The 72,089-nt window shown below is 45.7% G+C and overlaps 6 non-coding genes across 6 annotated transcripts; all 6 read left to right on the top strand.

Annotated features, from left to right (window-relative positions):
• Nucleotides 1–34,705: 34,705 nt before the first annotated feature.
• Trnak-cuu (transfer RNA lysine (anticodon CUU)) lies at nt 34,706–34,778 on the top strand. The gene has a single exon. It is a non-coding gene; the product is annotated as a tRNA-Lys (tRNA).
• A 6,664-nt stretch (nt 34,779–41,442) lies between these two features.
• On the top strand, nt 41,443–41,515 carry Trnak-cuu (transfer RNA lysine (anticodon CUU)). The gene has a single exon. It is a non-coding gene; the product is annotated as a tRNA-Lys (tRNA).
• Nucleotides 41,516–56,737: 15,222 nt separating this feature from the next.
• Trnam-cau (transfer RNA methionine (anticodon CAU)) lies at nt 56,738–56,810 on the top strand. Its single transcript has one exon. It is a non-coding gene; the product is annotated as a tRNA-Met (tRNA).
• Nucleotides 56,811–59,743: 2,933 nt separating this feature from the next.
• On the top strand, nt 59,744–59,816 carry Trnak-cuu (transfer RNA lysine (anticodon CUU)). Its single transcript has one exon. It is a non-coding gene; the product is annotated as a tRNA-Lys (tRNA).
• A 1,690-nt stretch (nt 59,817–61,506) lies between these two features.
• Nucleotides 61,507–61,579, top strand: Trnak-cuu (transfer RNA lysine (anticodon CUU)). The gene has a single exon. It is a non-coding gene; the product is annotated as a tRNA-Lys (tRNA).
• Nucleotides 61,580–63,007: 1,428 nt separating this feature from the next.
• Nucleotides 63,008–63,080, top strand: Trnak-cuu (transfer RNA lysine (anticodon CUU)). The gene has a single exon. It is a non-coding gene; the product is annotated as a tRNA-Lys (tRNA).
• The last annotated feature ends 9,009 nt before the right edge of the window (nt 63,081–72,089 follow it).

Below are 72,089 nucleotides of genomic sequence, written 5' to 3'. Positions count from 1 at the left end.
ATTGAATACAACAGTCACCATGCGCACTTTCCTCCATGGGAGTAATGTCTCGAAGAGTCTACGCATTGATCGTTCCCTGGAAGACCTGTAGTAGTTTCCGATGCACATCTGGAGGCATTCTGTAATCTGTGGACTATCAGAGTGTTGATGAAACACAGAAATAGCATCGGGATTGAATACAACAGTCACCATGAGCCCTTTAATCCATGGGAGTAATGTCTCAAACCGTCTACGCTTCGATCGTTTCCTCGAAGAACAGTAGTAGTTTCCGATGCACATCTGGAGGCATTGTGTAATTTGTGGAGTATCAGAGTGTTGATGAAAGACAGAAATTGCATTGGGATTGAATACAACAGTCACCATGCGCACATTCCTCCATGGGAGTAATGTCTCAAACAGTCTAATCTTTGATCGTTCTCTGGAAGACAAGTAGTAGATTCCGATGCACGTCTGGTGGCATACTGTAATCTGTGGACTATCAGAATGTTGATGAAACACAGAAATTGCATCGGGATTGAATACAACAGTCAAAATGCGCACTTTCCTCCATGGGAGTAATGTCTCAAATAGTTTACGATTTGATCATTCCTTGGAATACCAGCAGTAGTTTCCGATGAACATCAGGAGGCATTCTGTAATCTGTGGACTATCAAAGTGTTGATGAAACACAGAAATTGCATTGGGATTGAATACAACAGTCACCATGCGCACATTCCTCCATAAAAGTAATGTCTAAACAGTCTACGCTTTGATCGTTCCCTGGAAGACCAGTAGTAGTTTCCGAAGCACATCTGGAGGCATTCTGTAATCTGTGGACTATCAGAGTTTTGGTGAAACACAGAAATTGCATCGGGATTGAATACAACAGTCACCATGCGCACTTTCCTCCATGGGAGTAATATCCCAAAAAGTGTACGCTTTGATCGTTCCCTGGATGACCAGTAGTAGTTTCCGATGCACATCTGGTGTCATTCTGTAATCTGTGGACTATCAGAGTGTTGATAGTGTTGATGAAACACAGAATTTGCATCGGGATTGAATACAACAGTCACCATGCGCACTTTCCTCCATGGGAGTAATGCTCAAACAGTCTACGCTTTGATCGTTCCCTGGAAGACAAGTAGTAGTTTCCGATTAACATCTGGAGGCATTCTGTAATCTGTGGACTATCAGAGTGTTGATGAAACACAGAAATTGCATCGGGATTGAATACAACAGTCACCATGCGCACTTTCCTCCGTGGGAGTAATGTCTCAAAGGGTTTACGCTTTGATCGTTCCCTGGAAGACCAGTGGTAGTTTCCGATTAACATCTGGAGGCATTCTGTAATCTGTGGACTATCAGAGAGTTGATAGTGTTGATGAAACACAGAATTTGCATCGAGATTGAATACAACAGTCACCATGCCCACATTCTTCCATAAAAGTAATGTCTCAAACAGTCTACGCTTTGATCGTTCCCTGGAAGACCAGTAGTAGTTTCCGACGCACATCTGGAGGCATACTGTAATCTATGGAGTATCAGAGTGTTGATGAAACACAGAAATTGCATCGGGATTGAATACAACAGTCACCATGCGCACTTTCCTCCATTGTAGTAATGTCTCAAACAGTCTACGCTTTGATCGTTCCCTGGAAGACCTGTAGTAGTTTCCGATGCACATCTGGTGGCATTCTGTAATCTGTAGACTATCAGAGTGTTGACGAAACACAGAAGTTGCATCGGGTTTGAATACAAGAGTTACCATGCCACTTTCCTCCATGGGAGTAATGTCTCTAACAGTCTACGCTTTGATCGTTCCAAGGAAGACAATAGTAGTTTCCGATGCACATCTGGAGGCATTCTGTAATCTGTTGAATATCAGAGTGTTGATGAAACACAGAAATTACTTGGGGGTTGAATACAACAGTCACCATGCGCACATTCCTCTATAAAAGTAATGTCTCAAACAGTCTACGCTTTGATCGTTCCCTGGAAGACTAGTAAGAGTTTCCGATGCACATCTGGAGGCATTCTGGAATCTGTGGACAATCAGAGTGTTGATGAAACACAGAAATTGCATCGGGATTGAATGCAACAGTCACCATGCGCACATTTCTCCATAAAAGTAATGTCTCAAAGAGTCTACGCTTTGATCGTTCCCTGGAAGACCAGTAGTAGTTTCCGATGAACATTTGGATGCATTCTGTAATCTGTGGACTATCAGAGTGTTGATGAAACACAGATATTGCGTCGCGATTGAATACAACAGTCACCATGAGCACTTTCCTCCATGGGAGTAATGTCTCAAACAGCCTACGCTTTGATCGTTCCCTGGAAGACCAGTAGTAGTTTGCGAAGCACATCTGGAGGCATTCTTTAATCTGTGGACTATCAGAGTGTTGATGAAACACAGAAATTGCATCGCGATGAACACAACAGTCACCATGAGCACTTTCCTAAATGGGAGTAATGTCTAAAACAGTCTACGCTTTGATCGTTCTCTGGAAGACCAGTAGTAGTTTCCGATTAACATCTCTAGGCATTCTGTAATCTGTGGACTATCAGAGTGTTGATGAAACACAGAAATTGCATCGGGATTGAATACAACAGTCACCATGCACGCTTTCCTCCATGGGAGTAATGTCTCAAACAGTCTACGCTTTTCGATCGTTCCCTGCAATACCAGTAGTTGTTTCCGATGCACATCTGGAGGCATTCTGTAATCTGTGGACCTTCAAAGTGTTGATGAAACACAGAAATTGCATCGGGATTCAATACAACAGTCACCATGCGCACTTTCCTCCATGCGAGTAATGTCTCTAACAGTCTACGATTGGATCTTTCCCTGGAAGACCATTAGTAGTTTCCGATGAACATCTGGAGCCATACTGTAATCTGTGGACCTTCAAAGTGTTGATGGAACACAGAAATTGCCTCGGGATTGAATACAACATTCATCATGCGCACTTTCCTCAATGGGAGTAATGTCTCAAACAGTTTACGCTTTTATCGTTCCCTGGAAGACCAGTGTATTTTCCGATGCACATCTGGGGACATTCTGTAATCTGTGGACTATCAGAGTGTTGATGAAGCACAGAAATTGCATTGGGATTGAAATCAACAGTAACCATGCGCACTTTCCTCCATGGGAGTAATGTCCCAAAGAGTCTACGCTTTGATCGTTCCCTGGAAGACCAGTAGTAGTTTCCGATGCACATCTGGTGTCATTCTGTAATCTGTGGACTATCAGAGTGTTGATGACACACAGAAATTGCATTAGGTTTGAATACAACAGTCACCATGTACACTTTCCTCCTTGGGAGTAATGTCTCAAACAGTTTACGCTTTGATCGTTCCCTGGAAGACCAGTAGTTGTTTCCCCATGAACATCTTGGAGCATTCTGTAATGTGTGGTCTAGCGGAGTGTTGATGAAACACAGATATAGCATCGGGATTGAATGCAACAGTCACCATGCGCACTTTCCTCCATGGGAGTAATGTCTCAAACAGTTTACGCTTTGATCGTTCCCAGGAAGACCAGTAGTACTTTCCGATGCACATCTGGTGTCATTCTATAATCTGTGGACTATCAGAGTGTTGATGAAACACAGAAATTGCATCGGGATTGAATACAACAGTCACCATGCGCACTTTCCTCCATGCGAGTAATGTCTCTAACAGTCTACCCTTGGATCGTTCCTGGAAGACCATTAGTAGTTTCCGATGCACATCTGGAGCCATTCTGTAATCTGTGGACCTTCAAAGTGTTGATGAAACGCAGAAATTGCCTCGGGATTGAATACAACATTCATCATGCGCATTTTCCTCCATGGGAGTAATGTCCCATTCAGTTTACGCTTTTATCGTTCCCTGGAAGACCAGTGTATTTTCCGATGCACATCTGGGGACATTCTGCAATCTGTGGACTATCGGAGTGTTGATGAATCACAGAAATTGCATTGGGATTGAAATCAACAGTCACCATGCGCACTTGCCTCCATGGGAGTAATGTCTCTAAGAGTCTACGCTTTGATCGTTCCCTGGAAGACCAGTAGTAGTTTCCGATGCACATCTGGTGTCATTCTGTAATCTGTGGACTTTCAAAGTGTTGATGAAACACGGAAATTGCATCGTGATTGAATACAACAGTCACCAAGTGCACTTTCCTCCATAAGAGTAATGTCTTAAACAGTTTACGCTTTGATCGTTCCCTGGAAGACCAGTAGATGTTTCCGATGAACATCTGGGGGCATTCAGTAATCTGTGGACTATCAGAGTGTTGATGAAACACAGAAATTGCATCGGGATTGAATACAACAGTCACCATGTGCACTTTCCTCCATGGGAGCAATGCCTCAAACAGTTTACGTTTTGATCGTTCCCTTGAAGACCAGTAGTAGTTTCCGATGCACATGTGGAGGCATTCTGTAATATGTGGAGTATCTGAGTGTTGATGAAACACAGAAATTGCATCGGGATTGAATACAACAGTCACCATGCGCACTTTCCTCCACGGGAGTAATGTCTCAAACAGTCTACGCTTTGATCGTTCCCTGGAAGAGCAGTAGTAGTTTCCGATGCACATGTGGAGGCATTCTGTAATCTGTGGACTATCAGAGTGTTGATGAAACACAGAAATTGCATCGGGATTGAATACAACAGTCACCATGCGCACTTTCCTCCATGGGAGTAATTCTCAAACAGTCTACGTTTGGTCGTTCCCTGGAAGACCAGTAGTAGCTTCCGATGCACATGTGGTGGTATTCTGTAGTCTGTGGACTATCAGAGTGTTGATGAAACACAGAAATTGCATCCTGATTGAAAACAACAGTCACCATGCGCACTTTCTTAAACGGGAGTATGTCTCAAACAGTCTACGCTTTGATCGTCCCCTGGAAGACCACTAGTAGTTTCCGATGGACATCTGGTGGCATTCTGTAATCTGTGGACTATCAGAGTGTTGACGAAACACAGAAATTGCATCGGGATTGAATACAACAGTCACCATGCGCACTTTCCTCCATGGGAGTAATGTCTCAAACAGTCTACGCTTTGATCGTTCCCTGGAAGACCAGTAGTAGTTTCCGATTAACATCTGGAGGCATTCTGTAATCTGTGGACTATCAGAGTGTTGATGAAACACAGAAATTGCATCGGGATTGAATACAAGAGTCACCATGCGCATTTTCCTCCATGGGAGTAATGTCCCAAACAGTCTACGCTTTGATCGTTGCCTGGAAGGCCAGTAGTAGTTTCCGATCAACATCTGGAGGCTTTCTGTAATCTGTGGACAATGAGAATGTTGATGAAACACAGAAATTGCATCGGGATTGAATACAACAGTCACATTGCGCACTTTCCTCCATGGGAGTAATGTCTCAAAGGGTTTACGCTTTGATCGTTCCCTGGAAGACCGGTGGTAGTTTCCGATGAACATCTGGAGGCATTTTGTAATCTGTGGACTATCAGAGAGTTGATTGTGCTGATGAAACACAGAATTTGCATCGAGATTGAATACAACAGTGACCATGCCCACATTCCTCCATAAAAGTAATGTCTCAAACAGTCTACGCTTTGATCGATCCCTGGAAGACCAGTAGTAGTTTCCGACGCACATCTGGAGGCATACTGTAATCTGTGGAGTATCAGAGTGTTGATGAAACACAGAAATTGCATCGGGATTGAATACAACAGTCACCATGCGCACTTTCCTCCATGGGAGTAATGTCTCAAACAGTCTACGCTTTGATCGTTCCCTGGAAGACCAGTAGTAGTTTCCGATGCACATCTGGTGGCATTCTGTAATCAGTAGAATATCAGAGTGTTGATGAAACACAGAAATTGCATCGGGATTGAATACAAGAGTTACCATGCCACTTTCCTCCATGGGAGTAATGTCTCTAACAGTCTACGCTTTGATCGTTCCCTGGAAGACAATAGTAGTTTCCGATGCACATCTGGAGGCATTCTGTAATCTGTGGAATATCAGAGTGTTGATGAAACACAGAAATTGCATCGGGATTGAATACAACAGTCACCATACGCACATTCCTCTATAAAAGTAATGTCTCGAACTGTCTACGCTTTGATCGTTCCCTGGAAGACTAGTAAGAGTTTCCGATGCACATCTGGAGGCATTCTGTAATCTGTGGACTATCAGAGTGTTGATGAAACACAGAAATTGCATCGGGATTGAATGCAACAGTCACCATGCGCACATTCCTCCATAAAAGTAACGTCTCAAAGAGGCTACGCTTTGATCGTTCACTGGAAGAACTGTAGTAGTTTCCGATGAACATCTGGAGGCATTCTGTAATCTGTGGACTATCAGAGTGTTGATAAAACACAGATATTGCGTCGCGATTGAATACAACAGTCACCATGAGCACTTTCCTCCATGGGAGTAATGTCTCAAACAGTCCACGCTTCGATCGTTCCCTGGAAGACCAGTAGTAGTTTCCGAAGCACATCTGGAGGCATTCTTTAATCTGTGGACTATCAGAGTGTTGATGAAACATAGAAATTGCATCGCGATGAACACAACAGTCACCATGAGCACTTTCCTAAATGGGAGTAATGTCTCAAACAGTCTACGCTTTGATCGTTCTCTGGAAGACCAGTAGTAGTTTCCGATTAACATCTGGAGGCATTCTGTAATCTGTGGACTATCAGAGTGTTGACGAAACACAGAAATTGCATCGGGATTGAATACAACAGTCACCATGCGCACTTTCCTCCATGGGAGTAATGTCTCAAACAGTCTACGCTTTGATCGTTCCCTGGAAGACCAGTAGTAGTTTCCGATTAACATCTGGAGGCATTCTGTAATCTGTGGACTATCAGAGTGTTGATGAAACACAGAAATTGCATCGGGATTCAATACAACAGTCACCATGCGCACTTTCCTCCATGGGAGTAATTCTCAAACAGTCTACGTTTGGTCGTTCCCTGGAAGACCAGTAGTAGCTTCCGATGCACATGTGGTGGTATTCTGTAGTCTGTGGACTATCAGAGTGTTGATGAAACACAGAAATTGCATCCTGATTGAATACAACAGTCACCATGCGCACTTTCTTAAACGGGAGTATGTCTCAAACAGTCTACGCTTTGATCGTCCCCTGGAAGACCACTAGTAGTTTCCGATGGACATCTGGTGGCATTCTGTAATCTGTGGACTACCAGAGTGTTGACGAAACACAGAAATTGCATCGGGATTGAATACAACAGTCACCATGCGCACTTTCCTCCATGGGAGTAATGTCTCAAACAGTCTACGCTTTGATCGTTCCCTGGAAGACCAGTAGTAGTTTCCGATTAACATCTGGAGGCATTCTGTAATCTGTGGACTATCAGAGTGTTGATGAAACACAGAAATTGCATCGGGATTGAATACAAGAGTCACCATGCGCATTTTCCTCCATGGGAGTAATGTCCCAAACAGTCTACGCTTTGATCGTTGCCTGGAAGGCCAGTAGTAGTTTCCGATCAACATCTGGAGGCTTTCTGTAATCTGTGGACAATGAGAATGTTGATGAAACACAGAAATTGCATCGGGATTGAATACAACAGTCACATTGCGCACTTTCCTCCATGGGAGTAATGTCTCAAAGGGTTTACGCTTTGATCGTTCCCTGGAAGACCGGTGGTAGTTTCCGATGAACATCTGGAGGCATTTTGTAATCTGTGGACTATCAGAGAGTTGATTGTGCTGATGAAACACAGAATTTGCATCGAGATTGAATACAACAGTGACCATGCCCACATTCCTCCATAAAAGTAATGTCTCAAACAGTCTACGCTTTGATCGATCCCTGGAAGACCAGTAGTAGTTTCCGACGCACATCTGGAGGCATACTGTAATCTGTGGAGTATCAGAGTGTTGATGAAACACAGAAATTGCATCGGGATTGAATACAACAGTCACCATGCGCACTTTCCTCCATGGGAGTAATGTCTCAAACAGTCTACGCTTTGATCGTTCCCTGGAAGACCAGTAGTAGTTTCCGATGCACATCTGGTGGCATTCTGTAATCAGTAGAATATCAGAGTGTTGATGAAACACAGAAATTGCATCGGGATTGAATACAAGAGTTACCATGCCACTTTCCTCCATGGGAGTAATGTCTCTAACAGTCTACGCTTTGATCGTTCCCTGGAAGACAATAGTAGTTTCCGATGCACATCTGGAGGCATTCTGTAATCTGTGGAATATCAGAGTGTTGATGAAACACAGAAATTGCATCGGGATTGAATACAACAGTCACCATACGCACATTCCTCTATAAAAGTAATGTCTCGAACTGTCTACGCTTTGATCGTTCCCTGGAAGACTAGTAAGAGTTTCCGATGCACATCTGGAGGCATTCTGTAATCTGTGGACTATCAGAGTGTTGATGAAACACAGAAATTGCATCGGGATTGAATGCAACAGTCACCATGCGCACATTCCTCCATAAAAGTAACGTCTCAAAGAGGCTACGCTTTGATCGTTCACTGGAAGAACTGTAGTAGTTTCCGATGAACATCTGGAGGCATTCTGTAATCTGTGGACTATCAGAGTGTTGATAAAACACAGATATTGCGTCGCGATTGAATACAACAGTCACCATGAGCACTTTCCTCCATGGGAGTAATGTCTCAAACAGTCTACGCTTCGATCGTTCCCTGGAAGACCAGTAGTAGTTTCCGAAGCACATCTGGAGGCATTCTTTAATCTGTGGACTATCAGAGTGTTGATGAAACATAGAAATTGCATCGCGATGAACACAACAGTCACCATGAGCACTTTCCTAAATGGGAGTAATGTCTCAAACAGTCTACGCTTTGATCGTTCTCTGGAAGACCAGTAGTAGTTTCCGATTAACATCTGGAGGCATTCTGTAATCTGTGGACTATCAGAGTGTTGATGAAACACAGAAATTGCATCGGGATTGAATACAACAGTCACCATGCACGCTTTCCTCCATGGGAGTCATGTCTCAAACAGTCTACGCTTTTTGATCGTTCCCTGCAATACCAGTAGTAGTTTCCGATGCACATCTGGAGGCATTCTGTAATCTGTAAACCTTCAAAGTGTTGATGAAACACAGAAATTGCATCGGGATTCAATACAACAGTCACCATGCGCACTTTCCTCCATGCGAGTAATGTCTCTAACAGTCTACCCTTGGATCGTTCCCTGGAAGACCATTAGTAGTTTCCGATGCACATCTGGAGCCATTCCGTAATCTGTGGACCTTCAAAGTGTTGATGAAACACAGAAATTGCCTCGGGATTGAATACAACATTCATCATGCGCATTTTCCTCCATGGGAGTAATGTCCCAAACAGTTTACGCTTTTATCGTTCCCTGAATGACCAGTATAGTTTCCGTTGCACATCTGGGGGTATTCTGTAATCTGTGGACTATCAGAGTGTTGATGAAACACAGAAATTGCATCAGGATTGAATACAACAGTCACCATGCGCACTTTCCTCCTTGGGAGCAATGTCTGAAACAGTCTACGCTTAAATCGTTCCCTGCAAGACCAGTAGTAGATTCCGATGCACATCTGGTGGCATTCTGTAATCTGTGGACCTTTAAAGTGTTGATGAAACACAGAAATTGCCTCGGGATTGAATATAAAAGTCACCATGCGCACTTTCCTCCATGGGAGTAATGTCTCAAACAGTCTACGCTTTGATCGTTTCCTGGAAGACCAGTAGTAGTTTCTGATGCACATCTGGGGACATTCTGTAATCTGTGGAATATCAGAGTGTTGATGAAACACAGAAATTGCATTGGGATTGAAATCAACAGTAACCATGCGCACTTTCCTCCATGGGAGTAATGTCCCAAAGAGTCTACGCTTTGATCGTTCCCTGGAAGACCAGTAGTAGTTTCCGATGCACATCTGGTGTCATTCTGTAATCTGTGGACTATCAGAGTGTTGATGAAACACAGAAATTGCATCGTGATTGAATACAACAGTCACCAAGTGCACTTTCCTCCATAAGAGTAATGTCTTAAACAGTTTACGCTTTGATCGATCCCTGGAAGACCAGTAGATGTTTCCGATGAACATCTGGGGGCATTCAGTAATCTGTGGACTATCAGAGTGTCGATGAAACACAGAAATTGCATCGGGATTGAATACAACAGTCACCATGTGCACTTTCCTCCATGGGAGCAATGCCTCAAACAGTTTACGTTTTGATCGTTCCCTGGAAGACCAGTAGTAGTTTCCGATGCACATCTGGAGGCATTCTGTAATATGAGGAGTATCTGAGTGTTGATGAAACACAGAAATTGCATCGGGATTGAATACAACAGTCACCATGCGCACTTTCCTCCACGGGAGTAATGTCTCAAACAGTCTACGCTTTGATCGTTCCCTGGAAGAGCAGTAGTAGTTTCCGATGCTTATGTGGAGGCATTCTGTAATCTGTGGACTATCAGAGTGTTGATGAAACACAGAAATTGCATCGGGATTGAATACAACAGTCACCATGCGCACTTTCCTCCATGGGAGTAATTCTCAAACAGTCTACGTTTGGTCGTTCCCTGGAAGACCAGTAGTAGCTTCCGATGCACATGTGGTGGTATTCTGTAGTCTGTGGACTATCAGAGTGTTGATGAAACACAGAAATTGCATCCTGATTGAATACAACAGTCACCATGCGCACTTTCTTAAACGGGAGTATGTCTCAAACAGTCTACGCTTTGATCGTCCCCTGGAAGACCACTAGTAGTTTCCGATGGACATCTGGTGGCATTCTGTAATCTGTGGACTATCAGAGTGTTGACGAAACACAGAAATTGCATCGGGATTGAATACAACAGTCACCATGCGCACATTCCTCCATGGGAGTAATGTCTCAAACAGTCTACGCTTTGATCGTTCCCTGGAAGACCAGTAGTAGTTTCCGATTAACATCTGGAGGCATTCTGTAATCTGTGGACTATCAGAGTGTTGATGAAACACAGAAATTGCATCGGGATTGAATACAAGAGTCACCATGCGCATTTTCCTCCATGGGAGTAATGTCCCAAACAGTCTACGCTTTGATCGTTCCCTGGAAGGCCAGTAGTAGTTTCCGATCAACATCTGGAGGCTTTCTGTAATCTGTGGACAATGAGAATGTTGATGAAACACAGAAATTGCATCGGGATTGAATACAACAGTCACATTGCGCACTTTCCTCCATGGGAATAATGTCTCAAAGGGTTTACGCTTTGATCGTTCCCTGGAAGACCAGTGGTAGTTTCCGATGAACATCTGGAGGCATTCTGTAATCTGTGGACTATCAGAGAGTTGATTGTGCTGATGAAACACAGAATTTGCATCGAGATTGAATACAACAGTGACCATGCCCACATTCCTCCATAAAAGTAATGTCTCAAACAGTCTACGCTTTGATCGTTCCCTGGAAGACCAGTAGTAGTTTCCCACGCACATCTGGAGGCATACTGTAATCTGTGGAGTATCAGAGTGTTGATGAAACACAGAAATTGCATCGGGATTGAATACAAGAGTTACCATGCCACTTTCCTCCATGGGAGTAATGTCTCTAACAGTCTACGCTTTGATCGTTCCCTGGAAGACAATAGTAGTTTCCGATGCACATCTGGAGGCATTCTGTAATCTGTGGAATATCAGAGTGTTGATGAAACACAGAAATTGCATCGGGATTGAATACAACAGTCACCATGCGCACATTCCTCTATAAAAGTAATGTCTCGAGCAGTCTACGCTTTGATCGTTCCCTGGAAGACTAGTAAGAGTTTCCGATGCACATCTGGAGGCATTCTGTAATCTGTGGACTATCAGAGTGTTGATGAAACACAGAAATTGCATCGGGATTGAATGCAACAGTCACCATGCGCACATTCCTCCATAAAAGTAACGTCTCAAAGAGGCTACGCTTTGATCGTTCACTGGAAGAACTGTAGTAGTTTCCGATGAACATCTGGAGGCATTCTGTAATCTGTGGACTATCAGAGTGTTGATAAAACACAGATATTGCGTCGCGATTGAATACAACAGTCACCATGAGCACTTTCCTCCATGGGAGTAATGTCTCAAACAGTCTACGCTTCGATCGTTCCCTGGAAGACCAGTAGTAGTTTCCGAAGCACATCTGGAGGCATTCTTTAATCTGTGGACTATCAGAGTGTTGATGAAACACAGAAATTGCATCGCGATGAACACAACAGTCACCATGAGCACTTTCCTAAATGGGAGTAATGTCTCAAACAGTCTACGCTTTGATCGTTCTCTGGAAGACCAGTAGTAGTTTCCGATTAACATCTGGAGGCATTCTGTAATCTGTGGACTATCAGAGTGTTGATGAAACACAGAAATTGCATCGGGATTGAATACAACAGTCACCATGCACGCTTTCCTCCATGGGAGTAATGTCTCAAACAGTCTACGCTTTTTGATCGTTCCCTGCAATACCAGTAGTAGTTTCCGATGCACATCTGGAGGCATTCTGTAATCTGTAGACCTTCAAAGTGTTGATGAAACACAGAAATTGCATCGGGATTCAATACAACAGTCACCATGCGCACTTTCCTCCATGCGAGTAATGTCTCTAACAGTCTACGCTTGGATCGTTCCCTGGAAGACCATTAGTAGTTTCCGATGCACATCTGGAGCCATTCTGTAATCTGTGGACCTTCAAAGTGTTGATGAAACACAGAAATTGCCTCGGGATTGAATACAACATTCATCATGCGCATTTTCCTCCATGGGAGTAATGTCCCAAACAGTTTACGCTTTTATCGTTCCCTGAATGACCAGTATAGTTTCCGTTGCACATCTGGGGGTATTCTGTAATCTGTGGACTATCAGAGTGTTGATGAAACACAGAAATTGCATCAGGATTGAATACAACAGTCACCATGCGCACTTTCCTCCTTGGGAGCAATGTCTGAAACAGTCTACGCTTAAATCGTTCCCTGCAAGACCAGTAGTAGATTCCGATGCACATCTGGTGGCATTCTGTAATCTGTGGACCTTTAAAGTGTTGATGAAACACAGAAATTGCCTCGGGATTGAATATAAAAGTCACCATGCGCACTTTCCTCCATGGGAGTAATGTCTCAAACAGTCTACGTTTTGATCGTTTCCTGGAAGACCAGTAGTAGTTTCTGATGCACATCTGGAGGCATTCTGTAATCTGTGGACCTTCAAAGTGTTGATGAAACACGGAAATTGCATCGGGAGTGAATACAACAGTCACCATGCGCACTTTCCTCAATGGGAGTAATGTCTCAAACAGTTTACGCTTTTATCGTTCCCTGGAAGACCAGTGTATTTTCCGATGCACATCTGGGGACATTCTGTAATCTGTGGACTATCAGAGTGTTGATGAAACACAGAAATTGCATTGGGATTGAAATCAACAGTAACCATGCGCACTTTCCTCCATGGGAGTAATGTCCCAAAGAGTCTACGCTTTGATCGTTCCCTGGAAGACCAGTAGATGTTTCCGATGAACATCTGGGGGCATTCAGTAATCTGTGGACTATCAGAGTGTTGATGAAACACAGAAATTGCATCGGGATTGAATACAACAGTCACCATGTGCACTTTCCTCCATGGGCGTAATGCCTCAAACAGTTTACGCTTAGATCAATCCCTGGAAGACCAGTAGTAGTTTCCGATGCACATCTGGAGGCATTCTGTAATATGTGGAGTATCAGAGTGTTGATGAAACACAGAAATTGCATCGGGATTGAATACAACGGTCACCACGCGCACTTTCCTCCATGGGAGTAATGTCCCAAACAGTCTACGCTTTGATCGTTCCCTGGAAGACCAGTAGTAGTTTCCGATGCACATCTGGAGGCATTCTATAATCTGTGGACTATGAGAGTGTTGATGAAACACAGAAATTGCATCGGGATTGAATACAACATTCACCATGCGCACTTTCCTCCATGGGAGTAATTCTCAAACAGTCTACGCTTTGATCGTTCCCTGGAAGACCAGTAGTTGTTTCCGATGCACATGTGGTGGCATACTGTAGTCTGAGGCCTATCAGAGTGTTGATGAAACACAGAAAATGCATCGGGATTGAATACAACAGGCACCATGCGCACTTTCTTAAACGGGAGTATGTCTCAAACAGTCTACGCTTTGTTTGTTCCTTGGAAGACCACTAGTAGTTTCCGATGCACATCTGGTGGCATTCTGTAATCTGTGGACTATTAGAGTGTTGATGAAACACAGAAATTGCATGGGGATTGTATACAATTCACCATGCGCACTTTCCTCCATGGGAGTAATGTCTCAAAGAGTCTACGCTTTGATCGTTACCTGGAAGACCTGTAGTAGTTTCCGATGCACATCTGGAGGCATTCTGTAATCTGTGGAGTATCAGAGTGTTAATGAAACACAGAAATTGCATCGGGATTGAATACAACAGTCACAATGCGCACTTTTCTCCATGGGAGTAATGTCTCAAAGAGTGTACGCATTGATCGTTCCCTGGAAGACCTGTAGTAGTTTCCGATGCACATCTGGAGGCATTCTGTAATATGTGGACTATCGGAGTGTTGATGAAACACAGAAATAGCATCGGGATTGAATACAACAGTCACCATGAGCCCTTTCCTCCATGGGAGTAATGTCTCAAACAGTCTACGCTTTGATCGTTTCCTGGAAGAACAGTAGTAGTTTCCGATGCACATCTGGAGGCATTGTGTAATCTGTGGAGTATCTGAGTGTTGATGAAAGACAGAAATTGCATCGGGATTGAATACAACAGTCACCATGCGCACTTTCCTCCATGGGAGTAATGTCTCAAACAGTCTAATCTTTGATCGTTCCCTGGAAGACCTGTAGTAGTTTCCGATGCACATCTGGTGGCATTCTGTAATCTGTAGACTATCAGAGTGTTGATGAAACACAGAAATTGCATCGGGATTGAATACAAGAGTTACCATGCCACTTTCCTCCATGGGAGTAATGTCTCTAACAGTCGACGCTTTGATCGTTCCCTGGAAGACAATAGTAGTTTCCGATGCACATCTGGAGGCATTCTGTAATCTGTGGAATATCAGAGTGTTGATGAAACACACAAATTGCATCGGGATTGAATACAACAGTCACCATGCGCACATTCCTCTATAAAAGTAATGTCTCAAACAGTCTACGCTTTGATCGTTCCCTGGAAGACTAGTAAGAGTTTCCGATGCACATCTGGAGGCATTCTGTAATCTGTGGACTATCAGAGTGTTGATGAAACACAGAAATTGCATCGGGATTGAATGCAACAATCACCATGCGCACATTCCTCCATAAAAGTAATGTCTCAAAGAGTCTACGCTTTGATCGTTCCCTGGAAGACCAGTAGTAGTTTCCGATGAACATCTGGAGGCATCCTGTAATCTGTGGACTATCAGAGTGTTGATGAAACACAGATATTGCGTCGCGATTGAATACAACAGTCACCATGAGCACTTTCCTCCATGGGAGTAATGTCTCAAACAGTCTACGCTTTGATCGTTCCCAGGAAGACCAGTAGTAGTTTCCGATGCACATCTGGAGGCATTCTTTAATCTGTGGACTATCAGAGTGTTGATGAAACACAGAAATTGCATCGCGATGAACACAACAGTCACCATGAGCACTTTCCTAAATGGGAGTAATGTCTCAAACAGTCTACGCTTTGATCGTTCTCTGGAAGACCAGTAGTAGTTTCCGATTAACATCTGGAGGCATTGTGTAATCTGTGGAGTATCTGAGTGTTGATGAAAGACAGAAATTGCATCGGGATTGAATACAACAGTCACCATGCGCACTTTCCTCTATGGGAGTAATGTCTCAAACAGTCTAATCTTTGATCGTTCCCTGGAAGACAAGTAGTATATTCCGATGCACGTCTGGTGGCATACTGTAATCTGTGGACTATCAGAGTGTTGATGAAACACAGAAATTGCATCGGGATTGAATACAGCAGTCACGATGCGCACTTTCCTCCGTGGGAATAATATCTCAAACAGTCTACCCTTTGATCGTTCCCAGGAAGACCAGTAGTAGTTTCCGATTAACATCTGGAGGCATTCTGTAATCTGTGGACTATCAGAGTGTTGATAAAACACAGAAATTGCATCAGGATTGAATACAACAGTCACCATGCGCACTTTCCTCCATGGGAGTAATGTCTCAAACAGTCTAATCTTTGAACGTTCCCTGGGAGACCAGTAGTAGTTCCCGATTCACGTCTATTGGCATTCTGTAATCTGTGGACTATCAGAATGTTGATGAAACACAGAATTTGCATCGAGATTGAATACAACAGTGACCATGCCCACATTCCTCCATAAAAGTAATGTCTCAAACAGTCTACGCTTTGATCGTTCCCTGGAAGACCAGTAGTAGTTTCCGACGCACATCTGGAGGCATACTGTTATCTGTGGAGTATCAGAGTGTTGATGAAACACAGAAATTGCATCGGGATTGAATACAACAGTCACCATGCGCACTTTCCTCCATTGGAGTAATGTCTCTAACAGTCTACGCTTTGATCGTTCCCTGGAAGACAATAGTAGTTTCCGATGCACATCTGGAGGCATTCTGTAATCTGTGGAATATCAGAGTGTTGATGAAACACAGAAATTGCATCGGGATTGAATACAACAGTCACCATGCGCACATTCCTCTATAAAAGTAATGTCTCAAACAGTCTACGCTTTGATCGTTCCCTGGAAGACCAGTAGTAGTTTCCGAAGCACATCTGGAGGCATTCTTTAATCTGTGGATTATCAGAGTGTTGATGAAACACAGAAATTGCATCGCGATGAACACAACAGTCACCATGAGCACTTTCCTAAATGGGAGTAATGTCTCAAACAGTCTACGCTTTGATCGTTCTCTGGAAGACCAGTAGTAGTTTCCGATTAACATCTGGATGCATTCTGTAATCTGTGGACTATCAGAGTGTTGATGAAACTCAGAAAATGCATCGGGATTGAATACAACAGTCACCATGCACGCTTTCCTCCATGGGAGCAATGTCTCAAACAGTCTACGCTTTTTGATCGTTCCCTGCAATACCAGTATTAGTTTCCGATGCACATCTGGAGGCATTCTGTAATCTGTGGACCTTCAAAGTGTTGATGAAACACAGAAATTGCCTCGGGATTGAATGCAACATTCATCATGCGCATTTTCCTCCATGGGAGTAATGTCCCAAACAGATTACGCTTTTATCGTTCCCTGAATGACCAGTATAGTTTCCGTTGCACATCTGGGGGTATTCTGTAATCTGTGGACTATCAGAGTGTTGATGAAACACAGAAATTGCATCAGGATTGAATACAACAGTCACCATGCGCACTTTCCTTCTTTGTTAGCAATGTCGGAAACAGTCTACGCTTAAATCGTTCCCTGCAAGACCAGTAGTAGATTCCGATGCACATCAGGTGGCATTCTGTAATCTGTGGACACTTAAAGTGTTGATGAAACACAGAAATTGCCTCGGGATTGAATATAAAAGTCACCATGCGCACATTCCTCAATGGGAGTAATGTCTCAAACAGTTTACGCTTTTATCGTTCCCTGGAAGAAAACTGTATTTTCCGATGCACATCTGGGGACATTCTGTAATCTGTGGACTATCAGAGTGTTGCTGAAACACAGAAATTGCATTGGGATTGAAATCAACAGTCACCATGCGCACTTTCCTCCATGGGAGTAATGTCCCAAAGAGTCTACGCTTTGATCGCTCCCTGGAAGACCAGTAGTAGTTTCCGATGCACATCTGGTGGCATTCTGTAATCTGTGGACTATCAGAGTGTTGATGAAACACAGAAATTGCATCGGGATTGAATACAACAGTCACCATGTGCACTTTCGTCCATGGGAGTAATGCCTCAAACAGTTTACGCTTTGATCGTTCCCTGGAAGACCAGTAGTAGTTTCCGATGCACACCTGGAGGCATTCTGTAATATGTGGAGTATCAGAGTGTTGATGAAACACAGAAATTGCATCGGGATTGAATACAACGGTCACCACGCGCACTTTCCTCCATGGGAGTAATGTCCCAAACAGTCTACGCTTTGATCGTTTCCTGGAAGAACAGTAGTAGTTTCCGATGCACATCTGGAGGCATTGTGTAATCTGTGGAGTATCAGACTGTTGATGAAAGACAGAAATGGCATCGGGATTGAATACAACAGTCACCATGCGCACATTCTTCCATGGGAGTAATGTCTCAAAGAGTCTAATCTTTGATCGTTCCCTGGAAGACAAGTAGTAGATTCCGATGCACGTCTGGTGGCATACTGTAATCTGTGGACTATCAGAGTGTTGATGAAACACAGAAATTGCATCGGGATTGAATACAGCAGTCACCATGCGCACTTTCCTCCGTGGGAATAATGTCTCAAACAGTCTACCCTTCGATCGTTCCCAGGAAGACCAGTAGTAGTTTCCGATTAACATCTGGAGGCATTCTGTAATCTGTGGACTATCAGAGTGTTCATAAAACACAGAAATTGCATCAGGATTGAATACAACAGTCACCATGCGCACTTTCCTCCATGGGAGTAATGTCTCAAACAGTCTAATCTTTGAACGTTCCCTGGAAGACCAGTAGTAGTTCCCGATTCACGTCTATTGGCATTCTGTAATCTGTGGACTATCAGAATGTTGATGAAACACAGAATTTGCATCGAGATTGAATACAACAGTGACCATGCCCACATTCCTCCATAAAAGTAATGTCTCAAACTGTCAACGCTTTGATCGTTCCCTGGAAGACCAGTAGTAGTTTCCGACGCACATCTGGAGGCATACTGTAATCTGTGGAGTATCAGAGTGTTGATGAAACACAGAAATTGCATCGGGATTGAATACAACAGTCACCATGCGCACTTTCCTCCATTGGAGTAATGTCTCAAACAGTCTACGCTTTGATCGTTCCCTGGAAGACCAGTAGTAGTTTCCGATGCACATCTGGTGGCATTCTGTAATCTGTAGACTATCAGAGTGTTGATGAAACACAGAAATTGCATCGGGATTGAATACAAGAGTTACCATGCCACTTTCCTCCATGGGAGTAATGTCTCTAACAGTCTACGCTTTGATCGTTCCCTGGAAGACAATAGTAGTTTCCTATGCACATCTGGAGGCATTCTGTAATCTGTGGAATATCAGAGTGTTGATGAATCACAGAAATTGCTTCGGGACTGAATACAACAGTCACCATGCGCACATTCCTCTATAAAAGTAATGTCTCAAACAGTCTACGCTTTGATCGTTCCCTGGAAGACCAGTAGTAGTTTCCGAAGCACATCTGGAGGCATTCTTTAATCTGTGGACTATCAGAGTGTTGATGAAACACAGAAATTGCATCGCGATGAACACAACAGTCACCATGAGCACTTTCCTAAATGGGAGTAATGTCTCAAACAGTCTACGCTTTGATCGTTCTCTGGAAGACCAGTAGTAGTTTCCGATTAACATCTGGAGGCATTCTGTAATCTGTGGACTATCAGAGTGTTGATGAAACTCAGAAATTGCATCGGGATTGAATACAACATTCACGATGCACGCTTTCCTCCATGGGAGTAATGTCTCAAACAGTCTACGCTTTTTGATCGTTCCCTGCAATACCAGTATTAGTTTCCGATGCACATCTGGAGGCATTCTGTAATCTGTGGACCTTCAAAGTGTTGATGAAACACAGAAATTGCATCGGGATTCAATACAACAGTCAATATGCGCACTTTCCTCCATGCGAGTAATGTCTCTAACAGTCTACGCTTGGATCGTTCCCTGGAAGACCATTAGTAGATTCCGATGCACATCTGGAGCCATTCTGTAATCTGTGGACCTTCAAAGTGTTGATGAAACACAGAAATTGCCTCGGGATTGAATATAACTTTCATCATGCGCATTTTCCTCCATGGGAGTAATGTCCCAAACAGTTTACGCTTTTATCGTTCCCTGAATGACCAGTATAGTTTCCGTTGCACATCTGGGGGTATTCTGTAATCTGTGGACTATCAGAGTGTTGATGAAACACAGAAATTGCATCAGGATTGAATACAACAGTCACCATGCGCACTTTCCTCCTTGGGAGCAATGTCTGAAACAGTCTACGCTTAAATCGTTCCCTGCAAGACCAGTAGTAGATTCCGATGCACATCTGGTGGCATTCTGCAATCTGTGGACCCTTAAAGTGTTGATGAAACACAGAAATTGCCTCGGGATTGAATATAAAAGTCACCATGCGCACTTTCCTCAATGGGAGTAATGTCTCAAACAGTTTACGCTTTTATCGTTCCCTGGAAGACAAGTGTATTTTCCGATGCACATCTGGGGACATTCTGTAACCTGTGGACTATCAGAGTGTTGATGAAACACAGAAATTGCATTGGGATTGAAATCAACAGTCACCATGCGCACTTTCCTCCATGGGAGTAATGTCCCAAAGAGTCTACGCTTTGATCGTTCCCTGGAAGACCAGTAGTAGTTTCCGATGCACATCTGGTGTCATTCTGTAATCTGTGGACAATCAGAGTGTTGATGAAACACCGAAATTGCATCGGGATTGAATACAACAGTCACCATGTGCACTTTCGTCCATGGGAGTAATGCCTCAAACAGTTTACGCTTTGATCGTTCCCTGGAAGACCAGTAGTAGTTTCCAATGCACATCTGGAGGCATTCTGTAATATGTGGAGTATCAGAGTTTTGATGAAACACAGAAATTGCATCGGGATTGAATACAACGGTCACCACGCGCACTTTCCTCCATGGGAGTAATGTCCCAAACAGTCTACGCTTTGATCGTTCCCTGGAAGACCAGTAGTAGTTTCCGATGCACATCTAGAGGCATTCTATAATCTGTGGACTATGAGAGTGTTGATGAAACACAGAAATTGCATCGGGATTGAATACATCAGTCACCATGCGCACTTTCCTCCATGGGAGTAATTCTCAAACAGTCTACGTTTTGATCGTTCCCTGGAAGACCGGTAGTTGTTTCCGATGCACATGTGGTGGCATTCTGTAGTCTGAGGACTATCAGAGTGTTGATGAAACACAGAAAATGCATCGGGATTGAATACAACAGGCACCATGCGCACTTTCTTAAACGGGAGTATGTCTCAAACAGTCTACGCTTTGTTTGTTCCTTGGAAGACCTGTAGTAGTTTCCGATGCACATCTGGAGGCATTCTGTAATCTGTGGAGTATCAGAGTGTTGATGAAACACAGAAATTGCATCGGGATTGAATACAACAGTCACCATGCGCACTTACCTCCGTGGGAGTAATGTCTCAAACAGTCTACGGTTTGATCGTTCCCTGGAAGTCCAGTAGTAGTTTCCGATGCACATCTGGAGGCATTCTGCAAACTGTGGACTCTCAGAGTGTTGATGAAACACAGAAATTGCATCGGGATTGAATACAACAGTCACCATGCGCACTTTCCTCCATGGGAGTAATGTCTCGAAGAGTCTACGCATTGATCGTTCCCTGGAAGACCTGTAGTAGTTTCCGATGCACATCTGGAGGCATTCTGTAATCTGTGGACTATCAGAGTGTTGATGAAACACAGAAATAGCATCGGGATTGAATACAACAGTCACCATGAGCCCTTTAATCCATGGGAGTAATGTCTCAAACCGTCTACGCTTCGATCGTTTCCTGGAAGAACAGTAGTAGTTTCCGATGCACATCTGGAGGCATTGTGTAATTTGTGGAGTATCAGAGTGTTGATGAAAGACAGAAATTGCATTGGGATTGAATACAACAGTCACCATGCGCACATTCCTCTATAAAAGTAATGTCTCAAACAGTCTACGCTTTGATCGTTCCCTGGAAGACCAGTAGTAGTTTCCGAAGCACATCTGGAGGCATTCTTTAATCTGTGGACTATCAGAGTGTTGATGAAACACAGAAATTGCATCGCGATGAACACAACAGTCACCATGAGCACTTTCCTAAATGGGAGTAATGTCTCAAACAGTCTACGCTTTGATCGTTCTCTGGAAGACCAGTAGTAGTTTCCGATTAACATCTGGAGGCATTCTGTAATCTGTGGACTATCAGAGTGTTGATGAAACTCAGAAATTGCATCGGGATTGAATACAACATTCACGATGCACGCTTTCCTCCATGGGAGTAATGTCTCAAACAGTCTACGCTTTTTGATCGCTCCCTGCAATACCAGTATTAGTTTCCGATGCACATCTGGAGGCATTCTGTAATCTGTGGACCTTCAAAGTGTTGATGAAACACAGAAATTGCATCGGGATTCAATACAACAGTCAATATGCGCACTTTCCTCCATGCGAGTAATGTCTCTAACAGTCTACGCTTGGATCGTTCCCTGGAAGACCATTAGTAGTTTCCGATGCACATCTGGAGCCATTCTGTAATCTGTGGACCTTCAAAGTGTTGATGAAACACAGAAATTGCCTCGGGATTGAATACAACTTTCATCATGCGCATTTTCCTCCATGGGAGTAATGTCCCAAACAGTTTACGCTTTTTTCGTTCCCTGAATGACCAGTATAGTTTCCGTTGCACATCTGGGGGTATTCTGTAATCTGTGGACTATCAGAGTGTTGATGAAACACAGAAATTGCATCAGGATTGAATACAACAGTCACCATGCGCACTTTCCTCCTTGGGAGCAATGTCTGAAACAGTCTACGCTTAAATCGTTCCCTGCAAGACCAGTAGTAGATTCCGATGCACATCTGGTGGCATTCTGCAATCTGTGGACCCTTAAAGTGTTGATGAAACACAGAAATTGCCTCGGGATTGAATATAAAAGTCACCATGCGCACTTTCCTCAATGGGAGTAATGTCTCAAACAGTTTACGCTTTTATCGTTCCCTGGAAGACAAGTGTATTTTCCGATGCACATCTGGGGACATTCTGTAACCTGTGGACTATCAGAGTGTTGATGAAACACAGAAATTGCATTGGGATTGAAATCAACAGTCACCATGCGCACTTTCCTCCATGGGAGTAATGTCCCAAAGAGTCTACGCTTTGATCGTTCCCTGGAAGACCAGTAGTAGTTTCCGATGCACATCTGGTGTCATTCTGTAATCTGTGGACTATCAGAGTGTTGATGAAACACCGAAATTGCATCGGGATTGAATACAACAGTCACCATGTGCACTTTCGTCCATGGGAGTAATGCCTCAAACAGTTTACGCTTTGATCGTTCCCTGGAAGACCAGTAGTAGTTTCCAATGCACATCTGGAGGCATTCTGTAATATGTGGAGTATCAGAGTTTTGATGAAACACAGAAATTGCATCGGGATTGAATACAACGGTCACCACGCGCACTTTCCTCCATGGGAGTAATGTCCCAAACAGTCTACGCTTTGATCGTTCCCTGGAAGACCAGTAGTAGTTTCCGATGCACATCTAGAGGCATTCTATAATCTGTGGACTATGAGAGTGTTGATGAAACACAGAAATTGCATCGGGATTGAATACAACAGTCACCATGCGCACTTTCCTCCATGGGAGTAATTCTCAAACAGTCTACGTTTTGATCGTTCCCTGGAAGACCGGTAGTTGTTTCCGATGCACATGTGGTGGCATTCTGTAGTCTGAGGACTATCAGAGTGTTGATGAAACACAGAAAATGCATCGGGATTGAATACAACAGGCACCATGCGCACTTTCTTAAACGGGAGTATGTCTCAAACAGTCTACGCTTTGTTTGTTCCTTGGAAGACCTGTAGTAGTTTCCGATGCACATCTGGAGGCATTCTGTAATCTGTGGAGTATCAGAGTGTTGATGAAACACAGAAATTGCATCGGGATTGAATACAACAGTCACCATGCGCACTTACCTCCGTGGGAGTAATGACTCAAACAGTCTACGGTTTGATCGTTCCCTGGAAGTCCAGTAGTAGTTTCCGATGCACATCTGGAGGCATTCTGCAAACTGTGGACTCTCAGAGTGTTGATGAAACACAGAAATTGCATCGGGATTGAATACAACAGTCACCATGCGCACTTTCCTCCATGGGAGTAATGTCTCGAAGAGTCTACGCATTGATCGTTCCCTGGAAGACCTGTAGTAGTTTCCGATGCACATCTGGAGGCATTCTGTAATCTGTGGACTATCAGAGTGTTGATGAAACACAGAAATAGCATCGGGATTGAATACAACAGTCACCATGAGCCCTTTAATCCATGGGAGTAATGTCTCAAACCGTCTACGCTTCGATCGTTTCCTGGAAGAACAGTAGTAGTTTCCGATGCACATCTGGAGGCATTGTGTAATTTGTGGAGTATCAGAGTGTTGATGAAAGACAGAAATTGCATTGGGATTGAATACAACAGTCACCATGCGCACATTCCTCCATGGGAGTAATGTCTCAAACAGTCTAATCTTTGATCGTTCTCTGGAAGACAAGTAGTAGATTCCGATGCACGTCTGGTGGCATACTGTAATCTGTGGACTATCAGAGTGTTGATGAAACACAGAAATTGCATCGGGATTGAATACAGCAGTCACCATGCGCACTTTCCTCCGTGGGAATAATGTCTCAAACAGTCTACCCTTTGATCGTTCCCAGGAAGACCAGTAGATGTTTCCGATTAACATCTGGAGGCATTCTGTAATCTGTGGACTATCAGAGTGTTGATAAAACACAGAAATTGCATCAGGATTGAATACAACAGTCACCATGCGCACTTTCCTCCATGGGAGTAATGTCTCAAACAGTCTAATCTTTGAACGTTCCCTGGAAGATCAGTAGTAGTTCCCGATTCACGTCTATTGGCATTCTGTAATCTGTGGACTATCAGAATGTTGATGAAACACAGAAATTGCATCGGGATTGAATACAACAGTCAAAATGCGCACTTTCCTCCATGGGAGTAATGTCTCAAATAGTTTACGTTTTGATCATTCCTTGGAATACCAGTAGTAGTTTCCGATGAACATCAGGAGGCATTCTGTAATCTGTGGACTATCAAAGTGTTGATGAAACACAGAAATTGCATCGGGATTGAATACAACAGTCACCATGCGCACATTCCTCCATAAAAGTAATGTCTAAACAGTCTACGCTTTGATCGTTCCCTGGAAGACCAGTAGTAGTTTCCGAAGCACATCTGGAGGCATTCTGTAATCTGTGGACTATCAGAGTTTTGGTGAAACACAGAAATTGCATCGGGATTGAATACAACAGTCACCATGCGCACTTTCCTCCATGGGAGTAATATCCCAAAAAGTGTACGCTTTGATCGTTCCCTGGATGACCAGTAGTAGTTTCCGATGCACATCTGGTGTCATTCTGTAATCTGTGGACTATCAGAGTGTTGATAGTGTTGATGAAACACAGAATTTGCATCGGGATTGAATACAACAGTCACCATGCGCACTTTCCTCCATGGGAGTAATGCTCAAACAGTCTACGCTTTGATCGTTCCCTGGAAGACAAGTAGTAGTTTCCGATTAACATCTGGAGGCATTCTGTAATCTGTGGACTATCAGAGTGTTGATGAAACACAGAAATTGCATCGGGATTGAATACAAGAGTCACCATGCGCATTTTCCTCCATGGGAGTAATGTCCCAAACAGTCTACGCTTTGATCGTTCCCTGGAAGGCCAGTAGTAGTTTCCGATGAACATCTGGAGGCTTTCGGTAATCTGTGGACTATCAGAATGTTGATGAAACACAGAAATTGCATCGGGATTGAATACAACAGTCACCATGCCCACATTCTTCCATAAAAGTTATGTCTCAAACAGTCTACGCTTTGATCGTTCCCTGGAAGACCAGTAGTAGTTTCCGACGCACATCTGGAGGCATACTGTAATCTATGGAGTATCAGAGTGTTGATGAAACACAGAAATTGCATCGGGATTGAATACAACAGTCACCATGCGCACTTTCCTCCATTGTAGTAATGTCTCAAACAGTCTACGCTTTGATCGTTCCCTGGAAGACCTGTAGTAGTTTCCGATGCACATCTGGTGGCATTCTGTAATCTGTAGACTATCAGAGTGTTGACGAAACACAGAATTTGCATCGGGTTTGAATACAAGAGTTACCATGCCACTTTCCTCCATGGGAGTAATGTCTCTAACAGTCTACGCTTTGATCGTTCCAAGGAAGACAATAGTAGTTTCCGATGCACATCTGGAGGCATTCTGTAATCTGTTGAATATCAGAGTGTTGATGAAACACAGAAATTACTTGGGGGTTGAATACAACAGTCACCATGCGCACATTCCTCTATAAAAGTAATGTCTCAAACAGTCTACGCTTTGATCGTTCCCTGGAAGACTAGTAAGAGTTTCCGATGCACATCTGGAGGCATTCTGGAATCTGTGGACAATCAGAGTGTTGATGAAACACAGAAATTGCATCGGGATTGAATGCAACAGTCACCATGCGCACATTTCTCCATAAAAGTAATGTCTCAAAGAGTCTACGCTTTGATCGTTCCCTGGAAGACCAGTAGTAGTTTCCGATGAACATTTGGATGCATTCTGTAATCTGTGGACTATCAGAGTGTTGATGAAACACAGATATTGCGTCGCGATTGAATACAACAGTCACCATGAGCACTTTCCTCCATGGGAGTAATGTCTCAAACAGCCTACGCTTTGATCGTTCCCTGGAAGACCAGTAGTAGTTTGCGAAGCACATCTGGACGCATTCTTTAATCTGTGGACTATCGGAGTGTTGATGAAACACAGAAATTGCATCGCGATGAACACAACAGTCACCATGAGCACTTTCCTAAATGGGAGTAATGTCTAAAACAGTCTACGCTTTGATCGTTCTCTGGAAGACCAGTAGTAGTTTCCGATTAACATCTCTAGGCATTCTGTAATCTGTGGACTATCAGAGTGTTGATGAAACACAGAAATTGCATCGGGATTGAATACAACAGTCACCATGCACGCTTTCCTCCATGGGAGTAATGTCTCAAACAGTCTACGCTTTTCGATCGTTCCCTGCAATACCAGTAGTTGTTTCCGATGCACATCTGGAGGCATTCTGTAATCTGTGGACCTTCAAAGTGTTGATGAAACACAGAAATTGCATCGGGATTCAATACAACAGTCACCATGCGCACTTTCCTCCATGCGAGTAATGTCTCTAACAGTCTACGATTGGATCTTTCCCTGGAAGACCATTAGTAGTTTCCGATGAACATCTGGAGCCATACTGTAATCTGTGGACCTTCAAAGTGTTGATGGAACACAGAAATTGCCTCGGGATTGAATACAACATTCATCATGCGCATTTTCCGCCATGGGAGTAATGTCCCAAACAGTTTACGCTTTAATCGCTCCCTGAAAGACCAGTATAGTTTCCGTTGCACATCTGGGGGTATTCTGTAATCTGTGGACTATCAGAGTGTTGATGAAACACAGAAATTGCATCAGGATTGAATACAACAGTCACCATGCGCACTTTCCTCCTTGGGAGCAATGTCTGAAACAGTCTACGCGTTCATCGTTCCCTGCAAGACCAGTAGTAGATTCCGATGCACATCTGGTGGCATTCTGTAATCTGTGGACCTTTAAAGTGTTGATGAAACACAGAAATTGCCTCGGGATTGAATATAAAAGTCACCATGCGCACTTTCCTCCATGGGAGTAATGTCTCAAACAGTCTACGCTTTGATCGTTTCCTGGAAGACCAGTAGTAGTTTCTGATGCACATCTGGAGGCATTGTGTAATCTGTGGACCTTCAAAGTGTTGATGAAACACGGAAATTGCATCGGGAGTGAATACAACAGACACTATGCGCACTTTCCTCAATGGGAGTAATGTCTCAAAGAGTCTACGCTTTGATCGTTCCCTGGAAGACCAGTAGTAGTTTCCGATGCACATCTGGTGTCATTCTGTAATCTGTGGACTATCAGAGTGTTGATGAAACACAGAAATTGCATCGTGATTGAATACAACAGTCACCAAGTGCACTTTCCTCCATAAGAGTAATGTCTTAAACAGTTTACCCTTTGATCGTTCCCTGGAAGACCAGTAGATGTTTCCGATGAACATCTGGGGGCATTCAGTAATCTGTGGACTACCAGAGTGTTGATGAAACACAGAAATTGCATCGGGATTGAATACAACAGTCACCATGTGCACTTTCCTCCATCGGAGTAATGCCTCAAACAGTTGACGCTTTGATCGTTCCCTGGAAGACCAGTAGTTGTTTCCGATGAACATCTGGGGGCATTCAGTAATCTGTGGACTACCAGAGTGTTGATGAAACACAGAAATTGCATCGGGATTGAATACAACAGTCACCATGTGCACTTTCCTCCATCGGAGTAATGCCTCAAACAGTTGACGCTTTGATCGTTCTCTGGAAGACCAGTAGTAGTTTCCGATGCACATCTGGAGGCATTCTGTAATATGTGGAGTATCAGAGTGTTGATGAAACACAGAAATTGCATCGGGATTGAATACAACGGTCACCACGCGCACTTTCCTCCATGGGAGTAATGTCCCAAACAGTCTATGCTTTGATCGTTCCCTGGAAGACCAGTAGTAGTTTCCGATGCACATCTGGAGGCATTCTATAATCTGTGGACTATCAGAGTGTTGATGAAACACAGAAATTGCATCGGGATTGAATACAACAGTCACCATGCGCACTTTCCTCCATGGGAGTAATGTCTCAAAGAGTCTACGCATTGATCGTTCCCTGGAAGACCTGTAGTAGTTTCCGATGCACATCTGGAGGCATTCTGTAATCTGTGGACTATCAGAGTGTTGATGAGACACAGAAATAGCATCGGGATTGAATACAACAGTCACCATGCGCACATTCCTCCATAAAAGAAATGTCTAAACAGTCTACGCTTTGATCGTTCCCTGGAAGACCAGTAGTAGTTTCCGAAGCACATCTGGAGGCATTCTGTAATCTGTGGACTATCAGAGTGTTGATGAAACACAGAAATTGCATCGGGATTGAATACAACAGTCACCATGCGCACTTTCCTCCATGGGAGTAATATCCCAAAAAGTGTACGCTTTGATCGTTCCCTGGAAGAGCAGTTGTAGTTTCCGATGCACATCTGGAGGCTTTCCGTAATCTGTGGACTATCAGAATGTTGATGAAACACAGAAATTTCATTGGAATTGAATACAACAGTCACCATGCGCACTTACCTCCATGGGAGAAATGTCTCAAAGTGTTTACGCTTTGATCGTTCCCTGGAAGACCAGTAGTAGTTTCAGATGCACATCTGGGGACATTCTGTAATGTGTGTACTATCAGAGTTTTGATGAAACACAGAAATTGCATCAGGATTGAATACAACAGACACCATGCGCACTTTCCTCCATGGGAGTAATGTCTCAAACTGTCTACGCTTTGATCGTTCCCTGGAAGACCAGTAGAAGTTTCCGATGCACATCTGGAGGCATTCTGTAATCTGTGGAATATCAGAGTGTTGATGAAACACAGAAATTGCATCGGGATTGAATACAACAGTCACCATGCGCACTTTCCTCCACGGGAGTAATGTCTCAAACAGTCTAATCTTTCATCGTTCACTGGAAGACCAATAGTAGTTTCCGATGAACGTCTAGTGGCATTCTGTAATTTGTGGACTATCAGAGTGTTGATGAAACACAGAAATTGCCTCCGGTTTGAATACAGCAGTCACCGTGAGCACTTTCCTCCATGGCAATAAAGTCTCAAACAGTTTACGAAACGACCATTCCCAGGAAGACCAGTAGTAGGTTCCGATGCACTTCTGGTGGCATTCTGTAATCTGTGGACTATCAGAGTGTTGATGAGAGACAGAAAATGCATCAGGATTGAATACAACAGTCACGATGCGCACTTTCCTCCATGGGAGTAATGTCTCAAAGAGTTTATGTTTTAATCGTTCCCTGGAAGACCAGTAGTAGTTTCCGATTAACATCTGTAGGCATTCTGTAATCTGTGGACTATCAGAGTGTTGATGAAACACAGAAATTGCATCGGGATTGAATACAACAGTCACCATGCGCACTTTCCTCCATGGGAGTAATGTCTCAAAGAGTCTACGCTTTGATCGTTCCCTGGAAGACCAGTAGTAGTTTCCGATGCACATCTGGAGGCATTCTGTAATCTGTGGAGTATCAGAGTGCTGATCAAACACAGAAATTGCATCGGAATTGAATACAACAGTCACCATGCGCACTTTCCTCCATAGGAGTAATTCTCAAAGAGTCTACGATTTGATCGTTCCCTTTAAGACCAGTAGTAGTTTCCGATACACATGTGGTGGCATTCTGTAATCTGTGGACTATCAGAGTGTTGATGAAACAGAAATTGCATCGGGATTGAATACAACAGTCACATTCGCGCACTTTCTTAAACTGGAGTATGTCTCAAACAGTATACGCTTTGATCGTTCCCTGGAAGACCACTACTAGTTTCCGATGCACATCTGGTGGCATTCTGTAATCTGTTTACTATCAGAGTGTTGATGAAACACAGAAATTGCATCGGGATTGAATACAACAGTCACCATGCGCACTTTCCTCCACGGGAGTAATGTCTCAAACAGTCTACGCTTTGATCGTTCCCTGGAAGACCAGTAGTAGTTTCCGATGCACATCTGGTGGCATTCTGTAATCTGTAGACTATCAGAGTGTTGATGAAACACAGAAAGTGCATCGGGATTGAATACAACAGTTAGCATGCGCACTTTCCTCCATGGGAGTAACGTCTCTAACAGTCTACGCTTTTATCGTTCCCTGGAAGACCAGTAGTAGTTTCCGGTGCACATCTGGAGGCTTTCTGTAATCTGTGGACTATCAGAATGTTGATGAAACACAGAAATTGCATCGGGACTGAATACAACAGTTACCATGCACACTTTCCTCCATGGGAGTAATGTCTCAAAGAGTTTACGATTTGATCATTCCCAGGAAGACCAGTAGTAGTTTTCGATGCACATCTGGATGCATTCTGTAATCTGTGGACTATCAGAGTGTTGATGAAACACAGAAAGTGCATCGGGATTGAATACAACAGTTAGCATGCGCACTTTCCTCCATGGGAGTAACGTCTCTAACAGTCTACGCTTTTATCGTTCCCTGGAAGACCAGTAGTAGTTTCCGATGCACATCTGGAGGCTTTCTGTAATCTGTGGACTATCAGAATGTTGATGAAACACAGAAATTGCATCGGGATTGAATACAACAGTCACCATGCGCACTTTCCTCCATGGGAGTAGTGTCTCAAACAGTCTAATCTTTGATCGTTCCCTGGAAGACCAGTAGTAGTTTCCGATGCACGTCTGGTGGCATTCTGTAATCTGTGGACTAATAGAATGTTGATGAAACACAGAAATTGCCTCGGGATTGAATACAGCAGTCACCATGCGCCCTTTCCTCCATGGCAATAATATCTCAAACAGTCTACGATTCGATCGTTCCCAGGAAGACCAGTAGTAGGTTCCGATGCACATCTCTAGGCATTCTGTAATCTGTGGACTATCAGAGTGTTGATGAAACACAGAAATTGCATCGGGATTAAATACAACAGGCACCATGCGCACTTTCCTCGATGGGAGTAATTCTCAAACAGTCTACGCTTTGATCGTTCCCTGGAAGACCAGTAGTAGTTTCCGATGCACATCTGGTGGAAGTTGTAATCTGTGGACTGTCAGAGTGTTGATGAACCGATTGCGCTTGCCAGGACTCCGTAAAGATTTTGCAAATATGCTTAGCCTGACATTTGAAAGGGAAGGTGTTGGCTAAGGTCGCCTGTGTGAGCCGATTTCTTTTATACTGTAGCTGGTTTTGCTGCCTTTATGTAAAATTATTCTCTACACCTGGACTGAAGTTTATGTGGACCTTTAGAGCGAACAAGAAAAACAAAAGACCAAGAACCGAGACAAAACAAAAGTTGGGATAGAAAAAGAAAAGAGTCGGTAGAGTATGAGACTCTTAGTCTCAGGGTCGTGGGTTCGAGCACCACGCTGGGCGGAACGGAATTTTGTTCCGCTGCAGATGTAAATTACCGTTTTTCTGATTAACGTGATGTAATGGAAATAGCATCTTTAAACTTTGGCTACGTCTCTGTCAGTCGCAAGGAAACTTTATTTGAAGGTGAAGGTGATTTTGTAGACATGTGTGGAAGACATGTTCGGAAATGCAAGTGTTGTTGTTTGGAGAGCACATCGGTTACGTGTCAGATGTGTAGCCAAGCAGTAATGGGTCGCCATAGCTGCAAATATTAGTCGGTAATATGAAGTGTTGTCAGCTGAAGTCTGATGATCCAGACGACTGTGAGGACGAAGTACGCAAAAGTACCGCTAGGCCGCGCCTCTTTAGCTCAGTGGTAGAGCACTGGTCTACTAAACCAAGGGTCGTGAGTTTCATCCTCAAAGAAGGAAGTCGAATTTTGGAAATCAGTTGCGCGTCGTGGCCGTATAGCAATTATTAAGAATTACTCTCAGATGTGATTAAGGCGAATGGTGCAGATAAAGCCTTTGCCAAAACAGTGCAGCATAAAGTGGGACGAGGCAGTCTGAATTATATTTTATACACTCCTGGAAATTGAAATAAGAACACCGTGATTTCATTGTCCCAGGAAGGGGAAACTTTATTGACACATTCCAAGGGTCAGATACATCACATGATCACACTGACAGAACAACAGGCACATAGACACAGGCAACTGAGTATGCACATTGTCGGCACTAGTACAGTGTATATCCACCTTTCGCAGCAATGCAGGCTGCTATTCTCCCATGGAGACGATCGTAGAGATGCTGGATGTAGTCCTGTGGAACGGCTTTCCGTGCCATTTCCACCTGGCGCCTCAGTTGGACCAGCGTTCGTGCTGGACGTGCAGACCGCGTGAGACGACGCCACATCCAGTCCCAAACATGCTCAATGGGGGACAGATCCGGAGATCTTGCTGGCCAGGGTAGTTGACTTACACCTTCTAGAGCACGTTGGGTGGCACGGGATACATGCGGACGTGCATTGTCCTGTTGGAACATCAAGTTCCCTTGCCGGTCTAGGAATGGTTGAACGATGGGTTCGATGAAGGTTTGGATGTACCGTGCACTGTTCAGTGTCCCCTCGACGATCACCAGAGGTGTACGGCCAGTGTCGGAGATCGCTCCTCACACCATGATGCCGGGTGTTGGCCCTGTGTGCCTCGGTCGTATGCAGTCCTGAATGTGGCGCTCACCTGCATGGCACCAAACACGCATTCGACCATCATTGGCACCGAGGCAGAAGCGACTCTCATCGCTGAAGACGACACGTCTCCATTCGTCCCTCCATTCACGCCTGACGCGACTCCACTGTCGGCGGTTTGCATGATTTTGGGGCGTGAGTGGAAGACGGCCTAACGGTGTGCGGGACCGTAGCCCAGCTTCATGGAGACAGTTGCGAATGGTCCTCGCCGATACCCCAGGAGCAACAGTGTCCCTAATTTGCTGGGAAGTGGCGGTGCGGTCCCCTACGGCCCAGCATAGGATCCTAAGGTCTTGGCGTGCATCCGTGCGTCGCTGCGGTCCGGTCACAGGTCGACGGGCACGTGCACCTTCCGCCGACCACTGGCGACAACATCGATGTACTGTGAAGACCTCACGCCCCACGTGTTGAGCAATTCGGCGGGACGTCCACCCGCCCTCCCGCATGCCCACTATACGCCCTCGCTCAAAGTCCGTCAACTGCACATACGGTTCACGTCCACGCTGTCGCGGCATGCTACCAGTGTTAAAGAGTCCGATGGAGCTCCGTATGCCACGGCAAACTGGCTGACACTGACGGCGGCGGTGCACAAATGCTGCGCAGCTAGCGCCATTCGACGGCCAACACCGCGGTTACTGGTGTGTCCGCTGTGCCATGCGTGTGATCATTGCTTGTACAGCCCTCTCGCAGTGTCCGGAGCAAGTATGGTGGGTCTGACACACCGGTGTCAATATGTTCTTTTTTCCATTTCCAAGACTGTAGATGTATTTCTCACATATGTCAGAGCCTCTCGTCGTCGTCGTCGTCGCCGCTTCTGCAGAAGTAGGATATGGCCATCGTAGCAAATGCGGCGAGGGCCGCCCTGCCTTCGATTCCGTATGAACAAAGTGTGTGGTCTTGTTTCCCATTCTATATTTGGTCGGTCACGTAAGAGGTTGAATGTAACGAATGGGTGGGAAAGAGCAAGGGGCAGCGGCTGTGTAGAACGAAAACACAAATCATCAGGGGTGTGAGCGTTTCGAGATGAGTCATATACAAGTTGCACTTGGTCGTCAGTAACCGTGTGGCCTAATGGATAAGGCGTCGGACTTCGGATCTGAACATTACAGGTTCGAATGTTGTCACGCTCGTGTTTTATCAGTTCTGAAAAAGAAACATACCGTTTTAATGTAGCAATTGAGCAGTACGAAACGGTCTGAATGTTGCTGTTGACCATTTTCTGCTTGGAGATGCTCTTGAGCTTGAAACACACACAACAAGACCGGAGTTAACTAGCGAAATGGTCGGCAGAGTGTTGTCACCGCGAGTTTTCACTGGCACTTGCACATCTAAAACCACGTCGGAAAGTAACTCGTTAGCCTTTTGAGTCACTAGCTCTGCAGGTTGTCATGCAATTCCTTTACCTCTCAGAAATGATTATGAAATAAAAGTGAAGTACGTGACGAGTTTGGCGTTAGGAAAACATTAGCCAGCATGGAGAGGTTCTGTATGGGACCACCCAACCCAAACGAGTACTGTGTGACGTGCTACCCAGCAAGTATTCACCGAAGCAGACTGGCTAGCTCAGTCGGTCGAGCATGAGACTCTTAATCTCAGGGTCGTGGGTTCGAGTCCCACGCTGGCCGGAACTGAATCTTGTTCCGCTGCAGATGTAAATTACCGTTTTTCTGATTAACGTGATGTAATGGAAATAGCAACTTTAAACTTTGCCTACGTCTCTATCAGTCGCAAGGAAACTGTATTTGAAAGTGAAGGTGATTTTGTAGACATGTGTGAAAGACATGTTCTGAAATGCAAGTGTTGTTGTTTGGAGAGCACATCGGTTACGTGTCAGATGTGTAGCCAAGCAGTAGTGCGTCGCCATAGCTGCAAATATTAGTCGGTAATATTAAGTGTTGTCAGCTGAAGTTTGATGTTCCAGACGACCGTAAGGACGAAGTACGCAAAAGTACCGGTAGGCCGCGCCTCTTTACCTCAGTGGTAGAGCACTGGTATAGTTAACCAAGGGTCGTGAGTTCCATCCTCAAAGGAGGAAGTCGAATTTTGGAAATCAGTTGCGCGTCGTGGCCGTATAGCAAACAGTATCTGTGATGACGAACAATTAGCGACATGCCTTTTATTAAGAATTACTCTCAGATGTGATTAAGGCGAATGGCGCAGATAAAGCCTTTGCCAAAGCGGTACAGCATAAGGTGGGACGAGGCAGTCTGAATTACGTTTTATAGATGTGTTTCTCACATATGTCAGAGCCTCTCGTCGTCGTCGTCGTCGCCGCTTCTGCAGAAGTAGGATATGGCCATCGTAACAAATGCGGCGAGGGACGCCCTGCCTTCGATTCCGAATGCACAAAGTGTGTGGTCTTGTTTCCCAGTCTATACTTGGTCGTCACGTAAGAGGTTGAATGTAACGAATGGGTGGGAAAGAGCAAGGGGCAGCGGCTGTGTAGAACGAAAACACAAATCATCAGGGGTGTGAGCGTTTCGAGATGAGTCATATACAAGTTGCACTTGGTCGTCAGTGACCGTGTGGCCTAATGGATCCGGGAGTCGGCCTTTGGCTGTGGAGCGGTGCTGTACGTCCCGGCCGCTCCATGTCGCGTTTCCGGATGTGTTGTTGTTTACCTCGCCGGCGCGCTAGTGTTTCGTATTGCCGTCACGTTCCTGACACACGATGGCTCTTTCGTATCGGAAAGCCACGATCAAGCTGCAGTTCGACACTACGTACTCTAGACCCAAGGCCCACGAAGTAGAGCGTTTTTTACGCGATGTGGTACATGTTGATCCTAACGAGCTGATCGGTATCCACTTATCTATTGTCTCCAGCGTCGTATATCTTAAGTTCACTGACGACGAAGCATGTGACAAACTTCTCAGACGCTGGACGGCAGATTATCGGTTCTGCCACTCAGACGGGAACGTGGGTGTGGTGACACTTGAACGTGCTGGATTGGGAATCCAAAATGTGCGCGTGTTTGAGCTCCCTTTTGAAGTTCCAGCGGATTTGGTCACCCTTGCTCTTCGACCCTATGGAACAGTTCTCGGCCACACGGCCGAAAAATGGAAGACCTTCGACACCTACCCTGTCCTTAACGGGGTGCGACAAGTCCGTATTGACCTGCATCGCCATATTCCTTCGTATCTCACGATCGCTGGTTGCAGGGCAATAATTATTTACGACGGTCAGCCGAGAACCTGCTCCGGTTGTGGCCAGACGGGACACATGTGTACCGAATGCCTGCAACGCCGTCTCGTGCAGACACCCTCGACCGACCAGATTCGTCCGTCGACACCGACCTCTCTGTCGATTACGTATGTTGCGGCGGCGAGACGGGAGACGCCAGCTGTATATGACGACCCCACTGTATTGGTGCGAGCTTTGGAGGACCCTGCAGTAGCTTCCACGGAGCCCCAAGCGTCTTTCAGTGCTGATGCTACTGATGTCCTTTCGTCGGACCCCGGCGCACCGTCACAACGGCTCGCCGACGGTGAGATGGAAGTTGAAGCACAGGATGCAGCGTCCTCCCCTTGCCCTACGTCGGAAACAGAGGCGCGGCAGCGTAAGCAGAAATCACCCAAGCGTCATAAGAAGCGGCGCAAGACAACCGACGACGTAGAACACCCCGAGGCGACACCGCTGGATGACGAGGTGCCGCAACCGCTCCACCGCGCCAACACAGACGACCCTACCGTCTCACACGGTTCGACGTCTTCTCCCACTACCGCTGGGTCTGGACCACATGGGGATACGGGAGATCACCGCAGCTCCGACACCGGGGATGCACCCTTGCCTCCGTCTGCCTCTCGAGATCCAGTGGTGTCAACGTCCCTGGGCGACTGGGCGCAGGAGATGGAGTTTCAGGATGCGTTTCAGGACCAAGACGATGCACCGATGCCGATGGCAGCGTCTACGCGGCCGGCGACAGACGCCTAGGGCGGCATGAGCACCTCTCGTCGCTGCCTAGCACTTCGCAAGACCGGCGCTCCACGTCACGACTACTGCCCTCCTGTCATACCATGGTCACCTCCCGAGACTTGATGGACCAGGCATACCGCCTCGCCACGATCCACGTCAATGGCATTACATCTGATGTCAAGACCCGTATGCTGAAGGATACGTTAATCGCTGCGGATCTGGACGTTGTTTTCCTTCAAGAAGTCCGATCAGGACTCTGTCTCGATGCCTACGGTTATGACGCCTACACTATGCCTGCAGATGTGGGCGGCGGAGGTACGGCGATTCTACTGCGGGAACGGATAATGGCCACTGATGTCTCCTATTTACCGTCGGCCCGGGGGGTCGCACTCACGATTGGTACAGTACGTCTGGTGAACTTATATGCTCCTTCAGGCACCGGCAAAAGGAGATAACGGCGCACCTTTTTCGCCGAAGATATAGCCCAGCTCTTCCAGGGCAATACCGACCACTTGGTAGTAGGCGGCGATTTTAATTGTGTGCTCCGCCCATCCGACCAGGAGCCACACTATACCACCTGCCCGGCACTCCAGGCACTTGTACAGGACTTGGCCTTGTTGGACACCTGGATCATCAAACACGGCGACCGTCGAGCACACACCTACTTTACTAGTCACTCCGCGAGCCGTTTGGATCGAGTCTACGTCACCCGCGGCCTACGATCGGTCGTTGTCGACGCTGAGATGTGGTCGGCAGCGTTCACGGATCACCTCGCATATGTGTGTACTCTCACCCTTCCCCGCCAGCGCGTCCGCCGAAGTAGGGGTCCGTGGCGCCTCAATGTGGCCCTTCTTGATGAGATAAATTGCAGACGCGCAGTCGAGTCCACATGGAGCAATTGCCACTGGCATTTACCCGCCTACCGTTCTGTACTTCAATGGTGGTTACGGTGTGCAAAACCCGCACTGTGCCGAACATTAGTCAGCTATGGACGCGACCGAGCGCGCTGGTATACTGCGACTACTGATTTTTACTATACTGTGCTCCGCGAACCGGCTGTACAACCGCCGTCGCCAGAGCGACAATCAGCAGTACAACGCGTCAAGGCACAATTGCTTCGTATCAATGCCGTACGTCTTGCGGGTGTGCGGGTGCGAGCGAGGACGACTGATGATGTTCGTGGTGAACGACCTTCCCTCCACCATATCATTCAAGAACGCCGAAGACGCAAGAGGCAGCTCATTACCGAGGTTGAGACGAAGGATGGGCGACGCGTTGACGCACAAATGGATATCGTCCGAGCGTTCACACAGTCATATAAACTTCTTTACGAGAGGGAGTCCCACATGAATGTAGGGGTCAGGGAAGTCCTATCTGACCTACCAGTCTCTCGGAACCTACAAGATGATGCTACGCTCTTGTCGGCGGTGACTTTGGAAGAACTGCGAGAGGCTCTGTTGCGTGGCTCTCCCAACAAAACGCCTGGCCCTCACGGCCTCCCTCTTGAATTTTACAAGCGGTTCTTTGATCTCATGGGCCCAATGTGGGTCAGGATATACAGTGAACTCCTGGACGCCGATTTTCAGGTACCATCTGACTTTACTGAGGGTCTCTTGATCCCTGTGCCCAAACCCGGCGGAGGCCGTCGCCCTCTTGATTTCCGCCCGTTGACAATGCTAAACACTGACTATAAGCTGTTGACACGCATGCTCCGTGAGAGGCTCAAACCTACGGTAATGGCGGCCATTCACACTGATCAAACCTGCCTCAGGGGCGACACTAATGTGTTTACGACTTTAAGCACCTATAGAGACGTGGTGGCGCTCATGCAAACTTGCCGCCTCCAAGGCGCTCTTGTTGCACTGGACTTCGACCATGCTTTCAACCGCGTTAACCATGGTTTCCTGCGTGCTGTTATGGAACACATCGGTGTCCCGCGTCTGACGACGTCTGTTGTGCTTCGATTGATCCATGGGGCTGTCACGAGGATTATGATCAACGGCTGTCGGTCCGCCCCCGTCCGTGTCAACAGGTCCGTCCGGCAGGGTTATCCTGTTTCTGCCATGCTCTTCGCCGTTGCCCTCGAACCAGCTCTTCACGGACTACGGCGACGCTTAGAAGGACTTACCCTCCGTTCCGTAACCTTTCGATGTGGTGCATACGCCGACGATGTGATGTTCTTAGCACGGTCTGGTGACGAAATACACACGGCGTTTTCCTGGCTCCACCAGTATGGGGCGGTGGCAGGCAGTGTGCTCAACCTTCGGAAATCACGCTACATGGAGGTAGGACGAGGAATGCCTGCAGGTCTGGCCGTACCTCTGACAAAGGTCCCGATGCTCAAGTGTTTAGGGATATCACTCCATCGACAAATACAACGCACGGTGGCCTTTACGTATCGTATGGTCTTACGGCGACTCCGTTTAGAGGCTCGTCTCAATAAATTCAGATCATTGAACATTTTGCAACGCGCCCAATACGTCAATGTGTACATGGCTTCTCACCTTAACCATTACGCCCATGTACTGCCGATAACGGACACGATGGCTTCCAGGATACAGGCAGTGTTTGGACACGTGGTGAACGATGGTGCTGTTTTCAAGATCCGTTTTGTTATGCTTACTTTACCCTTCGACAAAGGCGGTGTTGGACTCACTCACGTCAAGCACAGAGCGCTGGCACTGTATCTCTGTTCCATGAGGCGACTCTGCCTTTCACCAACAGCCAGTCTCCCTGGCCTACTGATTGAAGAAGTGGCCCCACGTACGCTGTACCCACCGGTACCTGTTGGACATTTATCGCCCTCGCTGTCACATATTAGAACGTTTTTCGTAGAGCATAGCTATGTGTTGCGGGTTATATCGGAGACACGGAATCCGACAGCGAAGACTTATTATAGTGCTCTCCAACACTGGACTCCGGATAACGACATTGTACGGCGCCACCCTACGGTCGACTGGCCACGGGTATGGCGAGCCATCCACGCGCCGTTCCTGTCTACTTTCGTGCGGTCGACGTGGTATGTGGTCGTTAACGAGATACTTCCAACCAGACAACGGCTGCATGCCATTCACCTAATTGACGACCCTGTGTGCCCCCGTTGCACGACGTTAGACACGGACGAACATAGACTGAAATGTGGCCCCGCGCGTGAGTGCTGGAAACTGATCCGCCAGATCCTGGCTTTCCTGCTCCGCCGCCCCTACGTTTCGATTTTACCCCAAGAACTCTTTCATCCCGACGCTGTCTATTTCCCTATGACCCGGATGAATGCGGTTAATTGGGTATGAGGAATGGCGATACACTACATATACCGAGATGGAGACAAAGACGTCCTCGATTTATGGTACTATATGATCGACGAGTTTCTGGTCTTAACGAACAGACAGGATTACCGGAACCTTTCTGGGAACTATTTGGGTTCGTCATTCATGGACCCACCACCCAGCTGGGGTGTGCCGGGTGTGAGAAGACATTAACTTGTAGATGTGATCTTTCACGATTCCCCTATGGTAACAGAAACAGTCTCTGACTGTGTGCAGCGGCCCCGGGCGCTCCAACGATTGGTGGCTGGTGATGTCCAATGTAATGACGACCACCCGTTCCTGGCCGCCCGCCTAGCAATGTGACCGCGGCGAGCAAGATGGCCCTTTTTAGTTCACTTTATTGGCAACTTTTTGCGCAAGGCTGCCTTGTTTTTTTTATGCATTCTCAAAAAAAAAAAAAAGGCGCGCAGTCCGGAGCCGTGCGACTGTAGAAAAAAAAAAGTAGCTGAGTGGTCAGAGTGACGAATTGCCCTCCTACGGACCCGGGTTCGATTCGCGGCTAGGTCTGAGATTTTCTACAAAAAAAAAAAAATAAAAAAAATGGATAAGGCGTCGGACTTAGGATCTGAAGATTACAGGTTCGAATGTTGTCACGCTCATGTTTTATCAGTTCTGAAAAAGAAACATAGCGTTTTAATGTAGCAATTGAGCAGTACGAAACCGTCTGAATGTTGCTGTTGACCATTTTCTGCTTGGAGATGTTCTTGAGCTTGAAACACACACAACAAGACCGGTGTTAACTAACGAAATGGTCGGCAGAGTGCCGTCACCGCGAGTTTTCACTGGCACTTGCACATCTAAAACAACGTCGGAAAGTAACTCGTTCGCCTTTTGAGTCACATCAAGTACGAGTGTTAATTTTGACGCCACTAGCTCTGCAGGTTGTCATGCAGTTCCTTTACCTCTCAGAAATGATTATGAAATAAAAGTGAAGTACGTGACGTGTGTGACGTTAGGAAAACATTACGCAGCATGGAGAGATTCTGTATGGGACCACCCAACCCAAACGAGTACTGTGTGACGTGCTACCCGGCAGGTATTCACCGAAGCAGCCTTGCTAGCTCAGTCGGTAGAGCGTGAGACTCTTAATCTCAGGGTCGTGTGTTCGAACCCCACGCTGGGCGGAACGGAATTTTGTTCCACTGCAGATGTAAATTACCGTTTTTATGATTAACGTGATGTAATGGAAATAGCAACTTTAAACTTTGCCTACGTCTCTGTCAGGCGCAAGGAATCTGTATTTGAAGGTGAAGGTGATTTTGTAGACATGTGTGAAAGACATGTTCTGAAATGCAAGTGTTGTTGTTTGGAGAGCACATCGGTTATGTGTCAGATGTGTAGCCAAGCAGTAATGGGTCGCCATAGCTGCAAATATTAGTCGGTAATATGAAGTGTTGTCAGCTGAAGTCTGATGATCCAGACGACCGTAAGGACGAAGTACGAAAAGTACCGCTAGGCCTCGCCTCTTTAGCTCAATGGTAGAGCACTGGTCTAGTAAACTAAGGGTCGGGAGTTCCATCCTCAAAGGAGGAAGTCGAATTTTGAAAATCAGTTGCGCGTCGTGGCCGTATAGCAAACAGTATCTGTGACGACGAACAATTAGCGACATGCCTTTCATTAAGAAGAGGTTGAATGTAACGAATGGGTGGGAAAGAGCAAGGGGCAGCGGCTGTGTAGAACGAAAACACAAATCATGAGGGTGTGAGCGTTTCGAGATGAGTCATATACAAGTTGCACTTGGTCGTCAGTGACCGTGTGGCCTAATGGATCAGTTCCGCTTGAGACGCGACAGCGTTCGGACGTGCCTTCACTTCCGTGCCGTCGTAGCGCCGCAAGCCGTGTTTACATCGTTTCTTGTGACTGTGATTGTGTTTTTTTCTCGTGTTATTTTCCGTTTTTGTGTACTCTTATTCTTTTTTTTTCTCTTACTAGCGGTTTCGGCCGCTTATCGTTACAGTTATGGCTAAATCGGTACCCCGTAAGAATACATTATGTTTTGAGTTTGACAAGGCATCGCGTCGTGTGCAACCAAGCTCTCTGGAAATTCATGATTTAATTGTCGATGTAATTGGGATAAGTTCTGACCAGGTTCACACAGCGTACTATGATATGGCGGATTACTGTTTCTTTGTCAAGTTTCTCACTCCGTTACAACTGGAGAAGATATTGCAGAAAACTGGAGGAAAGGCGGAATTCCATCATCGCGACCAATCGGTGAGTACCGTGTTAATCACCAATGCCGATGTAGAATATAAACAGGTTCAAGTATTCAATTTGCCACCAGAAGTTGAGCATTACCTATTGAAAGATGTTCTTGCCAAATACGGTGATATTCGGCAAATCAGAATGGAAAAATGGTCTAGCCAACACAAATTGCAATGCTACAGTAGGGTTCGTTCTGTTGATATGAGCATTAAAGTTAATATTCCCTCGAATATCGTGGTCTGTGGCTATAAAGCACATGTCGTTTATAGTGGGCAAGTAGAAACTTGTTATATTTGTAACGAGAGCGGGCATCTACGCAGTGATTGTCCTCGGCGTATTTTCGTCCTTAAAAACACCTTACAAAAACGCCAGAGATTGACACTAGCTGATATTATGACCCAACGTCAGAATTTTTAGGAGACACCTTTGCCACCCGGTACATCAGAGGCCGTTGAACCTGATCTTAGCAACGAGTCCTAACCGCCATTAGCGCAGAAGAGCGAGAAGCTTCCACTTGCTGTCAGCACAACGTTATCAGTCGGTAACAAACGGCGCCGTACCTGTGACGATAGTGGAACTGATGAAGAGTTGTCGGTCAACGACCCGATCTCGGTCACGGACGCAAACACTCCCTCCCAGGAAAACGTTGCCGTGGACTGCATAGATGAGGGCTCCGACGCCGCTGCTTCCACTGCGGCGTCGGTAAACAACAGTGCCGGCCAGTGTTTACAGCTGACTGTTGTGACGCCGCCGGCCGTCCCGCCACAACACGACTTGGACGCACAACAAGAGGACGACCGTCCGATGTCGGCTCTACAGACACACGACGAAGCAGTTGGTCTGGAGCCCGTTGTCAACACCAACCTGCCCCTTCATGAACTCAACCAACCTGGGACGCCGGACGGCTGTTTACCAACAGACAATGTGGATACAAACAAACACACATTGCCTTCCGCCGCCGCGTCTTCGCACGAGTTAGCTCCAGTGGAGGAAGCCGGCACTCCGGCTACCGATTTCAGTCATGATCCGCCCACCCCGCCTTCTGCCATGGAACTCCCGGCTAGTGGACGACGGAAAACTAAACCCAAACCAAATGTCTCCGCGGCCCGAAGGAAGACTCCGATTAGAGGTGCCGCGGAATCAGGACGCGAACCTGGCACTGTCACTTCGCAGTCTGACAGTGCGATGGACTGGGCCGCTAATGCAATGCAGCTTTCTCCCTCCTCCGATGGGCACGACCCAGGCATATAAATTTCTTTCTCTTAATATTATCAAGTTCACGACAGCTTTGAAGACAGGGTGGTAGAGACAGTTTATCAACGGGTCTGCAGCCGATGTTGTACTTCTACAGGAAGTGTCTATATTAAGTCTCACGGTTCCTGCTTTTCATGAGATAGCAAATGTAACGAAAGACACGGGCACAGGTGCAGCCATTTAGTGAAAAAGCGGCGGACTTCAGGCTGACTTTTCTTCCCCTCAAATACATTGTGTACATTGGGCGAAGTGTACATCTCGAATTTTGTGTACCCCCTCCACTTTGCCATCCCTACTTGACAATTAACCTTCTCAGATGATTCAAGCTTATAAAATATTAACTATTAACGTTAACAGGATAACGTCAGATTTGAAAAAAGTAGTGTTAAAACAATTTATCTATGAATCAGAGGCCGATGTTGTGTTGTTGCAAGAAGTGTTATTCACTGATTCCACCGTACCCGGTTTTCAAATATTTTATAATGTCCTACCGGACGTAAACACAGGAACCGCAATTTTAACTTGTGAAGGTTTACCGGTGATGTTGTTGGACAAACTGGTTACAGGAAGAGGCCTTAGTTGTAAAATATTTGATGTCACCGTTGTCAATGTTTATGCACCGTCCGGTAACACCAACAAAGCGGCGAGAGCTAATTTTTTCAAGGATGACTTTATCTACTTGCTGAGGAAAAATCCTGCGTCTGTAATAATTGGTGGTGACTTCAATTGTGTAGTTAACAGGAAAGATCAGGTGCCGCACTTTAATTACAGCAAGGAGCTGCATGACTTAATTAGAAACATGAAGTACAAAGATGCATGGGAAATCAAATTCCCTACGCTAGTCAAGTTCACGCATTTCACTTCGACATCATGCAGTCGGATCGATAGGCAGTATGTGTCGGAGAATCTAATTCATAACGTGTTGCATGTGGAAGTAATCCCGACATACTGCTCGGATCACTGTGGGTTTTCTATGACTATCAATTTAGCAAGACAACCTACTAAATTTTACCGCAGTCAGTGGATGCTCAACATTGCCCATCTCAAAGATGACGAACTGGAAGACTGGATCAAAGCCACATGGACGGCATGTTTGAAATCAGTGCATAAATACGGATCTAAAATCGAATGGTGGGTCAAGTTTGCCAAACCTAAACTTCGGCAATCCTTAAAATTATACAGTTTTCAAAAAAACTAGAGATACCAAAAAGACAATCGAATTTTATTATACGGTATTGCGAGAACTACATGACAAACATAATGTAGCTGCTACTCACCTAGAGCAAATTCGAAAAATAAAAGCGAAGCTTCTAAGCATCACACGCCGGCAGTTGGAGGGATTAAAACTTAAATCAAAGGCGAAGTCTCTACTACAATAAGAAACTACTTCAATGTTTCACCTGATCAAACACCAACTTCATAGGCGACGCAGTTTTATTGAACACCTCAAACTCGAAGACGGGACTGTAATTACCGACCAACATGACATGGTGCGCGCCATACATCAGCATTTCTCTCACCTCTACTCTAAAGACCAGACTGCCGAGACTGCAACGTCCTGAAACTTTACACTTATTAACGGAACGGATCACTACTGATGAAAATAACTGTCTGCTTGCTGCCTTTGCAGAGGACGAAATATTACATCTCGTAAAGACGTCACCTTCCAACAAATCGGCGGGTCCAGATGGATTACCAAAAGAATTTTATTACAAGTTTTGGCATATTATTGGGTCAACATTCACGGATATAATAAACGAAACCATACAAGGAGGAGAATTACCAACTGAACTTAAGGAAGGAAAACTAGTCTTGATTCCGAAAAGTAAAGGACAAAAGAACATTGATCAGTTTCGCCCCTTAATGTTGATGAACTATGATTACAAGACCATTGCACGAGCACTTAAGGAGAGACTCACACCACTTCTCAGAACAGTAATAAAAGGCCATCAAGCCTGCTTCCCGGGCCGGACGATCATGTCGGTCATCTCCGAATACAGAGACCTCATTTCTATCGTGGCAGTCACTGACATCAGGTGTGCAATATACTTCGTCGATTTCTGCAAGGCATTTGACCATGTCAGCCACCGATACGTGGACCTCATATTTAAACATCTGGCTTTTGACGATCGAGCAGTTAGAGTAATCCATCAGATGATGACCGGAATAACTGCCAAGGCTTACGTCAACGGACAGCCGACGAAAACTATTTATATAGAGAGGGGAGTTCCACAAGGGAGCCCGTTATCAGTGCTTTTGTATGTTCTTGTACTTGAACCTTTGCTACGGCAACTCAGCGACAAATTAAGTGGTGTCACAATCTCCGGAGTCACGTTTACAGCAAAAGCATATGCCGATGACGTGGGCGTCGTCCTTCGAAACGGAGGAGAAATTACAATTCTGGAAGAGACGATACGTCAATATAGTCGCGCCTCTGGTGCAAAAGTGAACACCCATAAGAGTAAAATCTTAAACCTAAGAGGGTTTGACAGGGTACGCAGCCAATGGGCGTCACTAGTTGATTCCCACAAAACACTAGGCATTACTATGAACAATTGTCCAATGAAGATGGCTGCAGTAAATTGGCGGGACACGGCGAACAAAATACAGGGTGCGTTAAGGGAACTTCGTTGGCGATCCGCGAATTTATTGCAAAATGTTCAATTAATTAACCCCTACGTGTTTTCTAAAGCCTGTTTTGTAGCACAAATATTCCCAGCACCGACGTTACAGGTGAAAAAGGTAATGCGTCTTGCAAATAGCTACCTGTGGAAAGGCAACATATTTACAGTTAGACTGGACAGTGTGACCAAAGCAAGACTGATGGGCGGGTTAGGGCTAACTAATTTGGTTACAAAGGCAACTGCACTTTACATCAAAAGAACCCTGTTTATGATTAATAAGGACAGAAATAACATCACCTCCCGACTATTCACAATTGTCCAGCCAGGTTCCCTGCAACCCCCGGTGAATGTGGGCAAACTAAACAACACACTAACGCATATGAAGAAATTTTGTATTGAGATCGGCTACTTAAAGCCACGCATTATGTGCAAGTCAAGTATAACTACAAAGGAGATTCTAAATACATCGCACCAATGGGATACACAAAATGCCATAGAAATCAAATATCCGAACGTCATATGGCGTACTGTATGGAAAAACCTTAGTCTCAAAATCCATTCAACAAACGTGGCTTCCACTTGGTACAAGGTAGTCAGCGACACTGTACCAACCAATGCAAAACTTTATCAGATAGGACTGTGTGCTACAAATCACTGCACTAAGTGTGGATTCGTGGACACACTTCACCACAGATTCACGTGCAGAGGACAATTTCACAATTGGACATGGATAAGACAGAAGATTGCACTCCTCACCAGAAGTGATGGCCGCCATTATACACCACAAATGCTATTGCAGCCTGAAGTGACATTTTTTACAGAAAGCAAAAATACAGAAAAATACAGAATCTCTCCATGCTGCGTAATGTTTTCCTAACGTCACACTCGTCACGTACTTCACTTTTATTGCATAATCATTTCTGAGAGGTAAGGGAATTGCATGACAACCTGCAGAGCTAGTGGCATCAAAATTAACACTCATACTTGATGTGACTCAAAAGGCAAACGAGTTACTTTCCGACGTTGTTTTAGATGTGCAAGTGCCAGTGAAAACTCGCGGTGACTGCACTCTGCGACCATTTCGCTAGTTAACACCGGTCTTGTTGTGAGTGTTTCAAGCTCAAGAGCATCTCCAAGCAGAAAATGGTCAACAGCAACATTCAGACGTTATTTTGTTCCGCTGCAGATGTAAATTACCGTTTTTCTGATTAACGTGATGTAATGGAAATAGCAACTTTAAACTTTGCCCTCGTCTCTGTCTATCGATAGGAACCTGTATTTGAAGGTGAAGGTGACTTTGTAGACATGTGTGAAAGACATGTTCTGAAATGCAAGTGTTGTTGTTCGGAGAGCACATCGGTTATGTGTCAGATGTGTAGCCAAGCACTAATGGGTCGCCATAGCTGCAAATATTAGTCGGTAAAATGAAGTGTTGTCAGCTGAAGTCTGATGATGCAGACGACCGTAAGGACGAAGTACGCAAAAGTACCGCTAAGCCGCGCCTCTTTAGCTCAGTGGTAGAGCACTGGTCTAGTAAACCAAGAGTCGTGAGTTCCATCCTCAAAAGAGGAAGTCGAATTTTGGAAATCAGTTGCGCGTCGTGGCCGTATAGCAAACAGTATCTGTGATGACGAACAATTAGTGACATGCCTTTTATTAAGAATTACTCTCAGATGTGATTAAGGCGAATGGCGCAGATAAAGCCTTTGCCAAAGCGGTACAGCATAAGGTGGGACGAGGCAGTCTGAATTACATTTTATAGATGAATTTCTCACATATGTCAGAGCCTCTCGCTGCCGTCGTCGTCGTCGTCGTTGTCATTGTCGTTGTCGTCGCCACCGCTTCTGCAGAAGTAGCAAATGGCCATCGTAGCAAACGCGGCGAGGGACGCCCTGCCTTCGATTCCGAATGCACAAAGTGTGTGGTCTTGTTTCCCAGTCTATATTTGGTCGGTCACGTAAGAGGTTGAATGTAACGGATGAGTTGGAAAGAGCAAGGGGCAGCGGCTGTGTAGAACGAAAACACAAATTATCAGGGGTGTGAGCGTTTCGAGATGACTCATATACAAGTTGCACTTGGTCGTCAGTGACCGAGTGGCCTCACGGATCAGTTCCGCTTGAGACGCGACAGCGTTCGGACGTGCCTTCACTTCCGTGCCGTCGTAGCGCCGCAAGCCGTGTTTACATCGTTTCTTGTGACTGTGATTGTGTTTTTTTCTCGTGTTATTTTCCGTTTTTGTGTACTCTTATTCTTTTTTTTTCTCTTACTAGCGGTTTCGGCCGCTTATCGTTACAGTTATGGCTAAATCGGTTCCCCGTAAGAATACATTATGTTTTGAGTTTGACAAGGCATCGCGTCGTGTGCAACCAAGCTCTCTGGAAATTCATAATTGGATTTTCGATGTAATTGGGATAAGTTCTGACCAGGTTCACACAGCGTACTATGATATGGCGGATTACTGTTTCTTTGTCAAGTTTCTCACTCCGTTACAACTGGAGAAGATATTGCAGAAAACTGGAGGAAAGGCGGAATTCCATCATCGCGACCAATCGGTGAGAACCGTGTTAATCACCAATGCCGATGTAGAATATAAACAGGTTCGAGTATTCAATTTGCCACCAGAAGTTGAGCATTACCTATTGAAAGATGTTCTTGCTAAATACGGTGATATTCGGCAAATCAGAATGGAAAAATGGTATAGCCAACACAAATTGCAATGCTACAGTAGGGTTCGTTCTGTTGATATGAGCATTAAAGTTAATATTCCTTCGAATATCGTGGTCTGTGGCTATAAAGCACATGTCGTTTATAGTGGGCAAGTAGAAACTTGTTATATTTGTAACGAGAGCGGGCATCTACGCAGTGATTGTCCTCGGCGTATTTTCGTCCTTAAAAACACCTTACAAAAACGCCAGAGGTTGACACTAGCTGATATTATGACCCAACGTCAGAATTTGGAGGAGACACCTTTGCCACCCGGTACATCAGAGGCCGTTGAACCTGATCTTAGCAACGAGTCCTTCCCGCTATTAGCGCAGAAGAGCGAGAAGCTTCCACATGCTGTCAGCACAACGTTATCAGTCGGTAACAAACGACGCCGTACCTGTGACGATAGTGGAACTGATGAAGAGTTGTCGGTCAACGACCCGATCTCGGTCACGGACGCAAACACTCCCTCCCAGGAAAACGTTGCCGTGGACTGCATAGATGAGGGCTCCGACGCCGCTGCTTCCACTGCGGCGTCGGTAAACAACAGTGCCGGCCAGTGTTTACAGCTGACTGTTGTGACGCCGCCGGCCGGCCCGCCACAACACGACTTGGACGCACAACAAGAGGACGACCGTCCGATGTCGGCTCTACAGACACACGACGAAGCAGTTGGTCTGGAGCCCGTTGTCAACACCAACCTGCCCCTTCATGAACTCAACCAACCTGGGACGCCGGACGGCTGTTTACCAACAGACAGTGTGGATACAAACAAACACACATTGCCTTCCGCCGCCGCGTCTTCGCACGAGTTAGCTCCAGTGGAGGAAGCCGGCACTCCGGCTACCGATTTCAGTCATGATCCGCCCACCCCGCCTTCTGCCATGGAACTCCCGGCTAGTGGACGACGGAAAACTAAACCCAAACCAAATGTCTCCGCGGCCCGAAGGAAGACTCCGATTAGAGGTGCCGCGGAATCAGGACGCGAACCTGGCACTGTCACTTCGCAGTCTGACAGTGCGATGGACTGGGCCGCTAATGCAATGCAGCTTTCTCCCTCCTCCGATGGGCACGACCCAGGCATATAAATTTCTTTCTCTTAATATTAACAAGTTCACGACAGCTTTGAAGACAGGGTGGTAGCGACAGTTTATCAACGGGTCTGCAGCCGATGTTGTACTTCAACAGGATGTGTCTATATTAAGTCTCACGGTTCCTGCTTTTCATGAGATAGCAAATGTAACGAAAGACACGGGCACAGGTGCAGCCATTTAGTGAAAAAGCGGCGGACTTCAGGCTGACTTTTCTTCCCCTCAAATACATTGTGCACATTGGGCGAAGTGTACATCTCGAATTTTGTGTACCCCCTCCACTTTGCCATCCCTACATGACAATTAACCTTCTCAGATGATTCAAGCTTATAAAATATTAACTATTAACGTTAACAGGATAACGTCAGATTTGAAAAAAGTAGTGTTAAAACAATTTATCTATGAATCAGAGGCCGATGTTGTGTTGTTGCAAGAAGTGTTATTCACTGATTCCACCGTACCCGGTTTTCAAATATTTTATAATGTCCTACCGGACGTAAACACAGGAACCGCAATTTTAACTTGTGAAGGTTTACCGGTGATGTTGTTGGACAAACTGGTTACAGGAAGAGGCCTTAGTTGTAAAATATTTGATGTCACCGTTGTCAATGTTTATGCACCGTCCGGTAACACCAACAAAGCGGCGAGAGCTAATTTTTTCAAGGATGACTTTATCTACTTGCTGAGGAAAAATCCTGCGTCTGTAATAATTGGTGGTGACTTCAATTGTGTAGTTAACAGGAAAGATCAGGTGCCGCACTTTAATTACAGCAAGGAGCTGCATGACTTAATTAGAAACATGAAGTACAAAGATGCATGGGAAATCAAATTCCCTACGCTAGTCAAGTTCACGCATTTCACTTCGACATCATGCAGTCGGATCGATAGGCAGTATGTGTCGGAGAATCTAATTCATAACGTGTTGCATGTGGAAGTAATCCCGACATACTGCTCGGATCACTGTGGGTTTTCTATGACTATCAATTTAGCAAGACAACCTACTATATTTTACCGCAGTCAGTGGATGCTCAACATTGCCCATCTCAAAGATGACGAACTGGAAGACTGGATCAAAGCCACATGGACGGCATGTTTGAAATCAGTGCATAAATACGGATCTAAAATCGAATGGTGGGTCAAGTTTGCCAAACCTAAACTTCGGCAATCCTTAAAATTATACAGTTTTCAAAAAAACTAGAGATACCAAAAAGACAATCGAATTTTATTATACGGTATTGCGAGAACTACATGACAAACATAATGTAGCTGCTACTCACCTAGAGCAAATTCGAAAAATAAAAGCGAAGCTTCTAAGCATCACACGCCGGCAGTTGGAGGGATTAAAACTTAAATCAAAGGCGAAGTCTCTACTACAATAAGAAACTACTTCAATGTTTCACCTGATCAAACACCAACTTCATAGGCGACGCAGTTTTATTGAACACCTCAAACTCGAAGACGGGACTGTAATTACCGACCAACATGACATGGTGCGCGCCATACATCAGCATTTCTCTCACCTCTACTCTAAAGACCAGACTGCCGAGACTGCAACGTCCTGAAACTTTACACTTATTAACGGAACGGATCACTACTGATGAAAATAACTGTCTGCTTGCTGCCTTTGCAGAGGACGAAATATTACATCTCGTAAAGACGTCACCTTCCAACAAATCGGCGGGTCCAGATGGATTACCAACAGAATTTTATTACAAGTTTTGGCATATTATTGGGTCAACATTCACGGATATAATAAACGAAACCATACAAGGAGGAGAATTACCAACTGAACTTAAGGAAGGAAAACTAGTCTTGATTCCGAAAAGTAAAGGACAAAAGAACATTGATCAGTTTCGCCCCTTAATGTTGATGAACTATGATTACAAGACCATTGCACGAGCACTTAAGGAGAGACTCACACCACTTCTCAGAACAGTAATAAAAGGCCATCAAGCCTGCTTCCCGGGCCGGACGATCATGTCGGTCATCTCCGAATACAGAGACCTCATTTCTATCGTGGCAGTCACTGACATCAGGTGTGCAATATACTTCGTCGATTTCTGCAAGGCATTTGACCATGTCAGCCACCGATACGTGGACCTCATATTTAAACATCTGGCTTTTGACGATCGAGCAGTTAGAGTAATCCATCAGATGATGACCGGAATAACTGCCAAGGCTTACGTCAACGGACAGCCGACGAAAACTATTTATATAGAGAGGGGAGTTCCACAAGGGAGCCCGTTATCAGTGCTTTTGTATGTTCTTGTACTTGAACCTTTGCTACGGCAACTCAGCGACAAATTAAGTGGTGTCACAATCTCCGGAGTCACGTTTACAGCAAAAGCATATGCCGATGACGTGGGCGTCGTCCTTCGAAACGGAGGAGAAATTACAATTCTGGAAGAGACGATACGTCAATATAGTCGCGCCTCTGGTGCAAAAGTGAACACCCATAAGAGTAAAATCTTAAACCTAAGAGGGTTTGACAGGGTACGCAGCCAATGGGCGTCACTAGTTGATTCCCACAAAACACTAGGCATTACTATGAACAATTGTCCAATGAAGATGGCTGCAGTAAATTGGCGGGACACGGCGAACAAAATACAGGGTGCGTTAAGGGAACTTCGTTGGCGATCCGCGAATTTATTGCAAAATGTTCAATTAATTAACCCCTACGTGTTTTCTAAAGCCTGTTTTGTAGCACAAATATTCCCAGCACCGACGTTACAGGTGAAAAAGGTAATGCGTCTTGCAAATAGCTACCTGTGGAAAGGCAACATATTTACAGTTAGACTGGACAGTGTGACCAAAGCAAGACTGATGGGCGGGTTAGGGCTAACTAATTTGGTTACAAAGGCAACTGCACTTTACATCAAAAGAACCCTGTTTATGATTAATAAGGACAGAAATAACATCACCTCCCGACTATTCACAATTGTCCAGCCAGGTTCCCTGCAACCCCCGGTGAATGTGGGCAAACTAAACAACACACTAACTCATCTCAAGAAATTTTATATTGAGGTCGGCTACTTAAAGCCACGTATTATGTGCAAGTCAAGTATAACTACAAAGGAGATTCTAAATACATCGCACCAATGGGATACACAAAATGCCATAGAAATCAAATATCCGAACGTCATATGGCGTACTGTATGGAAAAACCTTAGTCTCAAAATCCATTCAACAAACGTGGCTTCCACTTGGTACAAGGTAGTCAGCGACACTGTACCAACCAATGCAAAACTTTATCAGATAGGACTGTGTGCTACAAATCACTGCACTAAGTGTGGATTCGTGGACACACTTCACCACAGATTCACGTGCAGAGGACAATTTCACAATTGGACATGGATAAGACAGAAGATTGCACTCCTCACCAGAAGTGATGGCCGCCATTATACACCACAAATGCTATTACAGCCTGAAGTGACATTTTTTACAGAAAGCAAAAATAACGCTGTCATGTGGCTCATGGGTCACTACACACATTACGTAATAAGAAGGAATGGATCAGACAATTCACTTGATTTCATCGTCTATATGGAATCCGCTTATTGGGAATCAAAAAAATACAGTGACCATAAAAAACACTACGGCAACATGTTGAATATAGTCTTCGAGAGGACAGGAATAGGATAAAAACGAACAACACGATAGAAACTATAAGGAAGTAACAAGCAAACAGTGGACTGAGTGAACTATTTTATTAATCTCTGAGAAGTGACTACGGCTTCTACACGGTATTATGTACGAAAAAAAAAAAAACACAACAGAAAAAGGTACAAACAAATTACAACATTCAAGAACCAAAAAGAGCAAATAATAAAAAAAGACAAAAAACTAAAAAAACATAAAATAAAATAAGGGAAAAACCACAACGTTCTAAGTAAAAACTTTGTTCCATGATATAAATAAACTCAGAGGAGACAGACAAAAAGTATGTGTCCTCCCATGTCATGATAGGGAAGGGGTTCTGTGTCGTGACGCACTTGCAGTGCCCCGAAGAGGCCATACTGCTGTTGCTGCGCGTCCGGGATTCTGCCTTCATTGCAATCTACTTATTGAAAAGAGAAGTAAAAAAAAGGGGTTAAGGAAAAAAAGTGGTTGAAGACAAAAAAAAAGTTTGGATGAGCGTTAAACAAAAATAAAAAAAAAGTGGTTAAGAAAAAAAAATGGATAAGGCGTCGGTATTCGGATCTGAAGATTACAGGTTCGAATGCTGTCACGCTCGAGTTTTATCAGTTCTGAAAAAGAAACATACCGTTTTAATGTAGCAATTGAGCAGTACGAAACAGTCTGAATGTTGCTGTTGACCATTTTCTGCTTGGAGATGCTCTTGAGCTTGAAACACACACAACAAGACCGGTGTTAACTAGCGAAATGGTCGGCAGAGTGCCGTCAACCCGAGTTTCCACTGGCACTTGCACATCTAAAACAACGTCGGAAAGTAACTCGTTCGCCTTTTGAGTCACATCAAGTATGAGTGTTAATTTTGACGCCATTACCTCTGCAGGTTGTCATGCAATTCCTTTACCTCTCAGAAATGATTATGAAATAAAAGTGAAGTATGTGACGAGTGTGACGTTAGGAAAACATTAGGCAGCATGGAGAGATTCTGTATGGGACCACCCAACCCAAACGAGGACTGTGTGACGTGCTACCCGGCAGGTATTTACCGAAGCAAACTGGCTAGCTCTGTCGGTAGAGCATGAGACTCTTAATCTCAGGGTCGTGGGTTCGAACCCGACGCTGGGCGGAACGGAATTTTGTTCCACTGCAGATATAAACTACCGTTTTCCTGATTACAGTGATGTAATGGAAATAGCAACTTTAAACTTTGCCTACGTCTCTGTCAGTCGCAAGGAATCTGTATTTGAAGGTGAAGGTGACTTTGTAGACATGTGTGAAAGACATGTTCTGAAATGCAAGTGTTGTTGTTTGCAGAGCACATCGGTTACGTGTCAGATGTGTAGCCAAGCAGTAATGGGTCGCATAGCTGCAAATATTAGTCGGTAATATAAAGTGTTGTCAGATGAAGTCTGATGATCCAGACGACCGTAAGGACAAAGTACGCAAAAGTACCGCTAGGCCGCGCCTCTTTAGCTCAGTGGTAGAGCACTGGTCTTGTAAACCAAGGGTCGTGAGTTCCATCCTCAAAGGAGGAAGTCGAGTTTTGGAAATCAGTTGCGCGTCGTGGCCGTATAGCAAACAGTATCTGTGATGACGAACAATTAGCGACATGCCTTTTAATAAGAATTACTCTCAGATTTGATTAAGGCGAATGGCGCAGATAAAGCCTTTGCCAAAGCAGTACAGCATAAGTTGGGACAAAGTACGCAAAAGTACCGCTAAGCCGCACCTCTTTGGCTCAGTGTTAGAGCACTGGTCTTGTAAACCAAGGGTCGTGAGTTCCATTCTCAAAGGAGGAAGACGAATTTTGGAAATCAGTTGCGCGTCGTGGCCATATAGCAAACAGTATCTGTGATGAACAATTAGCGACATGCGTTTTATTAAGAATTACTCTCAGATTTGATTAAGGCGAATGGCGCAGATAAAGCCTTTGCCAAAGCGGTACGGCATAAGGTGGGACGAGGCAGTCTGATTTACATTTTATAGATGTATTTCTCACATATGTCAGAGCCTCTCGCCGCCGTCGTCGTCGTCGTCGTCGCGGCTTCTGCAGAAGTAGCAAATGGCCATCGTAGCAACTGCGGCGAGGGCCGCCCTGCCTTCGATTCCGTATGCACAAAGTGTGTGGTCTTGTTTCCCAGTCTATATTTGGTCGGTCACGTAAGAGGTTGAATGTAACGAATGGGTGGGAAATAGCAAGGGGCAGCGGCTGTGTAGAACGAAAACACAATTCATCAGGGGTGTGAGCGTTTCCAGATGAGTCATATACAAGTTGCACTTGGTCGTCAGTGACCGTGTGGCCTAATGGATAAAAAAAAAAAAAAATTTATAAGGCGTCAGACTTCGGATATGAAGATTACAGGTTCGAACGCTGTCACGCTCGTCTTTTATCAGTTCTGAAAAAGAAACATTCCGTTTTAATGTAGCAATTGAGTAGTACGAAACCGTCTGAATGTTGCTGTTGACCATTTTCTGCTTGGAGATGCTCTTGAGCTTGAAACACACACAACAAGTCCGGTGTTAACTAGCGAAATAGTCGCAGAGTGCCGTCACCGCGAGTTTTCACTGGCACTTGCACATCTAAAACAACGTCGGAAAGTAACTCGTTCGCCTTTTGAGTCACATCAAGTATGAGTGATAATTTTGATGCCACTAGCTCCGCAGGTTGTCATGCAATTCCTTTACCTCTCAGAAATGATTATGCAATAAAAGTGAAGTACGTGACAAGTGTGACGTTAGGAAAACATTAGGCAGCATGGAGAGATTCTGTATGGGTCACCCAACCCAAACGATTACTGTGTGACGTGCTACCCGGCAGGTATTCACCGAAGCAGCCTGGCCAGCTCAGTCGGTAGAGCATTAGACTCATAATCTCAGGGTCGTGGGTTCGAGCCCCACGCTGGGCGGAAACGGAATTTTGTTTCGCTGCAGATATAAATTACCGTTTTTCTCATTAACGTGATGTAATGTAAATAGCAACTTTAAACTTTGCCTACGTCTCTGTCAGTCGCAAGGAAACTGTACTTGAAGGTGAAGGTGATTTTGTAGACATGTGTGAAAGACATGTTCTGAAATGCAAGTGTTGTTGTTTGCAGAGCACATCGGATACATGTCAGATGTGTAGCCAAGCAGTAATGGGTCGCCATAGCTGCAAATATTAGTCGGTAATATGAAGTGTTGTCAGATGAAGTCTGATGATCCAGTCTGCCGTAAGGACAAAGTAGGCAAAAGTACCGCTAAGCCGCGCCTCTTTACCTCAGTGGTAGAGCACTGGTCTTGTAAACCGAGGGTCGTGAGTTCCATCCTCAAAGAAGGAAGTCCAATTTTGGAAATCAGTTGCGCGTCGTGGCCGTATAGCAAACAGTATCTGTGATGACGAACAATGAGTGACATGCCTGTTATTAAGAATTACTCTCAGATTTGATTAAGGCGAATGGCGCAGATAAAGCCTTTGCCAAAGCAGTACAGCATAAGGTGGGACGAGGCAGTCTGAATTACATTTTATAGATGTATTTCTCACATATGTCAGAGCCTCTCGTCGTCGTCGTCTTCGTCGTCGTCGTCGTCGCGCTGCTTCTGCAGAAGTAGCACATGGCCACCGAAGCAAATGCGGCGAGGGACGCCCTGCCCTCGATTCCCTATACACAAAGTGTGTGGTCTTGTTTCCCAGTCAATCTTTGGTCGGTCACGTAAGAGGTTGAATGTAACGAATGGGTGGGAAAGAGCAAGGGGCAGCGGCTGTGTAGAACGAAAACACAAATCATCAGGGGCGTGAGCGTTTCGAGATGAGTCATATACAAGTTGCACTTGGTCGTCAGTGAACGTGTGGCTTAATGGATAAAGCGTCGGACTTAGGACCTGAAGATTACAGGTTCGAATGTTGTCACGCTCGTGTTTTATCAGTTCTGAAAAAGAAACATACCCTTTTAATGTAGCAATTGAGCAGTACGAAACCGTCTGAATGTTGCTGTTGACCATTTTCTGCTTGGAGATGCTCTTGAGCTTGAAACACACACTACTAGACAGGTGTTAACTAGCGAAATGGTCGGCAGAGTGCCGTCAACCCGAGTTTCCACTGGCACTTGCACATCTAAAACAACGTCGGAAAGTAACTCGTTCGCCTTTTGAGTCACATCAAGTATGAGTGTTAATTTTGACGCCATTACCTGTGCAGGTTGTCATACAATTCCTTTACCTCTCAGAAATGATTATGAAATAAAAGTGAAGTATGTGACGAGTGTGACGTTAGGAAAACATTAGGCAGCATGGAGAGATTCTGTATGGGACCACCCAACCCAAACGAGTACTGTGTGACGTGCTACCCGGCAGGTATTTATCGAAAAAGCCTGGCTAGCTCTGTCGGTGGAGCATGAGACCCTTAATCTCAGGGTCGTGGGTTCGAACCCGACGCTGGGCGGAACGGAACTTTGTTCCGCCGCAGATATAAACTACCGTTTTCCTGATTAAAGTGATGTAATGGAAATAGCAACTTTAAACTTTGCCTACGTCTCTATCAGTCGCAAGGAAACTGTATTTGAAGGTTAAGGTGAATTTGTAGACATGTGTGAAAGACATGTTCTGAAATGCAAGTGTTGTTGTTTGGAGAGCACATCGGTTACGTGTCAGATCTGTATCCAAGCAGTAATGGGTCGCCATAGCTGCAAATATTAGTCGGTAATATGAAGTGTTGTCAGCTGAAGTCCGATGATCCAGACGACCGTAAGGACGAAGATCGCAAAAGTACCGCTAGGCCGCGCCTCTTTAGCTCAGTGGTAGAGCACTGGTCTAGTAAACCAAGGGTCGTGAGTTCCATCCTCAAAGGAGGAAGTCGAGTTTTGGAAATCAGTTATGCGTCGTGGCCGTATAGCAAACAGTATCTGTGATGACGAACAATTAGCGACGTGCCATTTATTAGGAATTACTCTCAGATGTTCTTAAGGCGAATGGCGCAGATAAAGCCTTTGCCAAAGCGGTACAGCATAAAGTGGGACGAGGCAGTCAGAATTACATTTTATAGATGTATTTCTCACATTTGTCGGAGCCTCTCGTCGTCGACGTTGTCGCCGTCGCTTCTGCAGAAGTAGCAATTGGCCATCGTAGCAAATGCGGCGAGGGACGCCCTGCCTTCGATTCCGTATGCACAAAGTGTGTGGTCTTGTTTCCCAGTCTATATTTGGTCGGTCACGTAAGAGGTTGAATGTAACGAATGGGTGGAAAGAGCAAGGGGCAGCGGCTGTGTAGAACGAAAACACTAATCATCAGGGGTGTGAGCGTTTCGAGATGAGTCTTATACAAGTTGCACTTGGTCGTCAGTGACCGTGTGGCCTAATGGATAAGGCCTCGGACTTCGGATCTGAATATTACAGGTTCAAATGCTGTCACGCTCGTGTTTTATCAGTTCTGAAAAAGAAACATACCGTTTTAATGTAGCAATTGAGCAGTAGGAAACCGTCTGAATGTTGGTGTTGACTATTTTCTGCATGGAGACGCTCTTGAGCTTGAAACACACACAACAAGACCGGTGTTAACTAGCGAAATGGTCGCAGATTGCCGTCACCGCGAGTTTTCACTGGCACACGCACATCTAAAACAACGTCGGAAAGTAACTCGTTCGCCTTTTGAGTCACATCAAGTATGAGTGTCTAATTTTGATGACACTAGCTCTGCAGGTTGTCATGCAATTCCTTTACCTCTCGGAAATGATTATGCAATAAAAGGGAAGTACGTGCCAAGTGTGACGTTAGGAAAACATTAGGCAGCATGGAGAGATTATGTATGGGACCACCCAACCCAAACGAGTACTCTGTGACGTACTACCCGGCAAGTATTCACCGAAGCAGTCCGGCTAGCTCAGTCGATAGAGCATGAGACTCTTAGTCTCAAGGTCGTGGGTTCGAGCCCCACGCTGGGCGGAAACGGAATTTTGTTTCGCTGCAGATATAAATTACCGTTTTTCTGATTAACGTGATGTAATGGAAATAGCAACTTTAAACTTTGCCTACGTCTCTGTCAGTCGCAAAGAAACTGTATTTGAAGGTGAAGGTGGTTTTGTAGACATGTGTGAAAGACATGTTCTGAAATGCAAGTGTCGTTGTTTGCAGAGCACATCGGTTACATGTCAGATGTGTAGCCAAGCAGTAATGGGTCGCCATAGCTGCAAATATTAGTCGGTAATATGAAGTGTTGTCAGATGAAGTCTGATGATCCAGCCGACCGTAAGGACAAAGTACGCAAAAGTACCGCCAGGCCGCGCCTCTTTAGCTCAGTGGTAGAACACTGGTCTTGTGAACCAAGGGTCGTGAGTTCCATCCTCAAAGGAGGAAGTCGAGTTTTGGAAATCAGTTGCGCGTCGTGGCCGTATAGCAAACAGTATCTGTGATGACGAACAATTAGCGACATGCCTTTTATTAAGAATTACTCTCAGATTTGATTAAGGCGAATGGCGCAGATAAAGCCTTTGCCAAGCAGTACAGCATAATGTGGGACAATGTACGGAAGAGTACCGCTAGGCCACGCCAATTTAGCTCAGTGGTAGAGCACCGGTCTTGTAAACCAAGGGTCGTGCGTTCCATCCTCAAAGGAGGAAGTCGAATTTTGGAAATCAGTTGCGCGTCGTGGCCGTATAGCAAACAGTATCTGTGATGACGAACAATTAGCGACATGCCTTTTATTAAGAATTACTCTCAGATTTGATTAAGGCGAATGGCGCAGATAAAGCCTTTGCCAAAGCAGTACAGCATAAGGTGGGACGAGGCAGTCTGAATTACATTTTATAGATGTATTTCTCACATATGTCAGAGCCTCTCGCGGTCGTCGTCGTCGTCGTCGTCGCCGCTTCTGCAGAAGTAGCAAATGGCCATCGTAGCAAATGCGGCGAGGGACGCCCTGCCTTCGATTCCGTATGCAGAAAGTGTGTGGTCTTGTTGCCCAGTCTATATTTGGTCGGTCACGTAAGAGGTTGAATGTAACGAATGTGTGGGAAAGAGCAAGGGACAGCGGCTGTGTAGAAGGAAAACACAAATCAGGGGTGTGAGCGTTTGGAGATAAGTCATATACAAGTTGCACATAGTCGTCAGTGACCGTGTGGGCTAATGGATAGGGCGTCGGATTTCGGATCTGAAGATTACAGATTCGAATGTTGTCACGCTCGTGTTTTATCAGTTCTGAAAAAGAAACATACCGTTTTAATGTAGCAATTGAGCAGTACGAAACCGTCTGATTGTTGCTGTTGACCATTTTCTGCTTGGAGATGCTCTTGAGCTTGAAACACACACAACAAGACCGGTGTTAAGTAACGAAATGATCGGCAGAGTGTTGTCACCGCGAGTTTTCACTGGCACTTGCACATCTAAAACAACGTCGGAAAGTAACTCGTTCGCCTTTTGAGTCACATCAAGTATAAGTGTTAATTTTGACGCCACTAGCTCTGCAGGTTGTCATGCAATTCCTTTACCTCTCAGAAATGATTATGAAATAAATGTGAAGTACGTGACGAGTGTGACGTTAGGAAAACATTAGGCAGAATAGAGAGATTCTGTATGGGACCACCCAACCCAAACGGGTACTGTGTGACGTGCTACCTGGCAGGTATTCACCGAAGCAGCCTGGCTAGCTCAGTCGGTAGAGCGTGACACTCTTAATCTCAGGGTCGTGGGTTCGAGCCCCACGCTGGGCGGAACGGAATTTTGTTCCGCTGCAGATGTAAATTACCGTTTTTCTGATTAACGTGATGTAATGGAAATAGCAACTTTAAACTTTGCCCTCGTCTCTGTCTGTCGAAAGGAACCTGTATTTGAAGGTGAAGGTGACTTTGTAGACATGTGTGAAAGACATGTTCTGAAATGCAAGTGTTGTTGTTCGGAGAGCACATCGGTTATGTGTCAGATGTGTAGCCAAGCAGTAATGGGTCGCCATAGCTGCAAATATTAGTCGGTAAAATGAAGTGTTGTCAGCTGAAGTCTGATGATCCAGACGACCGTAAGGACGAAGTACGCAAAAGTACCGCTAAGCCGCGCCTCTTTAGCTCAGTGGTAGAGCACTGGTCTAGTAAACCAAGGGTCGTGAGTTCCATCCTCAAAAGAGGAAGTCGAATTTTGGAAATCAGTTGCGCGTCGTGGCCGTATAGCAAACAGTATCTGTGATGACGAACAATTAGCGACATGCCTTTTATTAAGAATTACTCTCAGATGTGATTAAGGCGAATGGCGCAGATAAAGCCTTTGCCAAAGCGGTACAGCATAAGGTGGGACGAGGCAGTCTGAATTACATTTTATAGATGTATTTCTCATATATGTCAGAGCCTCTCGCCGTCGTCGTCGTCGTCGTCGTCGCGGCTTCTGCAGAAGTAGCAAATGGCCATCGTAGCAAATGCGGCGAGGGCCGCCCTGCCTTTGATTCCGTATGCACAAAGTGTGTGGTCTTGTTTCCCAGTCTATATTTGGTCGGTCACGTAAGAGGTTGAATGTAACGAATGGGTGGGAAATAGCAAGGGGCAGCGGCTGTGTAGAACGAAAACACAAATCATCAGGGGTGTGAGCTTTTCGAGATGAGTCATATACCAGTTGCACTTGGTCGTCAGTGACCGTGTGGCCTAATGTATAAGGCGTCGGAATTCGGGTCTGATGATTACAGGTTCGAATGCTGTCACGCTCGTCTTTTATCAGTTCTGAAAAAGAAACATTCCGTTTTAATGCAGCAATTGAGCAGAACGAAACCTTCTGAATGTTGCTGTTGACCATTTTCTGCTTGGAGATGCTCTTGAGCTTGAAACACACACTACAAGACCGGTGTTAACTAGCGAAATGGTCGGCAGAGTGCCGTCACCGCGAGTTTCCACTGGCACTTGCACATCTAAAACAACGTCGGGAAGTAACTCGTTCGCCTTTTGAGTCACATCAAGTATGAGTGTTAATTTTGACGCCACTAGCTCTGCAGGTTGTGATGCAATTCCTTTACCTCTCAGAAATGATTATGAAATAAAAGTGAAGTACGTGATGAGTGTGACGTTAGGAAAACATTAGGCAGCATGGAGAGATTCTGTATTGGACCACCCAACCTAAACGAGTACTGTGTGACGTGCTACCCGCAAGTATTCACCGAAGTAGCCCGGCTAGCTCAGTCGATAGAGCATGAGACTCTTAATCTCAGGGTGGTGTTTTCGAGCCCCACGCTGGGCGGAACGGAATTTTGTTCCGCTGCAGATGTAAATTACCGTTTTTCTGATTAACGTGATGTAATGGAAATAACAACTTTAAACTTTGCCTACGTCTCTGTCAGTCGCAAGGAAACTGTATTTGAAGGTGAAGGTGATTTTGTAGACATGTGTGAAAGACATGTTCTGAAATGCAAGTGTTGTTGTTTGGAGAGGACATCGGTTACGTGTCAGATGTGTAGCCAAGCAGTAATGGGTCGCCATAGCTGCAAATATTAGTCGGTAATATGAAGTGTTGTCAGGTGAAGTCTGATGATCCAGACGACCGTAAGGACGAAGTACGCAAAAGTACCGCTAGGCCGCGCCTCTTTAGCTCAGTCACATTCAGCCAGCGGCTGCTCTGGAGGTCGGATGTGCCGTGCTGTGTGCTGTGCTGCGTTAGCTCCGCGTGGTAAGTCTCTGCTCTTGCTGCAATGCGTCGCTGTCTATAGTATTTTTGTAGACATGAAGAAGAATTAAGATATGTCGCAACCGCAACGAAAAGATACTTTGAAATTCACGTTTGATCGCAACTTTGTCCGACCGAGGTCATTTGATGTTGAACAGTGGTTAGAGGATGATGTTAAAATAGGACTTGATGATATTATCCTCATACATTTCTCGATTATGAACAGTGTGGTTTTCGTGAAACTTGCCAGTCCAGAATTGTGTGAAAGGATAGTTCGATCTTGTGGTGGCATTCTGAAATTTAAACATGCTGACGGAAATTTTGGGGAGGTTACCGTTGCCCATGCTGGTCTAGGTATTCGGACCGTGCGAGTCTTTGAACTTCCATTTGAAATTACAAGTGACCAGATAAATGCAGTTATTGCTCCATACGGGAAAGTTTGGAGTAATATTGCCGAACGGTGGTCTGCTGCACACAAATTCCCTGTTTTGAATGGTGTGCGCCAATTAAAAGTCGAATTGCAGAAGCACATTCCGTCGTTTATAAACGTCTGCGGATATAGAGCGGTTGTGATGTATGATGAGCAACCGAAAACGTGTGCTGTCTGCAATTTACCAGGCCACGTTCGTGCAGAATGTGTTCAAAGGCGAGTGGCGCAACTGCCTGCCGGCGATGCCGTCAGGCCCCTGCTATGTCAACGCTGCCCGTGACATATGTCGCCGTAGCGCGCGGTTTTGCAAGTGCCACTGCGCCCCCGGAAGTTACTACGAATACCGACCCACAAGCGACCGACCAACCGACCGACTCAGGTGTAGCATCTGTAGACACTCAACCCTCCTGCGAAGACTTATCTGCTCCTGCCCTTGTCGCCGTGGAATCGCCCAATGAGGCAATGGATACGGACGCGACCTCAGTCGCTTCGGGTAGTGCTTCTCTGCATCCTGGAGCTTCTTTAGGAGGTATCAAAAGCGTATCAGGTGCACAGAAAACGGACTCGCAACCAGCCGTTTCTAGTGGTGCTCTTCCGAATCCTGCAGCTGCCTTAGGCACTGACCACAGCCCGTCAAGTGCAATGAAATCAGACCTGGCGTCAGTCACTTCGAGTAGTGCTACTTTGCAACCTGAGGCTTCTTCAGGTACCGTCCAAAGTCCACCACGAGACGTATCTCCCAAGAAATCTAAAAAACGGAGGATCGCGCGTCAAGGTGCAGAGCAGACTGCACCACAACTCCGTGAACAGGCGAAGCAAATAGGGGGCAAAATACGTCAATCTGTATCTGAGAACTTGCAGTGCAATCAGCAGTCATCTAACGAAGACCCTGTGTCCTTGGATAGTACCTCAGGTTCTGCCAGTTTGCCCTCCGCTGACGTAGCAATTACCCGAACCGAAGATAAAAATCACCAGCAAACACCTGAATATAGTGCACCACTTAATGACGAACCGATGACAGGGCTGTCGAAACCGTGGGCAGACGATGTCGACGACACTACAAAGGAGGACGCAATTATGGACACCACAGGAACCGTTACAGTCACCACGATGGCCACACCACGAGATGACGTCGTCTTGAATGTCATCGCCGCGACGGATACTGTCCCAGACACGGAGAAGCCGACTGATCCCTTCCCAAGTCATGAATATTTCTAGTCTGAACGGTTTTACTGACTTGTGTCCACATGTCTCTTGGGTCAGATTTCTTAATGTTTTTTCGAAATGATATGTTGCCAGAGTTTTTCCTAATTACACTCCCGTCTTGGCTAACGTAGTTCCGTTGCAGGCCTATAAGATCGCTACGCTGAACATCAATAAAATTTGTAGCACATTTAATTTACAAAATTTAAAAGATTTCCTGTATGCAGCTGATGTGGACATTTTGTTTTTACAAGAAGTAACAAACATCAAACTTGACTTCATACAGGGGTATAATGCTATAGTCAATCCTGGAATTGGATGTGATTTGGGTACCGTATTTCTTTTCAAAGAGGGCGTCGTCATTACAGACGTAACAAAACTGCCTAACGGCAGAGGCATTGCCGGCACGCTTTATAACACCAGGATTATTAATGTCTATGCCCCATCTGGTTCTACCAATCGGTGCCAACGAGCACAGTTTTCTAAGGAGGGAATTGTTCCTTTGTTTGGTGTACACTGCACCCATACCATCCTTGGAGGCGACTTTAAGAGTGTCATACATGCCAAAGACCAAACTCCGAACTACAACAAATCTCCGGACCTGGAACGTATCGTCACCGACCTCCGTTTAACTGATTCGTGGGAGCAAAAGAACGGCGCGGCACCCGGCTTCACCCACCTCACTAATCATTCAGCGAGCCGGTTGGATCGAATATATGTCTCGCCCAATCTGAAACACTGCATTCTGCAGTCTGAAGTTTGGCCAACCGTTTTTTCCGACCACGCTGCATATATATGCACATTAAATTTGGAACGACAAGGAACCTGTCGATATAAAGGGCCATGGAAACTTAATGTTTCACACTTAAAAGATCCTGCCTGTCGAGAAGCCTTTCTCACCACTTGGAGAGCCTGCGAGACCAAACTCATCTCTTACCACTCGACTTTGGATTGGTGGCTCAAATGCGCCAAACCTCAGATCCGGAGATGTTTCATCAACTACTCCCGGGAGAAGAGATTTTGGCGGAAAAGAAGGATAGAATTTTACTTTCATTGTCTCCGAGAACTCTACCTGCAAGGTGCTACAGCTATTGGGAACCATGGGAGAATTAAAAAAATCCAGGCAAAAATACTGTCATTAAGGCGACAACAGCTTGAAGGCTACCAAATAAGGTCAAGAGCAGAGACTGTGGCGCAAAAAGAAGCCACTTCGGTATATCATGTGATTCGTGAAACTAAACGAGGATTCCGCAAAATACTGACGGAGCTTAAAACTGATAATGGAACCACCTTGACAATGCACAACGACATAAAAGCAGAAATACTAACCCATTTCGACAACTTGTTTTCACATAAAGAGGTAGACGAAAAAGCACAGGACGATTTACTGACCCACCTGCAGGGATGCGTTGGTAACGCGTACGCGGAAGCTCTAATAGTGGAGGCGACCGAAGACGATGTACACTATGCTGTCTATCAAAGTGCAAACAGTAAATCCCCTGGAGCTGACGGCATACCAGCAGAATTTTATCAAGTCTTCTGGGAACATATAAAACATAGAATTACATGCATCTGTAATGAACTTCTGAACCTCAATAAGGAGATACCGAAAGATTTTCGCGAAGGTATGATAGTGTTAATCGCAAAAAAATCGGCTGGCAAGAAAATTGGAAATTTGAGACCAATCACTCTGCTGAACAGTGACTATAAAATTTTTTCGCGGCTCTTAGCCCACAGACTTAAAAATGTAATGGCCAGCGTCACCGGCCCATATCAGTCTAGCGTGGGCAAGGGTAGGAAAATTCAGCATACGCTGTCCGACTACCGCGACATAATTTCAATAGCAGAAGTATGTCGACTAAAATGTGCCATCGTGTCGTTAGATTTCGATAAAGCCTTCGACAGGATCAGCCACTCCTACCTCCTGAAAACGATAGGCGTAATGGGTTTTCCGCCGAGATTCGTTGACCTCATACGACGTTTGGTAACGAATAACTCCTCCAGAATCATCATAAATGGACAGCCTAGCCGGCCAGTCGAGATCGCATGTTCCGTCAGGCAAGGTTGTCCGTTGTCCATGGCACTTTTTGCCATGGCCATCGAACCTTTGCTCGCTACCTTGACTCAGCGGTTACAAGGATTGCAAATACGAGGAAACAAAATAATATGTAAAGCTTATGCGGACGATGTTGGGTTTCTCGTTATGAATGTAGCGGAAGTCGAGACGGCAATGCACATAATAGAAAAATACGAACGAGCGTCAGCCGCGAGGTTAAACAAAACCAAGTCCGGCATATTCAATATCGGACGTGGCATTGGCATGCGCACACACGGTCAGTTACGTGAGCTAACAGCCTTGAAGTGTCTCGGCATTGATTTCCGAAAAAATATACGTCAAACTATTGCGGCCAACTATAGACAAGTACTAACTACCATACGAGCTAGTGTACGGACACATAGTATTCGACAATTAAATGAAATTCAGAGAGTGTCTTTAGCGAACGTCTCTATTACTTCCAAAGTCAATTATGTCGCCCAGATACTGCCAATACCCGCCGGCATCGCCAAACAAATTATGTCAGCAATAGGCTATTTTGTGAGCTGTGGCCACATATTTAAAATCCAGTATGACACTCTGACGCTCGCCACTAATAATGGCGGCTTAAACTTAACGAATGTTACTAAAAAGTCGCAGGCTCTGTACATCTCCAATACGTTTCAACAATGGAGACAATCCGTCAGCTGTATCGCCGCGCACTTGCTATCTGAAATAGCTCCAGATGACCTCTCTCCACCCATTAATGTGCAGCACATACCGAGCGGACTTTACCATTTACGATGGTTTTTAATAGAATATAGCTACCTACATTCAAGAATTCCGGAAAAAGACATGACAAACGTAAAAGAAATATATGGCAAATTGATGGGAGAAAAGAAGAACAACAAAATAGAACAAAACTATCCATGTTCTAACTGGAAAGTGATATGGGCAAATATTAATAACCGTAACTTAGCTACTCATCTGAAAGCAACATGGTACTTTGTTGTAAATAGGAAAGTTGCAACAAACTCGAAACTTCATACGATCCACTTAGCGGATTCGCCTTTGTGTGCAACGTGTAGTTTAACTGATAACGAAGAATCGTTTCGTGTGTGACAAGGTTAAAGATATCTGGCTGAATGTCCGACGAAAGCTGGCACTCATCCTTCGAACGTCACCTAACGCTATAACGCCTGCGGACTTTTTGACACCGGATGATGTACCCTTTCCTAACACGAAACGCAACGCAGTCAATTGGCTGAAAGCGGCAACGGTCCATTACCTCTTCACGAAGGAAGAGAAAAGCCAAGAGGATTTTTGGATCTATCTGCTAACTGAACATCACATGTTACTGAAGACTAGTAAATATAAAGAAACATACGCAAATTTTTTAATCAAGACCTTGATGTAAAAGAATTAACAAGAAATATCTGCGGACACAGAAGACAAACGTAAGAGAGTGTTCACCACTACTAACTTACTTTACAATCGTGGAAAAAAATAAAATAAAATAAAATAAATTATTTTAGTTTTTACCGGAATTGCCGTTCTTTGAGTTCAACGTTTATTAATTTATTTTTCAAGAAGCCATTATAAATAGTTGGTTTGTTTTTTAAGCATTTCAAGAGAGAAGAGGCAGTTTCAGAATGCCCTCTGACGTTTCTTTGTCAAGGAAGCCTATTTGCTTTAAGTGTGACAACAAAAAACAGCGATGAAGAAGGAAACAAACTGAACATAACTTCCGTTTCTACCTACTGAAGACTTCATTCTTTTTTCACATTATCAATAAGCCCAAAGAAGGGGTACATTAGTTTCTCCACGATAAAGGGATTAACTTTGTCTCATCAGTTTATGGTTATGTACATGGCGTGAGAAGCCGGCGCCGATGAAGGCGAATTATGGAGAGCGCAAGGATAGGCTAAAAGGGGTGATGGGAGGCCCAAAAAAAAAAAAAAGTCGGTAGAGCATGAGACTCTTAATCTCAGGCTTGTGGGTTCGAGCCCCACGCTGGGCGGAACGGAATTTTGTTCCGCTGCAGATGTAAATTACAGTTTTTCTGATTAACGTGATGTAATGGAAATAGCAACTTTAAACTTTGCCTACGTCTCTATCAGTCGCAAGGAAACTGTATTTGAAGGTGAAGGTGAATTTGTAGACATGTGTGAAATACATGTTCTGAAATGCAAGTGTTGTTGTTTGGAGAGCACATCGGTTACGTGTCAGATGTGTACACAAGCAGTAATGGGTCGCCATAGGTGCAAATATTAGTCGGTAATATGAAGTGTTGTCAGCTGAAGTCTGATGGTCCAGACGACCGTAAGGACGAAGTACGCAAAAGTACCGCTAGGCCGCGCCTCCTTAGCTCAGTGGTAGAGCACTGATCTAGTAAACCAAGAGTCGTGAGTTCCATTCTCAAAGGAGGAAGTCGAATTTTGTAAATCAGTTGCGCGTCGTGGCCGTATAGCAAACAGTATCTGTGATGACGAACAATTAGCGACATGCCTTTTATTAAGAATTACTCTCAGATGTGATTAAGGCGTATGGCGCAGCTAAAGCCTTTGCCAAAGCGGTACAGCATACATCTTCGGCGTAACTCGAGAGGGTTGCGCCCTTCGATATTATTGTCGTTAATATCGAAGTGCTAGGAGTTTCAGTGATCGCTGCAGCTGCCGTTGTCCCGAGCCTTGCCGCCGTTGGTCCCAGCCGCCGCTGCCGCCACCGCCGGTTCCCACCGCCGCCGCCGCCGCCGGTCTCCCGCCGACGCCGGTTGCCGCCATCGTATCCGGTTCCTACCGCTGCTGCTGTTGCCGACCGCCGCCGACGCCGCCGCCGCCGCCGCCGCCGCCGCCGCCGCCGCCGCCACTCCCTGCCCGTCTTTCGTTCTGTCGTCTCTGCTTACGTCTTACCCTTCCTCTTCGTCAGTCTCTTGTCCTTGTCCTTTGACTGTCCCCTGTTATTTTTCCTCTTTTCCCCTCTCCCATTTATCCTCTCACCATGACAACCCCCACAACTACCGCCACTACCACTGCAATCGTGTACACGTCCCCCTCACTTGCTGCCACCACCATCACGTGGTGTGCTCAATCACCACCTCCCCATATATTCCCCCCTCCTCACTCTTCCCACCCCCGCTCCTTTTGTTGCTCCCTCCCCTGTTCCTACCCCCCATGCCTCACGTGACCCATTCCCTCCCCTCCCACATGTAACTCATGCCACCCCCGCCAGGGTTGTTGTCCGTCGGGCCACCACCCACGCCACACCATCATCATCGTCATCACCATCACCATCACCATCGCCCTCGCCATCGCCAGTGCCAACCACTGCCACTGCATCTTCTGTGGCGCCAGCTCCAGCTCCAGCGCCAGCACCAGCACCACCACCAGTGCCTGCACCGCCGGTGGGACCTGCCATCTCCCGCCATCTCCCGGTCGTCCCCATCCCCCACACCTCTTCCCATCCCTCTCCCGCTGTGAAACGTCCCAGCGGCACCCCAGCCTCTTCTGCTCCCAAGAAGTCGCAGACTCTCCCCCCTCCAACCCCCCAGGATGCCATGGATACCACCCCACCTGCCCTATCTACTCCCTCCTCTACCTCCCCCTCCTACAGGTACCTCCTTTCTCACCCTGATCCCTCTCTCCTGGAGGCCCGCAATCTTACCCTTCTCCTCCGCCAGCACTTCCCCGGAGCCCCGATCTCCCTTCTCACCCCCCGTCGGGACTCCGTCCTGATCACATCCCCCAGCCCCACCCTCCACTCCGACATCCTCTCCCGCATTCCCCTCACCCGGTTTGGTCCCCATGCCTCCCTTGCCCCTGCTCCCTCCCCCTCCTCATCCCGACAACCCCAGCCGCCCCGTCGCCCACCGACCCTCACTGCTGTGATCACTCGGCTTAGCCCGATGATCACGGTGGAGGAGGTGTTGGCGGAGCTGAAGGCCCCCGTCTGCCCGCACTGCAAAGAAGCACACTTCCTCCGGCAGTGCCCCAACCTTCAGTCCCCCCCCCTCCTGTAACACCTGTAACCTCCAACACCCAACCTACTCCCAAAAGTGCAAGGCCCGACCCCCTCCCTCCGCTCCTGAACTCGCTGTCCCTGTCCGCCCCTTGGATGCCCCCACCCCTCCCGGCAATTCCCTCCGTCCCCCCCCCCACAGCTGAGGACATCATCCGCTTTGTAACCGTTGTCCTTCAGAACATCCACCCCTTTCAGCGCCCCCACACCCTCCAGCAGATATCCCTTGCCGCCCGTTCCGTCTTCCAGCTCAACACTTACGCCACCTACTCCCATAACCAGGCCCATTTTACCTTCTCCCGTCTCGACACCCTCGTCTAAATTCCCACAATGGCGCGACAGCAACGTATCCTGTTTAACAACATCCGTTCCGTTCCTGTCAACAAGAATCTCCTTATGCATACCCTCACCACCCACCGCGTGGATGCCTTCCTCCTAAACGAAACATTTCTCCAGCCCCACCATACTGTCCATACCTCGCCCTACCTCCTTTACCGCTCTGACAACCCCCTCCCGATAGCGCGTGGCGGAGTTGCCATTGGCCACCATCGCCAGATCCCTGTTCGGCTCCAACCCCTCCTTCCCAACCCCACGGAACACCTGATCCTTAGTCTATTCTTCCCCGGCCTCACCGTTACCTGCGCCACCATCTATGTCCGCCCCTCTGCTCCTATTCCTTTTGACTTCCTTTCCCACATCGACCGTACCTTCTCCTCCTACGTGATTGCTGCAGATCTCAATATCCATAGTCGCTCCGCCACCCAGTTATGGCGGTGGCATCGGTTCCTCGCCACCATCCAAGGAGATGTCCTTCCTCTTCCCCAACACACCCGCCCTGAATCCAATACCACACCCGATGTCGTCCTAGCCTCCCCCAACCTCCTTGGCCGCATAGCGGTGG

The sequence above is a fragment of the Schistocerca gregaria genome, unplaced genomic scaffold (genome assembly GCF_023897955.1).
Source record: "Schistocerca gregaria isolate iqSchGreg1 unplaced genomic scaffold, iqSchGreg1.2 ptg000066l, whole genome shotgun sequence".
Taxonomy (NCBI): domain Eukaryota; kingdom Metazoa; phylum Arthropoda; class Insecta; order Orthoptera; family Acrididae; genus Schistocerca; species Schistocerca gregaria.
Note: the sequence above shows the minus strand (reverse complement) of the source record. Positions and strands in the feature narration are given on the sequence as shown.